Genomic DNA, 60,948 nt, shown 5'->3' with positions numbered 1-60,948 from the left:
TTTGAGTTTCAAGAGGTTTGACACAAAGAACCAGGGATGGCATAGAACTCATCTGCCAGTGGTAATGCCCAGAATCCAGGGTCTAATGGTAGTGGTGGTGTCTCAGGTCAAGTGGCAGTGAGAATGGCACCCTACTCAGATGGCTCCTTGGGCATGAGCTTAGCTGTTCTCCCTTAAAGGTGGGATTCTCCATCCTTCCTGTTGATTCCATGAGCTCCCTGATATTGTTCTATTAAATTCTTTCTCTGAGTAAGAAATAAGCAGGATGGTCTTTAGTTCATTTCTGTTATTTGCAACTAAGAACCCTGACTGATGTACCCCCGAAGGTCTTAATCTTTTTAAGTACACAAACTTGCATTACCATGTGAGAATATATCTTAACCCTTTTCTTCCTTCCTTCTAGATGTCCTCCTGGGGAGAATTTGTCATTGGAGCCTCTGATTCTATCCTATTTTCCCAATTGTATGGTAGGCTTCAGAGAAGCTAGTGTTATGAGCCTTACGTTTTCTTTGTGGGGTTTTCCTTATGGCAGAGGGTGTCTTTAGGTAATGGTATAGGTTCCTCATAACTTATCATTACTGACCCCTCAACCAAACAGGAATTTATAGCCATTGGCTGTGTGTCATTCAGAGTCCAGATTCTACCAAGACTGCAGCAAAAAGATGATTCAACCAAAGAGATACTTCCTCCTCCACCTCCTTGAATAATACCATCTTACGTTGTACAGCACCTTTAGCTTTTCAGACTTCTGTTTAGTCTGCTTTCTCATGGAATCTGGGAGGTAGGTAGGCATGGAACTGGAGCTGCTATTAACCTCTCTGAGCCTCAGTTGCTGCACATATATAGTGGGATTAAATGTGAGAGGCCTGGTCTTGTATTTAAGCTCTGTCCTTTATCCTGCAGAACTTGAACATGGTCAGTACAAGGCTATATATACTGTATCTGCCAAGCTAGAAATCTGCAGACAATTATACTGGGAAAGTTAAATGGAAGCCCTTTCTCAGAAGGTAGTACACCCAACTATCCTGGCTCTAGAGAGGAGAGGACATCCGTAGCTGATGCCAGAGAGCGTGGCGTAGCTCCTGCTTTCTTCTGCCTTCTTCCTCTCCTCCTTTAATCCAGTCTGTTCACAAATCAGTGTGTCCTTTGCTGTCTTCCTCACCACTGTAGTCCCAACACCTGGAATAATTCTTGGCACATTTTTTGCTATTGAACAAAATACTTAATTTTCCTTCTTTCTGTTCTTGATGGTGTTGCTGATGAACTTGGCACTGGGAAAGAGGCACATGGAGGCAACACAGAGAATGGAAAATACACACCTTTGGATCAGACAGGTCTTGGTTAACAGCCTATATGTGCTTCTTACTCACAGTGTGACCTTGGGCAGATGAGTTAGTGTATGGCTGGAGATTTTGTGGTCGCAAGGAACAGCATCCGAGCTCAAAGTGACTTAAGCATCAAAGGGAATTTGTTGGATCATGTGTCTGGGAATGATAAGATGGACCATGTCTGATTTGATGGGATCAATACCCTCATTAACCTACTTCTTTTGGTTTTGTTTTTTTGTTTTTGATTTTGGTGATTTGGTCTAAAAGGTCATCCTCAATGATCTAATAGCTTATCCACCTATGTGACTCCCATATCTCAGCCTTCTTTTAAGTGTCCTCTATACTCTGCTATCGAGTGTCAACTCTCTTCCATCTTGAGGCTATCAGGGGATCTCAGAGGACCTGGGTCTTGGTGAACTTGATCCTAGAACCATGGGACAGAGGGGGATGGCATTTCCTGAGACCCGTCTAACCTATTCCTGCCATCTTCCATTTTTCTTCCCCCTTTTTTTACTCAAAGCATGCTATTTCACCAGTCTCAACTCCAAATGACCTGACAGGAGAGCTGAGCTTGATTCTAATGTGGTGACTGGAAACAGAGGTGGGGTGGAGAGTGAGGGAAGAGGGAGGTGGCTGACTGGGGAGAAGAGGCCCATACTGCTGGCTGTAGCAGTATCTAAGGCTGGGATCTGAAGACAACCCTGTCTCCCATCCAGATTCCCACAGCAGGAACAAAGTGACCTGGGCTTTGTCTTCCCAAGCCCCTCACTCAAGTGGTTTTCATCGAGTTTTGTAATGTGAGAGCCTTTCTGGAGGCCAAGGCCTTCATGCTTAGCTGAAAGTTGTTGAGACGCTCTTTCCAATCTTTTTCACAAGTAGCTTGGCTTTCAGATTGACAGCCTTGGAAACTGGACTCCTCTGTTTGTCCCATGAACAGGTATTGCCTGTGAGCTGCAAGTGCAAGCAGAACATGGTGTTCAAGGCCAACTTCTGATTTTCTATGGCTTGGGATGGGTGTGGGAGGGTGAGGGAACATTTGGAGTGCCCAGAGAAATGATGTTAATAACCAAAAATTAATAACAATAATGCAGGGCTGGCCAGTGGCTCACTTGGGAGAGTGTGGTGCTGATAACACCAAGGCCACAGGTTCAGATCCCTATATAGGGATGGCCGGTTCGCTCACCTGGGAGAGTGTGGTGCTGACAACACCATGTCAAAAGGGTGAAGATCCCCTTACCAGTCATCTGTAAAAAAAAAAAAAAAAAAAAGAAAAACTGTAATGTAAAATCACCCACCTGCGTTGACTTCCCCTTAATGTTTCTAAAGTTCAGTAGCTGAAAAGTGGCATCTGAATGCTTTCAGTTCTAACTCATCCATCACTCTGAAGCTATTCAGACCACAAGGAATAGAGACAAGAGAGTCCACACTCCTGAGCCCAACTTTTATCCTCCTTCCCTGTTCTACATTGGAGGATCTGGTGAAACTGGTGTTAGAATTTCAAGTGGATTGTCTTATTTAACCCTTATAGCAAGAAGGAAGACAATACTAATAAAAGTAGCTATGGTTTATTAAGTACCTAGTATGTGCCAGATGCTTAATCTCTAATCTCTAAAATAATCTTGTGAAGGAATGTTACTACCCTCATTTTGTGGACGAGAACTGGACACTGAGTTCAGGAGAAGTGGTTACTTGTCCAGGTTGACATGCTCGGACTTGGGTCCAAGCCAAGTGTGCCCTGAGCAGACCCTCACTCTTGCACTCACTTCCAGATCCAGGGCAGACCAGGGTCTAGGAGGAAAGATGTCCACTGCTCACTCAGCTCTTGGCTCCTTCACGGTGCAGTTCTTGGCTGGAACTCATTGTCCTGGTCTACTAGATACCTGGGAGAGGGAATGAGTTAATTTTTCTCCCAAACCTAGGAAAGGAAAGAAAAGTGAGAGTAGTCAGAAAGAGGGTTGAGATGGGAGGAATTAGGGGCAGAGATGGGAGGTGGGAAATGAGCTGTGCTGGGTTAGAGAACTGTTTTCAGACATTTCTCGAGATGAGAGCACATTTACTTTGTTTTTCATGGGTTCTCAGAGATGATGATGGCCTGGTCTAGGGAAATCTCTTTAAAAGCAAAATCCATGGGTATTGTTTCTGATTTTTCTGGTCAATAGGTTGTAAAAGAAAAGCACCTCAGAACTGCTTGGTCACCCTTCTACCCAATACTGGTCATCCTGGTGTCCTCAAAAGAATTTGGGGGAAATCATCTTAGGGGCCCAGTATGACTGAGAGGAGTTGAGGAGCCCTAGGAGACACAGCCTTGTGCAGCCTTTAGCCGGGAAGATGTCCTGGGCTGGAGCTCAGAGACAGCATTGGAAATGATTCCAAGTCTAGAATCTTGGGCCAGCTTCGCTGGGAGGAAGCAATTCTCTCAATGCTTGCTGCTGGGTCACTTCCCCTGGGCCACCCTGGCAGATACTCTTCTACCTGGCTCTGACGGTCACTTTTCTCACCCCAGTCCTGAGCTCTGGATCATTTTCTCTCCTCTGTATCTAGTGCTACTTTCCCAGCACTAGCCTGGGATGTTCATGGTTTCCTTAAGTAGCGGGGAGAGAGAGTAGATTCTGAGACAGCAAAAACAAAAATGCCGCTCCCCAGAGGGTGGACCCCCATACCAGGAACTACGCAAGTAAATTAGGTCTTTGCAGAGAATGCCCATTTTACCGAGATTCAAAGAGGTTAAGTGACTTGCTCGGGGTCCCACAGCTAGTAACAGAGCCAGAATCCAAATTTAGGCTTGTCAGTGAATGCACCTCTAGAACCCATGGCAGATTTAAAGCCCTCTTTCTAGTGCCAGTACCACTTCTCAGTTTTTCCTCTTCTTGGGGTGCTCTGCAGGATTCCGAGGCCTGGGTGCTATTATCCCCAGATGCGGAAGCTAAGCAGAGAGCAGTTGAGTGAAATGTTCACAGCCCCAAACAGGTCAACAGATGAACCTGAAACAGAATGCGGGTGGTCCATTAACTTCCTACCTCTTTGCAAAAACTGCTAAGAGATCCAACTGACCACATGAAAAATATTGACCCAGGGAAAAGCATCAGTCAAACTGATAAAGATGTCAAACACTGAGATGCACATTTGTCTAGTGAGCCAAGTGATAAGAAATGTGGGAGGGTGGTGTCTACAATGCTGGCCGGGGTGACGTTCATGTTCATAGCATTACAGAAACCAGAGTGGAAAGAGATCTGGAAGGCCCAATTGTCTAGCCCTCGATCACACCTCTGACTAGCAGCTGTGCAGCTCCTGCTTGACTACCCACAGGGACAGGAAACTCAGTATTTTCAGAGGCTGTGAGTTCCACCTCTAGACATTTCTGATTTCCTGGACACTGGTCATAGAAGTAGACCTTCAGTATTCTCGGACTGAGATCCTGTGCGTGCAAAGGAAGACACTGTAATAGATGCAGTGAGAATGCCAAATGGTCCAGCCACTTTGGAAAGCAATTTGGCAGTTTCTTATAAAGTTAAACATACCCTTACCATATGGGCTAGCAATCCCACTCCTAGATATTTACCCAATGACAACATATGTCCCTACTAAAATCCGTATGCAAATGCTTCATTCATAATCATCAAAAACTGGAATCAACCCAAATGTCCATCAGCCGGTGAATGGATAAGCAAACTGTGGTATATCTATGCTATGGAATGCTACCAATACATAGAAAAAGAACATACTGCTGATAAGTGCAACGTGGATAAATCTCAAATGCCTTATGTAAGTAAAAGAAATCAGACTCAAAAGGTCAAAAGGCTGTGTATATTATTATTTCATTTATGTGAAATTCTAGAAGAGATGACAAATAAAACACAGACACACACACACACACACACATGAGGGGTCTTCAAAAAATTCATGGAAAGATTTTCATTATCTTTTAATTCTATTTTTCCACAAACTTTTTGAAGTACATATACAAAACAGATTGGTGGTGGCCAGGGGATAAAGGGAGGTGCTGACTATAAAGAGGAATGAAGTGATGTTCTGGGGTGATGGAAATGTTCTATATCTTGATTGTGGGGGTAATTTTATAACTGTGTGCATTTGTGAAAATTTACTAAATTGTACACCTGAAAAGGATAACTTTTAGTGAATGTAAATTACACCTCAATAAATCTAACCTTAGAAAAACAACAATAAAAAAAATGCAGACACCAAATCTGATGGATTGATGGCCTCCGCCTGTGTGTCTGCAGGAGTTTTGTCTTCATGGTAAGGATGGTATTGACAGCCTTCCCCCCCACCAATTGCTGGACATCTACAAGGGCTACCTCACGTGGGTCCCTGAATCCATCCAGACACTGCTAAGGCTTGGGCCACTACTTTCTTCTGGGCCAATGGTTCTGATGTTCCAGTAGCTGGGTCCCAGATGTTTCTGAATTTGTACTTGGTGTGTAGCATGTGTCTGGGCCTTTCTGTCCAAGGCCCCTGACGTATACCTTGCTGCTCTGACCTGCTTGATGGTAATTTTTTCTGGCCAGGACAGAAATGGTTTTCTTTTCTCCGTGGTTTACTCTTCTGTATTTCTCTTTGAAGAATTGCATGGGTCTTTAGATATCAAGGCCCTTTCCCTTTGACAGAATGCGCATGTCACCAGGGTGCCTGGGACTAGAGCAGATTAAAGCAGGGCCACCTTGCTGTTCTCAGAACCCCCACTCTCACCGTTGGGCTGTGTCTGGTATTCCAGCATATTTCTGCCCCTATTGTAGATTCTCTTTTGCTTTTCCCATTGAAATTTAGCTTCTTTTGGCAGGTTCTACTCACACGCCTCAAATTCATCATGCTTTTTTCATGTTTGAACCCCAAGTGTGGATGTGGTTTAAGTTCTTTTCCCAGGATATTCTAGCACTCCATGCAAACCAGGGCTGTAAATAGATTTTGGGGGTGGGGAAGTTGGGATAATACCTGCTTCACATGTTTAAAATAGCTCAATTCATTCTAGTTTTGATCTAAAACCTCTTTTACATAATGAAGATGTTTTTGCCTTCTAGCAGCTTCTATTGTTCTCATTTTTCTCATCTGGCACTGTGCTAAGTAAATCTAATGCCTCTTCTGTGTGACAGGACTTCAGCTATTTGAGGTCAATGATCTTGTTTTTCTGGAATCTTCTTTCTAGGCTGTCTTAGCAAGAATGTGTGTCTGGTGGGGAGAATGCATCTGGAGTACTTAACTGAGATGCGGAGCTTGAGTGTAAAAAGGAGGCAGGAAAAAGAGAGGAAGAACTGGCTTTCAGCGGGGAAACAGGCAGAGACTCCCACACCGCATTGTAGGAGGAGCCCACCTCCTGCTCGGGATCTGCTTTCTCTTCTTAGGCAGAAGCATCTAAAGAAATAACCCGGCATTGCTATGTCACTGTTGAGCAAAAACCCTCCTTCTTGTCAGAGAATCTGGAGTTAAATGATACTACCCATAAAAAGTTCTCCATGGAGTCATTGGCATTTCTTTGGAATAAATTATTTCTATTTTTTGGCCCCAAAGTGGATTTAACATCTCCTAGAAGTGTTGGTTTGGGCTGGATTCTGTGTGGAGGCCTGAGGGAGGAAAAGTCCTGGTTTTAATGGAGGAAACATCCCAGACACATGGGGGAAAGACCCAAAAGCAAAAACAGAGACACATAATGTACCCAGCCCTCCCCAAAGCACATGGGAGTTGGCACTGTGTGCTCTTCTGGTGCTCAATCAAGGTTGAAACATAACCCAAACACTGGTGAGTCCATGGGCCAACTCCCTACATTTCTGGAATGGTCTCACTGAGAACTAGAAATACATTTAATCCACCAGAATTTCTTTATTCTTTACTACCCACGCTGCCTCTTTTATCTTGTTCTGGACAAGACCTGTCCCATTCTGAGCACAGCTATGTTGTCTGAGCACAGAAGGAGACCCCCCCTGCCTTTCCCTCCAGAACTCTTTTTGGGGAGGATTCTGCATTTATTTGGAAGAAATATTTTGCTTCACTATGAGTGGAGGGCGACACCCAAGGGTATGTATGTTCAAGTAACAAAAGATGCCCTCAGAACTGCTGTGTGTGAGGTAAGGAGGGGAATTTGTGCTGCTTCTGAGAGAGGGGAGTGAGGACAGAAAAAAGGAGAAAGAGGAAAGGGGCAGCTGGAAGATAGACGAGACCTGGGGTCAGTCCTCACTCCTTAAAGGCTTAATATAAGTTATTAAAATCACCAAGTGGCTGGTGAAAATGGCCTTAGCAGTGAGTGTGCTAGACAAAGGGCTTTAAGTCCTGCCCACACTTGAATGGATGAGGCTGGAGACTGCAGTGGGGTTCCAGGAACTGAGGGAGAAGAAGGTTATGTTTGTTTCCTTGTTTATTTCTCTCATTGGACTTGAACTCCTTGCTTTGGGGGCTCTATCTTACTTGTCTTTGTAGTTCCAGTGCCTAGCATACTTCCCCAAGCACAGAAGGCCCTCAGTTAATGTTGTTCAGAGGAAAGAAGGATGGCAGCATGGACCTTTGCAGTAAAATCTTCTAAATTTGCAAGTAATTAAAAGGTAAAAGATAATTGGGGATGTCCCAGAAACCGACTGCAGACAAAGTCTCAATATTAATTCTTATAAAGTCTTCTCATTCATTTAAGGAAAAATGGAGTCAGATAAACATTTCTTTAAATGTTGTCTTCCTTATCTGGACAAGTCTAGCCCAGATAGGTCTGTCTAGCCCAGATGCACCTGTTCCACGAAGCCTCTTCTATACCCCCAGTTGGGCACCATGGTGCATAATCTAGAATCATAAAAAATTAGAATTGAAAAGGGACATTAGAAGTCACTTAGTGATAATCTGATCCCTGGACCTTTCTTATGTCACTTAACACTTTCTATCTTGGTTCCTTAGTTTTATAAAATGTTTTGTGCTTTGAAACAAAACCTCTCTGGGCCTGTTAACATAGATGCATGTTCCACAAGGAATAAACGTAAGCTAAAAATACGAAACATGATTGGCATAAATCAGTGCTGGAAAGTGCTTTGCAAATGTTTTACAGGAAATACATATTACTAGTGCAAATCACAATGGCTTTTTGGTAAATCAAATACCCTCCTGCTTAGTTGAGCACATTGACTTAGGATATGCAAAGTGGTCTTTGAGTTCAATCCTAGAGCAGCAGTGGGGGAAAGTCAAACTGGGGTTCTAGAGGTAGGGGGAAAGGACAATATGGTAGGGAGAAAAAGAGGTGATACAAACAAGAACTGGACAGACGGTGAGAGGTTAACATGAGGGGTGATGTGGGCAGGGAAATCATGCCTCAGCAGTGTCTGAGAGTCACAATGGCAGTTGTCCCTGTGCTTATGATGTAACCCCACCCCACTTCCATTTCCTGAAAACCTTGAGCTCAATTTTTGAGCAAAGTAACCAATTATTTCAGGAAGTTGTAGAAATCTTAGGGAAAAAACTGGACCTTCAGTAGGAGGTAGAATGGAGGTTTGAGGAATCCTATCTAGAATTTAAGGAGCAGGAAACCCCAGAAGATTACACAAGACTATTATCATGGAAACTTATGTACATACAAGCATCATCACCTCGAAATTCTCATATTTTAAGACAGGAGATGGAGATAGAGATAAAAGTCATACATAAACAGTCAGATCTAAGCTGCAAAATACAAAATATCAATTGAATGCCTTTCTTGCAGTTTTTGTCTTTCTCTAATATGAATTTTGATGATGTCATTGTTGCACAAGAGATCTTGCAGTTAGAGGCCAGAAGATAAAGATCATCATGAATGTGAAGTTGATTAACTTGGGAAAAAAGATGGTCTTAAGTGATACATTATCCTAATAGCTTCCAGGGTAAAGTCTGATGGAAAGTTTGTACATCATTTTACACTCAAATAAGAATGGCATGTGGCCTGTCCACAAACCAATCCTGAGCCAGAAGCATAGTGAAATTCAGGGCTGTGCCACTCCCAAGGCCTTGGGAGAGTATTAATGCTATGATAACATATGAGGCAATTTCTACCCCAATGGCTTTATTTCTGAAAAGTCCTTGCTGGAACATGAAATTTGTAGGGTTTTTCTGATGATCAGATATGCTTTTTGCAGGACCATAATGCCAATAAAGGTGGCTGTATAGCCTGTCCATTCTAGGTATTTCCTCTGGTACCTCACTTGTCTTTTTCATAGCTGTCTTCCCAGTCATTCATGCTATCTTTTTCTCATGTGACCCAGAGGTTAATGAGAGTGCTGTGTCTGAACCCTTCCTGTGCATAAATGGTGACATAAAAAACCAAAAGCTCCCAAAGCTTGCATGAAGCCAATGTGCAGGCAGGGGTACATGACAAGTTGCTTATTCACCAGTCTGTCCTTCTTGGCAAGGCTTCTGGCTCATAATGTCACTTTCAGCTTTCTCATAAGCTAAGGCAATGAGGGAATTATATCTGTGCCCAAGGTGATGAACCAGATGACAATGCTGTTATTAGGCAGGGTGAGCCCAACAATCATGTAGACCAAAAAAGGACAAAACTCAGTGATGTTCTTGGTCAGAGAGTAAGCAATAATCTTTTAGGTTGTCAAAGATCAGGTAGCCTTTTTCCACTTGATGACTGTAGATGCAAAGTTGTCACATTATCATTTAGTAAGACGGTGGCTTGCATTTTTAGACATCAGAACCTGCTATCTCCATGGCAATCCCAACATCTGCCTTCTCTAGAGCATTGTCTCTATCCTCTGTCACAGCAACAACTGCATCCTGTCTCTGACTGCCCACCACAATGATCAGTTTCTGTCAAGGAGACAATTTCTGAGTGGGTGGTTAGAGCTCATCCAGCTACTCCTGACTATGTCCTTCAGCTCCATGCTGGTCATCACAGCAGCTTTACCAGCCTGTTTGTTAACTTGCTTCACAGCACATCAAGGCATTTTGCAATGTTTTCTACCATCTCACTGTTGGTTGAAGTGTCACCTACACTCATGGTAATAGCTTTGGCTGTGAAGAAATGGTCACTCATAACCATAATAACCTCGATTCCAGTACTCTGACATTTGCTATCTGCATCAGGCTTGTGGATTGAGGGGGACTGATCATTGACAAGATCCCACAAAAGCAGAAGTTGGAGGTGAGAAGGGTAACAGTATTTGTGTCAAATGAGTGAGTTTCCCCAGGCCGCCGAGGTCATCTGCTGTCTGGAAGGCCTTGACTGTGCTCTTGTCTAGAGGCTGCTCCACGCTGTTGATGAAGATGGTGCCACATTTTTTCTAAGATCACCACGATGAGGAAACATTTGCCATTGGAATCATCATCTCATGTATGGGGAGCTAAAATTTGTTGGTAGGGTCAAAAGGGATTCCAGCCTGGATACTTTGCAGTTTTATTTTCTAATTTCCATGCAATCACCCAAAATGACCTTTGAGAATTTCCAAGGGCAGTTTCTGAGGCATCTTCAACCACAACTTTCTCAATGAGGACTTTCCTGTCCTGTTTGAATGCAACCTGGTCACACAGTGTTATTTTTGTGAATCAGAAGACCCAGATTCCAGAGCTCTGGGCAAAGACTTGGTCTGACTCTTCTTTATGTGTGGAAGCCACATAGATCCACCTGTGGAACCATACCCAGGTCCTGATGTGAGTCAGGGTGCCAGTTTTACCGGAGCAAATGATGAGGTGGAGCAGAGGGTCCCCACAGCTTCCAGGTTCTTCACCAGGCAGTTTTACTTGGCAATCTGTTTTTTCTGTCAGTAACAAAGTGACAATGACAATAAGCAGGAGGCCCTTAGCTGCACCTGGTACCAATGAAGAAGAAGGAGGGGTCCAGGCCATGATACTCCATAGACACTGTGACAGTGAAGGAAAGGGTGCCAGTGAAGGTGGCCGCTCCTGCCATGTACAAACAAAGAGCTTGCTCTCGGCAGTGACGATGCCATCTCATTTCCAACTCGTGAAGGCAGTGTGGCCATCTGTCCAGTGACGGTGCCATTGCCTGTGTTGGTGACAGTGCCAGTTGCTCTGCCTTCTAAACAGGTTGTGGAAGAGAAGCCAATATTCTTTGCTTCCAGGGGATTGTCATGAGTAAATGCACAGAGCAGGACTGGGGCTTGGACCTCCCAGTGAGAGATGAATTACCTACCCTACCTCCCCAGAAGCCAGCAACCTGATGTCTGTAGGAATTCTGTCTCCTCCCTTAATCTTCACCATGTCCTGACCCCCAGCTGTTCTGAAGGGATTGCATTCTTCTCTGCATCTCAGATGACAAGAGCTGCTGAGTAATAATTTTACTGAAGCTGACCATGATGTTGATGCTTTTGGTAATAAAGCAAAGATCCCCACAACCAGAGCAAGCACAGAACCCACATGCACATTACCTGGGGGTGCAGACTTATGACTGGAGTACTGAATCCCAAATGCAACTCAGCACAGGACAGCCACAGAAGGATGAAGAATCCCTGCACCTTCTGTTGAGGAACTTGACAATCTTTGACATTCTTTTGAGAGGCCTGAGGGTGTTGGGGCTGTCCCAAGCCAGGCGCTCTGTAGCTCTTGTGCTGGAGAGATCTGTATAATGTTTGCACCATATTTCTCTTTCAATTCCTTATTGTTGAATTTGTGGACATCCAGGTTGAGTTCTTTCTTATGTTCCTCTTCCTGGTGCTTCTTTTTGAGTTCAAAGCAGTTGTTCTACTGGCTCCTGTATTTTTCCTTGCTACACCCTGTGGATTTTTTCTCTGCATCTTTAGGCCCACTGAGCTGCACAGAATAAATTTTTGGTGTTGTCTTGCCATGATGATTGCTGGTGGACTGAGGTTGGGCACAGGGTCCTGGGTCACAGGAGGGCATAATTTCAAGGTGTGATCCATACTAAGGGTCTGGAGCCCAGTGGCTTAGCTGCAGGAGGAAGACCAAAGGGCAAATGTCAGCCTGGACACTGTGCTGGCACCCTGCAGCCCATTGGGTTCAGCTCCTCCTCCCTATTTTCTGTCTTATTTCTGTTCATATCTTATCTGCTCTACCAGGTTGAAAGTCTCCTGAGGGAAGATCTTGTGTTTTTTCATCATTGTATTCTCATCACATGGGAATTCAAAATAGATATATATTTTTTTTTTTTGTCGTTTTTTCGTGACCGGCACTCAGCCAGTGAGTGCACCGGTCATTCCTATATAGGATCCGAACCCGCGGCGGGAGCGTCGCCACGCTCCCAGAGCAGCACTCTACCGAGTGCGCCACGGGCTCGGCCCCAAAATAGATATTTGTTGAATGACTAAATTACCTTACAATTTAGGGTCTGTGGATTTGTGGCCATCACTTGGCAGGGAAATGTAGTAGCCACTGACTAGAAGAGATAAAGCTTAAGCAAATGGACTTCGTAAGGCAAGGGGCTTGAACCAGGTTAGCAGTTCTCAACTGGGGCCTCTGGAAATCCTTGCAGGGCATAAGGTTCACAACTCAATCTAAGCCTCAGTTTCTGCATCTGTAAAGTCAATATGAAAATAGGAGAATGACAATATTTACCTCTCAGGTTGTTAGGATTAAATAAGATAATGAATATAAAGCACTGAGAACTATTTCTGGTACATAGTAAGCACTCAAATTTAGTTTTTAATATTAATATTATAATAAGTAATTACAATACAAAAGCAATAATCCCACCAGCATCCTCATCACAGACCCTATAGACAGGGTTTTCATTAGAGCTAATGATGGCATTTTTGGTAGGTAAGGTTAATATAGTGATCTTTCAGCCCTGTCTTCTTAAAAGAAATAAACCTATGCATCACCCTTTGCAGAGCTCTTTGAGAGCAGAGAACATGTCATGTTTATCTCATTATTCTGCATACACAGCACCTGACACAGAGAGGTGCTAAATACACATTTTGAATGAATGAATGAATGGATGAATGAATGAATCCTATTCATAGAAGGCACTGACATGGGATATTGGTTCAAAAATCATCTAGAAAAAATGCTGACTTAGTACTGATGAAACTGAACTCCAAAGCTACCTTAGAGACCTCTCCATACCCAGAAATTCCCATTATGTTAATGGCTCATCCTATAAACAATAGCCCTCCCTTCCTCAAACCCACTCCAGTTTTGGATCTAGAAGGGGACTCCACAGTGAGAGGAGTCTTAACTGCCAGCCCTGTCATAATTAAAGGTCATTTAATCTGGGCTTTGGAAGGATAGTCTGATGTAACTCTCATGAGCTCCATTAGCAATGCCATGATCAATTTTAAGAGTTTAGCTGATGTGGCTTATCAAGGGACCTTAGCTGCTATGACGCCATGGCCTGGCTTAATGCCCTTGGTTAAAGCCAAGTGTTGGGTGGGTAGCTTGGCTTTCTCTAGAGGCTGCCTGGCCCACTTTGGTGGTATGTGTCAGGGCAGCAAGAATGCATTGCCTAAGTGAGGAATGTGGACTGTCTCCGAGGGCTGGAGGAAGAGGGGAATGACGGGAGGGAGCTCTGATTCTGATGGAGGAACAGGAGAACAGGTTGTTCAGAAGGACATGTAAACAGTCCTTGGCTTCAGCATTCCTGCTGTTATCCACAGTTACTCACAGTCAATGTATCTTGAGCACTGTTATGAGGCAGGGAAAGGGTGGAGCCAAACCAGGAGCAGATGGCAGGGCTAGTGTGCATAGGTGCAAACTTGGCCTTGTAATAAAGTGGGTGTGGCTGGGTATGCCATGACCTCAAGGGAGGCCTCTACTCTTAATCTTTGGAGAGTAGAAAGGAGGTATCCCAGGGATACCTTCAAAGCCCATCTTCTCAAAGAGACACATTCTGATTTGATAGTTGGAAGGACACTGGAAGCCCTGTCTTCTCCCCATCCTAACCTTTTCTCATCCAGGCAAAAAAACTACCACCAATTCCTACTCTCATTCCTACTCCTCTGCTGGTTGTTAATTAATTTTAGCACATGGAACATTTTTAATATGAACAGATTCATCTCACTGTGTTGGAATTTGAGCTTGGAAGGCAGGACCTCAGGGCTTTGAAACGTTCTGTGGAAAAGGCATGCTGTGTGGGGGCTCCTCTAATACCAAGCACCCTCCCGCTGCGGGGACAAAGGACCTCACTAGAGTGACTCAACCCATAGGCGATAATGTGGCTGTGGGATAAGCCTGTGGCACTGTGTGCTTGAGAGTATGAAGAGTATGTTATCTCCCTCTGTGCCCAGCCATGCTACCCTTCTGGCATTCCTAGAATATAGCAGGCTTTTTCTTGCCTGCATCCTTTACTTCTCTGGTCCTCGAATGACTAATTATTTTCATCCTTCAGATTCATGCGCAACGTCAGCTTCTCAGAGAGGCCTTCCCTGACCATTCTATGTCTGAAGTCGGTGTCCCATCGCCATCCCCCCCCCTTATGCTCTGTGATGGCCCCTGGTCCTTTCCCTTATGACCCTCTTCACAACCCTAATTGTGTTTACTGTTTACTTGCTTATTGTCTTTAGAACATGGGCTCTGGGTGGGAGGCCTGCCTGGCTCACTGAAGTATGCTTAGGGCGCACACCTAACAAACTTAGAATATTTGAGTGCCTACCATGGGCACTTCAGTAAGGTATTTGTTTCTGGAAATGCAAATTAGACATAGTCTCTTAAAGCTTAAAGTCTTCTTGGGAAGATAAAAAAGTTGTCACCAACACTTGTGATAAGTGCTTTGAGAGAGGAAGAACAGGGTGCTGCTAGAAGAACCCTCAACAGATCTATAGAAGTCAGAGCAGGCTTTCTCCTGGAAAATCTAAGAACTGAGACCTGAAGAAAGCAGAAAACAACTGAAGAAAAAATAAAATAGTTCCAGGCAGAGGGGGTAGCATATGCAAAGGCCTGGATGTGGGATAGATGAGGGGCATTTCTGAGGACTTGAGCACTGTTCCAGAAGCTATAAGAGGGCAAGTGGCAAAGGGTGGGGAAGGAGAGACAGTAGGAGCCAGAGAGCAGCATCTTGAAGCCAGACTCACTGTGGATTTCATGCTGTAGGAAATTCAGTGCTGCTGAAGAGTTTTGAATACAGAGAGGCACGATTAGATGCTCACTTTTGAAGGATCACTCTGCTTTGTGGGAGCAAGGACTTGGAGGGACAAGGCTAAAGGCAGGGTGACCATGTATGGGCTTACTATGGTGGTCCAGGAGAGTGACAATGGCCCTGGACTGGGGAGGTGGCTGTGGGGATGGGGAGCAGGGGCAGGGTCTCAAAATGCATGAGAAAGGAGTGGAGGTCAGGGAGTGCTTAGCAACGGCTGGGTGAAGATAGGGACAAGGCCCATTTGCCTTGAGTGCCTGTGTGGATGGTGATGCCGATCACAGAGACAGGTATGCTGGGGGAGGAGAGGCACCAGCACACCGTTACCTTCAGGCCCTCCCTCCTGTTCTCTAATCCTAGAGAAATTCCAACTGCCCTACAGACCCAGAACAAGGGAACCTCTTCCTTGAAATTCCCTCTGTAGCTTCCTTTGAACTCTTATTCATTGCCCGTGTGTACATTGCTCTGCATTGTTTCATCCAAGTTAGTCTTATCTGTCCAACCAGGCTTTGTGTGCTCCTCAGCAGTAGAACCATTTGTCCCGATGACCATTACGGGGCTGAGTACATGGCAGGTGCTCGGTCCTTGGGGACTGTATTAGTCAGGGTTTGCCAGAGACGCAGAACCTATACATAGGATGTACATAGATATATAGAAAGAGATTTACTATGAGGAATTGGCTTATGTGATTTTGGAGGCTGGTGAGTCCTAAATCTTCAGTGTGAGCCAGTTGGCTGGAGACCCAGGAGAGCCAATAGTGCAGTTGAAGTCTGAAGGCCTTCTGCTGGAGAATTCTCTCTTGTTCAGGGGGCCAGTTTTTTGTTCTATGTAGGTCTTTGATTGATTGGATGAAGACCACCCACATTATACAGAGCAATCTGCTTTCTTCAAAGTCTACAGGTTTAAATGATAATCTTGTCCAAAAATACCCTCCAAGTTGACACATAAAATTAAGTATCACAGGGACTGACTGGTGTTACACAAATCATAGTCATGCTTTTAGGTTAAGTGGGAAAGTCAGGTTGCAAGGCTGTGACCTCTTGCATTTCACGGGCACCTATATTGATGCTGAAAGAAAATACCTGGGCCCAGAGAGGTGAAGAGATTTTCCCAAGGTCACCCAGTGAGTGTCAGAGCCAAGAGTGGAACTCAGTTTTCTAGACCCCAGGTTTGTGTTTTTCCCCACTACATCTCACAGTGGACAACTTGAGTGTGTGTGTGTGTGTCACAGTCAAGAGGCCATAATACTTGTTGGAGCTGAGCAGTTGTGTATTCTTTGTCAGTGGCCTTCTGAAAACAGTTTGGCTGGAATACAAGAAAGGTATGATGCAGCTTGGGCAGTTCCAGGTCACTGACCGAGGCAGCTTTGGGCCTGGGAACCTGGACAGCCTGGGTTTGTGTAGTCAACAAGAGGCCTGAGGATGAGATGGAAGCCCGCCAGGTGGAAGAGACAGGAAAGATTTGGGATTCAAACTAGAAGGGTGGAGATGTCTCAAGGTAAGAGGTCCACCCCAGTCACCAGGCCTCACACAGGTCCACAATCCAGAGTTCTGGCTTGTGATGAGTTTGGGATTTCTAGTTAGGCATATGGGACCTTAACACAGGCCATGGAATTTAGACTGAGACACTTGGAACACATTCTGGATCTGGGCACAGCATGTTCAATTCTGCTCCAGGGTTCGGTGGTGTATGATTGAGTCCAGGATCTAAGTGCCATGGGTTTAATCTCTCTATCTTGGTGTTTCTCTCTCTCTCTCTCTCTCTCTCACTCTCTCTCTCTCTCTCTCTCTCTCTCAGGCTGAAACAACCGGCTGGCATGTGCTCCTTCTCCATGGGCTTCAGAGCCTGCACAGTGGGGTGAACCGCAGCTGGGTCTGGCTTCTCAAAGGATCCTCACTTCTCTCCAGAAACTCACTGGTGACAACTAGAATTCTAAGCAGGTGGCCTCTTCTTTCACAAATCACTTGCAGCAAAATTCAACACGATCTGTATGGTCAATGCCTTGTGGGACGCTGTAATAGGATTTGGTCTACATAATTTCAGTATTTGTCAGGGAGGTAGAATCAGATACCAGTTTAGCCACATGATGCCAACTACCCAGATGGAAGAGAACAGTTCATTTTTCCCTTTGGCCACTAACATTCCAGAGAGCAGATATTCCTCAACTTTTGGAATCTGTGACATGGTAGTGACTGAATTCATTGTGTTTTCTTTCCTCTAGAGCTGCTGTGTGACATGATTTCATTTTCTTAGCTCAGGAGATTTTGAATTTATCTTAGTATGAAAGAACTTGGAGCCCACAGGTTTCACAAGTGAGGGCTGGGGAGTCAGTGTGGTTGCAGCTGTGTTTTCTTGACCCAAGACCCACAGGCCATGCCTTGAGGGCCACGTTTCAGAGACCACCGAATGGATAAATCCATCTGGCAACAAGACCCTGCTATAAGCATGAAAACCTGGAGGTGGGGTTAATTTTCAAGAGTGTGGTAAATGTATGGAGCACTAATCCTCACATGCTCCCTTTTTCTATATGTTCTAGTTCTCATGGAATACAAAACTGGAATCACAAAGGGGAAAGCGCAAAAGCCTGGGCAGGCAGGGGCAGGCCCGGCCAACAGACCTGTGCTGCAGACAAGCAAAAAAGACAACACCAAACCCTTGACGGGTGGGTGGAGGATGGTTTGGTCTTCTTTTCCACTGTGTTTTTCCATCCACAGAATTACTCAATAATTTGATTAAAGGAGTTCCGTAGATGTTATGAATTTGGAATTTTAGAAAAAAATGTAATAGGACTCCTTGCAAAATTTCAACTGGAGATATATGTAGATTATTTTGGGAGGCACCCCAGTTTCCTGCTGGAGAACTAGCTGGGAGGTCAGAGGAAGGAGTGGTAGCAGTTCACCCCTGTTGGTCACCAATATTGGTGCATGTTGTGGGGTGGGCTGGCTGGATATTTGCAGGCTGGACCACTGACAACCAGAGCTCTCCTCTGCCCAACCTCCTCTCTAAACCATGTGTGGATTCCGGAATAGGAGGTGATAGTGGACACCAACAAAGAATCCAGGACAGAATTTTCCAGATTTAGAGATCCTTTTGTGGTGGGAAGAGACAGGAACTTTACAAAGTCCAGCCTGGAATTGCATAAACAAATACATCTGTGAGACAGGAATCCCAAGTACAAATATCTGAACAGTAGGGAGAAAGCTGGAAAAAATTAGCACTTAGAGAGACCTGGGTCAGGAGAGAGAACTGCAAATTTGTTCTGTACTTGCCCTGTGACTCACCACTGGCTGACCCGTGACTCACCACTGGCTGACCTGGGGCTGAGGGCTGAGGGCTGGTGGGAGGGAGGTGGGGCCGGCAGGTGGGGCAGGGAAGCAGTTGTTCAGAAGAAGCTAGCACTATTTGGGTCTGCAAACAAATACAGCTGCAGGTCATGGGGAAGGGCAGTCAGTGACCTTCTGGTAGATGCTGATGAGACCATAGCTATGAAGAACTTAGAGACTTAAGAGTTTGGGCCTTGGTGCGACAGACTCTAGAGAAGTTTCAACGAGAAGAGGGTCTGAAAGCCCAGTGTGAGGTCAGTTTAGCATCACTAACTACTCTTTCTGCTATGCTAAGGAATAACTGTTCAGGATTTGCTGATGGTGTGCTCAGCATAAAAAGGGAAAACTGCAGGAAAAATCAAGGTGGAGAAAGAGGCACTAAAGTTGTCAGAGTAGAGGATAAAGAGGTGATAATTAGAAGGACTCACATTGCCCATCTTGTCTACTCTTTCAGTGTTCACAAGTCGGCTGACATGGGGTGTGAAGAAGAGTGATTTTGGCTTCCATGATTTTCTTGGGTTTTATGACATAGAGTGAAATAAGGGAGGAGGCTTTATGTTAGGTTCAAGATAGCCCTCTTTGCTTATGGCACTAGCTTAGCCAATGTCTCTTTTGGGGATGGAGAAAAGGTGAAAAGCTAGAGCCTGGATAAATGTTGAATTGGAGCAAACATCAGGAGGTGTAATTTCGGAAGATGCTTGGGTGGGTCACTGGAGAAATCCTGAGTGATCTTTCGAAGTTCCATTTCTTTTCCTAGTAGCCACAGGAAATCCACAGGTGGAAAGACAGTTTGGGAAAGGGTAGGGTGAAAGAAAATGTTAACACTATTGAAAGGAGCAGAGTGGGCTGATCTTGAATGTCTTTTGGGGTCTTGACAAGAAATGCTTTCTCATAGGTACCGTGGGGAGTATTGTCTTCAGAGAGACATGGAGGCTAGTAGATGTTGTTCCGTCCAGAAGACCCTGCTGACAAGCCCAGCTGCATTAGCTAGATTGTGAGTCCTAACTCAAACATCTGCACCGTGGCTGAGCTGGCTGCTGACGAACATGGGGGATGTGGTTAAAAGCAAAAATTCTAAGAAGCAACCCCCTGAGGTCTTGATTCAGAAATTCATGGATAGGGGCTGAAACCAATATTTAAAAAAAGCTTTCCTGGTGAATTTGATGTGCAGTTGGAGTTGAAAACTTCTGTGGCTGGGGTCATTGTTCAGAGTCAGAGTCTTTACCTTCTAGAAGTTTTTGATGTAAAACAGATAGCATCAACTTAACATCTGCAGTGCTCTCAGACCACTATAAATAATGGCAGTAAATGTTGAACAAATATGTAAGATTTATATACACATGGAGTAGAACTCAAAGAAAAATATATTTGTGTTATTAGAATGTCACAATCATTCTAGACAATGACAAAATATGTAGGTATTTAATTGAAACAAGCTTTTTCTTTTAGTCTACTCAAGGTGACCCCTTTCCCCACTACCATCTTCTTGGTTTGCTTTATTTTCAAAGCTGTTTCTTTCAAAGCAGTTTCTGTGGTACAGAGGCATAAGCCCTGTGCAGCAGGTAAGGGCTTCTTGGGGGAAGAAATTCAGAATCCTGTGTGAATGAGATTTTGCAGGTTGTGTATGTGTGTATATGTGTGTGTGTGTGCATGCATTCATACTTATGGGACATATAACGAGTTTCTAGAAGTTTAACTAAAATGCTCTTATACCCAGCATGTAATTTAAAAAATACAAGTCAAATAAATGTGCTGCCATCCATTTGTAGACAGAAGGCAGGATGTAGCGAGGGAATGAAATTGACAACATGGGCAATGACAGTGAGGAAGCCAACAAAAGAATGGAAAATGGGGTCCCTCGGTCATGTCCTCCTCCTGGGAGTGGGTGGAGTGGCCTATTCCAAAAGGTAAGGAGTAGGGAGCCCCAGGAGCCTCTCTGGCTTCTGTGGATTCCTACAGAGAAAGCCGATTTTGTCAGCTTCTCAGACAGGTTAGCAAGTCAACAGAGCAGCTGCCCCAAAGCTGTAGACGGTCTTTGCTGCACACCAGTCGTTTGCTCGATAAACAGAACCAACCCCTGGAGGGTGTTGAAAGAGAGGGGAGTGGTCAATGCCTTGGGCTGACAGCACACTCAGAAGAGCTAAGAAAACAAGGGCAGAAACTCTAAAAATCTTTTAAGTTTTGTTTACTCTGGCAAAAAGGAGTTGAGAGTATAGGAATTAACCGAACCGAGTCTGATGAATAGATATTGCTGACCTGGCAAAATCTGGCTGGCAACCCCCTTATCCTTAACAGAAGGCTACGTAGTCTTCATTTTCCTTCCTCATCCCCCCACCCCCAACACACACACACACACACACACACACACACACACACACACACACACACACACACACAGACACACGCACGCGCGCGCGCACACACACACACTACTCATTCTTTTTCTGCCTGTGAGACCCCATTTTACTTTCTCATCTGATTCATTTGTCTTCCAGCACAGGGAACTATATACATTGATTTTCATTGTTCCCCAATTATTTCATGCAGGAGAATCTGATCTTTTTGAAGAACCAGTGTTGTCTATTATGTTGCTACTTCCTTTGTTTTTCTTCTCTCCCTTCCTCCCTTAAACCAAGCTGCTTTTCCGAGGTCTTTCCTTCCTTCCACCCAAGGTCTGCCTAGCTGAGGCTGGGCCTATGCTGAGCCTTCATTCACTGTTTCATTCATTCACTAAACTATCTTTATCAAGCTTTTCCTAGGTGCCAATCACCAGGCTATGCTCTGGAGATAGAAATAAAAGCCATGATCTTAGTTTTCAGGTTGTTCACAGTCCAGCAGGGATGTCTGGTTCAAGGCAATCAAATTATATATACGCAATCTGTTCAATGTCATTGAATCTCCAGTGCTGAGATCTATAACTTTAGAAATAAGTATGTAGGTGTTTGGAAGCAGATTTTAAAACCACCAAACAAGTCAAATGATGGAGCCAATCAAACATAGTTAGTGTGTCCCTGTTCAGCTCTCCAAAGCATTTTGACAAGGCACCCTGATGTCAGAAGGACTCGTTCCCAAAGAGACTGGGACAGGTTTCCTGCACTCCCGGGGTGGCTCAGGTGAGTGAAGGCAGGTGAAGCAAACCTGCCCACTCAGAATAAGCCATTTGTGGGTCTTTGGTGAAAATTCCCTGTAACTCTCCTTGGGGTTGACATACCTTCCTAATGAAGAGAACTTTTCCTGGACTGCCCAGTCTTTCTCTGAGTCCTCTGATTTTTGAGAATAATTTTTTCCCTCATGGTTTAGAAAAGAGGTAGAGTGAGGGAAAAAAATCAAAGGAAACAGGAGAAATAAAAGGAAATGTCAGTTTAACAATCCCTCAATAACAAGAATGTACAAAATCATCAGGAGAAATAGACTTGATTAAAAATAGGGGCTGGGCATTTGGAAAAGGTAGCTCTTCATTTGAAGAAAAGTTCTTGCTTAATGTGGAGAAGCTCAGATGAACCTTGGTGTGAGTGAAAGTAGATTGCTTTGGAGTAAATTGTTTAATTTGATCTGGGGATGGAATATACCTTGTACACCTCCTTTTCCAAGGAACTGACGTATTTACAACTTATGATTTATTTACTTAAGATGAGGACAAAACAGATCTTGGCATTTCCAGAATTTCAAGGATGACAAAATTCCCTCATTCACCCCCACAATCACACACACACACATTCTCTCTCTCTCTCTCACACACACACACATACACACACACACACACACACACACACACACACACACACACACACACACACACACACACACACACACACACCCCTATCATCATTGAAAACATGTTCCATACAGGCATGGAATCTTGCACCAAGCCCCAGCAATTTAGATTCCCTTATAGTCATTTGATATTATTGTATGAAGAGGACTGGCTATGGGATGAAATTATTTGGTTGAATATTGTCTGAAAAAATGGCAAAGGTTTCAAACACAATGCTCATGCTTGGTGTACAGTGAGTCCTGTTCTTCTCAAATAAGGACATATATTTTGTGGAACTTATTTTTTAGATCCCTCTCATGGTAGAGAGAGAGGAGCCTTTGGGCTCATTACCAAGAACAGTGGATTTGAGGTTTTGAGACCTTAGAAACACATTGGACACAGCTGTGACTATTAAATGGGATTTGGGGGCCTTATCTCTCAAAATAGGGAAAAAGTTAGTAGTAGTTCTAGGAGATTAGGCCTATAGACATTTTGCAGGTTATGGGCAATATAGTCTGAGGAATTCTGAATGTCTTTCCAGTCAATGAATTGTTTTTATGTAGAGGATTTTGTTGGATTGTTTCCTGCTTACTAGGAAATCTTCCTGCTTTCCTCAAAAGGAAGAAGTAGGCTTATATGGTAGCCAGAAGATTTAAGTTAGAAACAAGAAGAAATATCCTGACTCTATGCATAAGAAAGGGATAAATGCACTAGATGCATTTATCTACTCTGGTAGAAATCTATTCTTGATTTTGGGTACCTTCATGTCTATTTTATGCAGTTTAATTCTACTAGATCATGATGTCTTCTGAAATCTTGTTGCATTATGTCCAATAAATTGGCCTTTGCCTTGAACTTTAAAATCTATCTCATAAACATTCGCATGCCTACATCATGCCAGCCCACCGAAGTAGGGTTAGATAAGACTGCAGATCTCCTTAGGTGAGTCAAATTGATGACTGGCCAATAAGGGTCAGGAAGCTCAAAGTATGGAGCTGCTCTGCCCTGTGTCCTAACAGCATACAGCAGTGGGCTTGATCCAGAGGAAGAGCAGGAATGTTCTTGAGGATGAAAGGGTGTCTAGAGAGTGTTTGTTCTGAAATGCTTAATTAAGTTGATCATCCGCTTCATCATGATCATGGTCATGGTCACTATGACTGTGTTTCATTTGAGCCTCAATCCCAGCCTCCCAAGATGGTGGCATGCTTTCTATGGGAAGGGAAATTCAGGAGGCCTCACCATCTCTGGAGAATTCAATTGAGCAAGTCAGTTTTGCCACTTTTCCTAAGGGTGACAGGGGTTGTGAAGTCACCTGGGCAGCCTAATCAGTAGTAAGACTCTTTAAAATACATGTTCTCCCATCATGAAGCCATTAAAGTGAGCCAGGGAAAACACTCAAAGGAAGAGAACATTATCAATTTTTTCCCTTGCCTCTATTGGGGGGGTCTCCTCAGATTTTGTTGTCATGATAGGGCATAGTGTCAAGTGTGTGTGTGTGTGTGTGTGTGTTATGAGAGAAAGAGAAAGAGTATTATATTAGTGCCATGTTTGATCCCTCAAAGATAACTATCCTTCTAATTGTAAATCCTAAAGGAATGGGATTGGGGTTTTTCCCCCAAATATTCCAGTTTTCCTTAACGGTGGGTCTGCCATTTCAGAATCTGCCTGAGCATTTTTAGATTGTAAGATGAAATACATTTTATACTACCGGCTTCCTGGTCATGCCAGGCAAATACTTTCCTTGGTTTTTCTCAACTTCTTTTCTTTCCAGAGCAGAAGGGCCCGTATCAGGCCATTTCTGTTGCTTAGAACAAAATACTTGGAACTGGGTAATTTATAAAGAAAGCAAAGTTTATTGCTTGTGGTTTTGGAGGCTGGGAAGTCCAAAGTCCAGGGAACACATTTGGTGAAGGCCTTGGTGGTGGTGACAGTGACGCGGGAGTCTCACATTGCAGGAAGAAAGAAAGGCAGAGCAGAGAGAAAGAGACTCTTATGTGCTCTCCTTTTAAAGCCCTATAAAATCAAATAGGATTTCCCACCCTCAACATTTACAGTGGGGGCCAAATTTCCAATACCTGGAACTATGGGGGACACAATTTAAGCTTCGATGAGTTGGGGGAGACATTCAATCTACAGCAAGGGCCCTTGGTGAGGAAGTCTCCATTTCCCCGGCCCAGATGAGGAGGTGACACTGCAAAGTGGGGGTGAGAGTGGGGCAGGGGAGGGGCTAGCAGGGACCCAGTGCTTCCAAAGCCTCTGCTACTCAGGTGTAGAGAGGGGTTGCTGCTGGGCAGGAGACTTCAACCCCCTCCACTTTCCCCCTCCTCCCCAGCTCCATGCCATTGAGCCCACTTGGGAATCCTGTCCCAGCCTCAGTTCTGAGAGGCACAAGTGGATCTAAAGAAAAGCGGGTGAAGCTTTGTAGGGAAAGCATTTCTTTTAGTGGCCCCAGTGGGCTCCCTCTTCTCTCCGCAAGGCTTAGTGAACCTGAAAATGCCATTCTGTATTCAAGGGACCTTAGGGATCATGACTACAGGACCTAATGATTAGTGACCAGTGGCAATGTGTAAACCAAGGCCTAAGGACTGAAAGTGGCTTACCCAAGGCCACTTTGGTTGCTGGTGACTGAAGCAAGACATCCTGCATCCCAGCCCAGGGCTGCTTCTCCTGCACTATGAGGCTGTGCTCTTCTGGAGGGTCCTCTCTGGACATATTGGGGTGGGGTCATTCTGGCTCCTGGTCTTAATTCTGACCCAGAGAACTTTCATCCCACCTTTCTCAGCAAGATCCTTAAACTCACTCTCTTCCAAAGCTTCAGACATCTGCTCACCCACACTGAAACTCAAAAAAGAAAAAAGAAATCTGTGTGACCCATGGAAAATTTCACTACAGACAAAACCATGTCCAACCCCTCCCTGCTTGGTTTCATCAGTAATCTTGAAATCAGTTTTCTTTGGCCTATCCTCTGTAGGGTTTTCACAACTTTGGAGGTACCCTGACCCTCCGCAGTCCTGCTGGGTCACCATAACTCAGTCAGATTTTGAAATTTGCTACTGTTCCTTACAATCATTTTTCTAAGAGTTTGCTGTATCAGCTTGCTATATCTTGCATTCAATTCGTTTTTGGTTCTTTTTTAAAAAAATTTTTTCATATTAGAGTTTGAATTTGCTAACATATCTATTGGTTTAATCTGTCACCAACTTGATATAAATTGGTGTTGGGGCTTAAACAAGGCCTGACCTCAGGTAAGATTGTAAAACTATTGAAATGTGTCTCTGGCATCCAACCACCCTCTCCAGTCTCCTCCTACCTCGTGCCCCTTCTTCTCTGGGTTTGCCCTGTATTCACTGTTTTTCTTGGACAGTATATGACAAACATAATAATTTTATCTGATTAACCAATTCCACTTGTATAACAACAGCATTTCTAAGAGATAATTTTAGGATTCTTTCCATCCCATCTCTCTTCAGTTTGTGCCAGAAGTTAGTGGTCTCTAAATTTGGCTGATCATAGAATACCTGGATATTTTTGTTCCCAATATAGGAACACAGGCCTCACCTCAGAACAAAAGAACAGAATCCTTGGGGCCTGGGAATTGGTAATTTTTAATAAACTCTCCAGGGAAGTTTGATAGTTAGCCACTGAGCTCCAGTTGGAAGGTTCTTTCCAACCCTGAGATTCTGTGATCCTACGATTTTATCGTCATTAAAGCTCTGAGAGGAATTATCGTTGTAATAATGACAGGTAACACACTAAACACTCATTAGATACTAAGTTCAGAGTTAAGCACTTCATATAAATGGTCTCAGGGAGGAGGCCATTCTTAATCCCTCTTCAACAACAGAGAAATTTAAGGCTCATATTGATCAAGGTCGCCTGGTAAAGAACCAACTAGAATGTCTTAATATTTCTGTAACTACCAGAGAGGAAAACATTCTCCAAATTCTCCACTCTGGGTTCTCAGGTACTTTGGTTGGGGGTGGGGGGCGGTGTTAGTTGAGGTGGTGTCAGGTCATTGGACCTGCAACCCAGCTGTGAAATCATTAAGGACAGGGCGTGTGTCTTATTCATTGCCCCCTTCCTTCCCCCCAACATTCCCCAAGTATCATGCCTGGCAAAGAGAAGGCCCTCAGTGAATGTTAGTTGAATTAGAATTATGTGTGTAACCCAGGTCTTCTAACTTTTAGTGTGGGGCATTTCTGTTATCTGGGACTCAATGAACTCCAAGATGCAAAGGCATAAATTGAGAACAGGGTTCAACTTGTTATATGGTGAGCAGATATTTGGGATTTTAAAGACCAAAATCATGCCAATTACAAAGACAGTGATCTCTAATAATAAAATTTCGGGTAGCTGGACAACTAGACCAGTTTTGGAAAGGTGTAGGTTGTTGACCCATATATATATATATATATATATATGGCAACTTGATTGTCAACAAAGGCACCAATGCAGTTAAATGGGCAAAGGAAGGTCTTTTCAGTGGGTGGTACTGTAGCAACTGAATATCTGTATGTGGGGTAAAAAGAGAAACTCTTGGTCCCTGCCTTACCCCATACATACAAATTAGTTTGAAATAGGTTATAGGCTTGAATGTGGAAGCTAAAACAATAAAATTTCTAGTAGAAAACATAGGTGAATCCCCTAAACCTCAGTGTAGGCAAATATTTCTTAGATAGGCCACAAAGTTACTAACTACAAAAAGAAAATTTGTTAACTCGGATTTCATTAAAATTAAAAACAAATTTTGTTCACTGTGAGATACAATTAAGAAAGTGAAAAGGCCATTCATAGTATGAGGGAAAATATTCGCCAAAAGACTGGTGTCAAGAATATACAAAGAACTCTTACAACTTAATTATAACAAGACGAACAATCCAGTTAAAATAAGAAACACAAGATTGCACAGGAAATTCACAGAGATATCCAAATGGCCAATAAGGTGCTTAATATTATTAGTTACAGGGAAATGCAAATTAAACTAATAGGGATATTATTGTACACACATTAGAGTGGCTGACATTGAAATGACTGACAGTACAAAGTGTTGGTGAGGGTGGGGAGCATCTGGAACTCTCATACGCTTCTGGTGGGAGCGTAAAATGCTGTAGCCAGTTGGGAAAACTGTTGGCATTTTCTAATAAATATCAACATATGCTTACCCTATGGCCCAACAATTTTACTTCTAGACATATACCCCAAAGAAATAAAAATATATGTCTAAGAAAGATTTGCCCAAGAAAGCAGGCTTATTAGTAAAAGTCCCCAAATAGAAACAACCCAAAAGTCTATCAACAGGAGATCAGATGAATAAGTTATAGTATATTAATAACATGAAATACTATTCAACAATAAACAAATCACTGATTAGACAAGATAGATGATTCTCAGTAACAGTATGCTGAATGAAAGACACTAGTCATAAAGATCATATTAGATGATTCTGTTTATACAGAGTTTGAGAGAAGGCAGATTTAATCTATCGTGATAAACATCAGAAATGTGATTATCTCAGAGACAGAGCAAGGAAACTATTAACTGGGCAGGATCATGTATGAACTATTCCAGTTATCTACTGCTATATGACAAACTACCCTAAAACTTAGTGGCTAAAACACCAACCAGCTCATTCTATCCCTCAGTTTTGTGAGTCAGGAATTTAGGCAGGGCTTGCTTGAATAATTCTTCTTTTTCCATGTGTCATTGATGGATAGGTTGGTCTTGAGGGTCCAAGAAGGCTTTCCTCACATGTGACATCTTGGCAGGGCTGGTTGGAAGTCTAGACTCAGCTGGGACTCTTACTGGAGTGCCCACATTGGCCTTTTCAACATGGTGACCTCAAGTAGTCAGATTTCTTACTTGGTGCTCAGGGCACCAAGAGTGAGTGTTTCAGAGAATAAGGCAGGAAACACATGACCCTTACTGGTCTAGCTTGTAAGTCACACAGTGTTACTGCTGCTGGATTCTGTTGGTGAAGGCAGGGACAGTTCTGCTCAGATTCAGAAAGAGGGGACATAGACTCCACCTCTCAATGGAAGGAGTATCAAAGACTTTGCAGCCATGTTTTAAAACTATCCTAGGAACTTTCTGGGGCTGATGGAAATACTCAATATTTTGATTTGGGTGGTGATTACATGAGTATATACAAAATTATTGAGCTGCATACTTAAGATTTGGGCAATTTTTTTGTAAATCATATTGCAATTTAAAAAGTCTACAGAGTGCGTATCATACATTACTGTCATTATTTTCACAACAATCCTATGAGTCGGTAATTATGAATTCATTTTATAGGTATTTCACTTTACTTAGTAACTTGGCCGATATCAGACAGAACCAGGGTTCAAACTCAGGTTTGTCTGATCCCAGAATGACTTCTCTTTCCACTAGCATCATGTGACAGGGACAAAACGATTCCTTCATTCACTCATTCACTCATTCCTCAATTAATATCTACTGAGAATCCACTGTACATTGGGTACTGGGCTAAGAACTGGGGACAAAGAGAAGAATAGCACATGTCCTTGCCTTCAAGGGACCATGGCCTATAGAAGGAGACAGATCCATATATACATGTCTATTCTACAGTGCGATAGTATTATATTATGTTGAACATATTTTCTGAACTCTTAAATCAAGACCACATGAAATGACTGGTACCCAGGAGCACAGGGGACAGAATATTTGAAATCAGAACGTGTTCCACAGAACATATGGTCCCAAAAGACCAGCACATTTACAAAGCTCTAATTGGGCCCAAGAAGGAGGCTAGAACCATTGCTGGAAGAGCGTGAGATCCTTGCTCAGGGCCTTCTAAGTGCCCAGCACCGTGCTGAGAGCTTTACCTTCATTCTCTCTCCTAGTCCTGACAACCTCCTCCCCACCCCCATGAGTGTATTTGCCTCATTTTGCATTTGAGGAAATGGAAACTAGGTGAGATTAAGTTTTCCTGGGTTATGTTGCCAGTGGTAGCAGAGTTTGGATTTGATCTTTATTTTGGGGGAGGGCTTGAAAGGCCTTTGATCTCCTCACTTCTCTTGACTCTTGGTGACCCCTTGGGGGCTGTGTGTGTACTGTGCTCTTGCTTCTTTTTATGCTCCCAAGACTCAGCTTAATTCCGTGGTGTACTGGGGCGGTTTGTACTGGTTTCACAAGAGCAGATTGTTAAATTTTTTCCCAACTCTGAGCTCAACGATTGTCATGTTGGTAACTTAAAATTGGCTAGTGGGAAGGTACACACCATGGAAATGAACAAATGCTGCAAATCAGGTTTTTTTTGGGGGGGGGGATGGGAGAGACCAACTTTTCCAACTGCTTTATTTCCCCAGAACTAGACCCTGAAGGGCTACACTTAGTTATATCTGTAACAGTTTGACTCTGCATTTCAGAAATCTGCTTTATCCAGGTAAACTCTTGCATGTAAATTTAATTTGCTTAGATTTTATTCTCTTAACTTTTTGTGTTTTTTGTTTTGCTCTGGGGTTTGAATTTGATTTGATCTGATCCTTTACTTTCTTATTCCTTCTGCTGTTTGTCATTTTAATCATCATTGGGATTAATTTGGCCCAGCTTTGAGCTGCCACAAACTTTCCCTTTGACTTTGTTACCGGACCCCCCAGGTGAACTGCTACCTTCACCCCCGACTCAGACTTGTGATCATACTCGGCCATCTGCTCCAGACCTCAGTCTCTGTTATTGTCATCCAGCATCCATCTTTCAAGCCTTTTTTCTTTTCTGGCATTCCCTGGCTGCTGGAATTCAGCTAGCTTTGACTAACAGGTGTTGATGTGTTGATCTCTTGAAAACAATCTATTTTTCTTTGGCAGCTCCCCAGTGCACCTCACCATTGTCCCTGCCCAGCCCGAGATAGGAGGGCCTCAGCTGGAGACTATGGAGTGTCTGGGGCTCCATCAATCAGCAGGAGGTCTGGAGGGCCTGCGGCTTTGTGCTGGCCTGGGTTTACAGAGAAAGGCTGCTGGCCCAGCTGTGGGGCCAGGGTGTACTCTGGGTTATTTCTTCCAGGAGTAGATGGGGGGTTGATTTTCTAGTTTTTCATGGATGGTCACATGGATGGATTTAACTGCATCTATCTTCTGCTTTGACTCTCCTTGTACGTCAATAAAGGTACCTGGGAGACAGCTATTAAGTGTGAGCAAGCCAGCTCATCCATGAACAAACCCATGATACTGGCAGCCCCATCTTGCCCTTCCACCTCATTTATTGAGTGTATACTGAACGCCAAGTGCTCTGCCACGTGCTTCAACAGCATTGTCTCATTTAATTCCGACAACAACTCAGATGAGGAAGATAAGCCTCAGAGAGATTAAATTGCAACTCATGGTCACACTGCAATTAAACATGAGTCAGAATCTGAACTCAGGATTGCCTGTTTCCAGTCAGCATAACCTCCTAGCCTCTCTGCTATGCTGTCCTGGCTCTCTTCAGTTAAAAACACCTATCTATGTGCCAGACTCGGGGCTGGAAACAGGGATGTATGAGACACAATTTCTGCCTTTGAGGAGTTCTCAATTTAGTGGGAAAGACAGACAGTCTTGAACACAATTTTAATCAAGGCGTTAGTAAGAGTTCAGAGAATTGAAGTGGAATCAAGGAGGGCATGGTCTCCTGTGTTGGGGATGGAGTGAACCTGGAATGCTTCCTGGAGGGGGGGGCATCTGAGCCGGTCTGGGGAGTGCAGGACCTACCCCCTCTCACTGAGTGCAGAGAATTTATCTTTGCAGAACAGGGAAAGCAGATAAACCATCCTTTACCTCAAGGTACTTACGATCTAATGGGAGATAGAATCAATGCTCGTGAAATGTCTTAAAGATTGTTACCTCTAAAGCCTAGAAACCTGTACACCTCTATGTAAAAGAATGACTAGAATACCCGCACTGGGACGAGGGTGGGAGTGGGCAGCCCCAGCAGGATGTCAGAGAAGGGTCTGCAGAGAATTGGGAGATTGGGTTTAAGATGCAGAGCTGTCCTGGCCACCCACTGGCTTTGTGACCTTGGGCAAGTTGTTTCTTTTCTCTGGAACTCAGTTTTTCAATTTGTAAAATGGGAAGTTGAGCCAGAATGATCTTATAGTGGCTTCTAACATCTGGGGCACCAAAAGACTGTGTATTCTCTCTGAGTTGAAATCTAGGGGGAGATTCTGGCCAGGGATTCTGGTTCTCCTCTTGGGTGGTAGGGTGGACTGTGCTCTTTCCTCTGTCAAACTGGCTGCTTCTGTGTTGTTTACCCAGAGACCAAGGCTTCTAAACGTCCCAACTCCGCATTCAGGAGACACAATGCCAAACCTGACCTTCGACCTCACACGCTGTCCTGGAATGTAGTTTTGTTCCCCTCCCCAACCTCATACCTGAGGTTCAGTGAAGTACACAGCTGGAATCCGAACACTGGCGAGGAGACAGTCAGCCGCCAGGTGTGTGCTCTTGTTTGCATCATCCTGTCTTCTCAGTTTTTGGACTGTGTTGAGGCTGTGGGCTTCATCTGAGTCCTGCTCCCTCTGTGAAAATACCTCTGGTGTCTGAGGCCTGCAGTTCTCTCTTGTCCCCAGATGTCTATGCTACTTACTCTTTACCCGAACATATATACCGGAACATTAATATTTAGTTTAGGTCCGGTCACCAACTAGCTTTGACATCTTGGGTGAGCCACATCGTCTCTCTGGTCCTCAACTTTTTTATTTTTGGAAGTTTTTAAAAATTTTTAATTTATCAATATACAATGTAGTTGATCTCCGTGTTGCTTTGCCAATTCCTCCTTCCCCCCAGTTCTTCCTCCACCATCAACATCCTATCTGTTCACCTGTCTTAACAAGTTTAAGGAATTGTTGTGATTGCTGTGTCTTCTTCCCGCCGCACCCCCCATTTATTTGTTTTTATATATATATATATATATATATAATTTATTTATTTATTTTTATTAGCTTCCACAGAAAAGTGAGAACATGTGGTATTTCTCTTTCTGTGCCTGTCTTATTTTACTTAAAATAATTTTCTCTTAAGTCCATCCATGTTGCTGCAAATGGTAGTATTTCATTGTTTTTATAGAAGAGTAGTATTCCATTGTGTAGATGTACCACATTTTCCTTATCCACTCATCCGATGATGCTGACTCTCGACTTTAAAAGGAAGGTGTTGGACCAAAGCAGCAATAGGCAGACTATGGCTCTCAGGCCAAATCTGGCCCATTGCCTGCTTTTGTAAGTAAAGTTTTATTAGAACTCAGCCTGCCATTTTCCTATCATCTCTGGTGACTTTCATGCAACATGGCAGAGTTGAGTATTTGCAACAGATGTTGTGTAGCCTTCAAAAGCTAAAGTATTTTCTATCTGTCCCTTTACAGAAAAAGTTTGCTAATCCCTGGACTAGATTATTGCTAAGCTTCCTTCCAGTTTTGACTTTCCTATGGTTTTAAAAGGAGATGAATCACATTCTTTTACCCAACACATACATTCAGAGTCTACTAGGAGCCTGTGTGTAGAAAGTTTGGGGATGGGCATCCTTCATGACACCTAAATTCTGCTTGGCCATAGTTATCACAGTATGCCCTGACATCGCATGTTCCCTCTGCCTGGAGTGCCTTTCTCACTCATGACTAATTTCAACCCATTCTTTAGGATTCTCCAGGAATCTCCTCCAAAACCCTCAGGCCAGTCTAAGTGCTTACTATTCTCTGTACTTCTACAGAACCACATCTCCCATTTATCTTGATGCTGCTGATACTTACCTCACTGTATTGAAAACAGCTGTTTAGTCTTTCCTTCCTCCCTTCCTTTATTATTAATTATATGCCAAGCACTTTGCTAGGCCCAGGGACTCAGAGTCAATAAATCATGGCCCCAGAGACTCTCGGAGTGTAGAACAGAGAATGTTTGATTTCCCTTCTACCAGATATGGCAAACACCATCACTAAGATTTCCTCTAAATTACTCAAGCATGGTTGGATTTTCCCCTTTCTTCTTGCCCATGCTGCCACTGAGCTTGAACTAGCCAGCAGGTGGACAGTAAGGGGGGGGACTGTCTTATTCTCAGACCAAGTGTCACCCTGACCTGGATCTCACACCTAAGCAAGCCCTACACTGGCTGTTCACCTCCCGTGTCCCTTCTCGGGGGTGACACCAAGGGATGTGCCTCCTTGGAGTCTGTGGTTTGTACCCACTTCTAGACCATATTTTTGGTACCTGATCCCCTGAAATTCCCTGTCCAAATGGCCTTGAGCCTTCCCTGGGTCTGTCCTCCCAGGGGTGGACTGTATTGCCAGTGTGCACATCCCTAGGCCTCAAGGGTAGCCAAGGAGGGGCAATTTGTGGGGCCCAGGGGTTGTGGACAAAGCTTGGACAAGCAGCCCAGGGTGACTACATGTGTATGTGTAGGTCTCCTTGTTATACAGGAAGGAACTGGGGGAGGGGAGAGAAGAGAGACATGACATTGACCACCAGCAGCTGGGCACCTGGCACCAATATATACTCTTAAATTCAAACCGGCCTTTGAGATCATTAGGAAGGTTTCTTACTTTCTTTTTTAAAAAGAATTTTAGAGGAGTTGCAAAAATAGTACACAGAAGTCTTTATATCTTTTACTCAGCTTCCCAAAATTTTAACATCTTACACAATCATGGTATCATTAACAAAATAAATTAACACTGGTACAATACTATTAACTAAATGACAGACTGAAAACTAGGAACTAAAGACAGAAAGGCCCTTAGCTCAGAGAGGGTGACTGGCCCTTCCAAAACTAGAACTGGGGTCCTGGAGATTGGGATTTTCAGACACACAGTGGAAGGCTCCTTCCCACCATCCTGAGAAGCCAGAGGCCTTGGGGGGCCTAGAGGTCACACAGGGGCCTGACATTAGCTTAGTGACATCCCATGTCCCTCAGCTCTCTGATTACACCATTTACTATCTGATGAGAGATAAAATAGTGCCTCTAGGTCTTAGATACATTCCAGGAAAAGCCCCTGAGGTCCAGGAATCAGGGAACTATGAGTATTAGGTTATATTAGATTTTAGAATATTAGATGATATAAGACAACACAGGTGTTTGGAGATGCCACACATACATGCACATGTAAATATGTGCACATGTACATGCATGTATATGTACATACACACATACATACAGGCAAGGTCTCGTCTTTTTCTCCTGAATTCCCTTGACCCTTCGCCTTGGTTACTACCTATTGATGAGTGAAGAGCATTAGATTGGAGTCAGGCAGTCCTGGTCCTCTGCTGAGCTCAGTGACCTTGGGCAGAGAACTTCACCCTTTGACCTCCTGCCTGACACGTGAGAGGAGACTGATCTCTAAGGTCTTTAAGCTCTTTCTCCTCTCCCTTTTGCATTCTTCTCTGCTTGTGATTTTTATTCTACTCGCCCTTCCTCATTCTCACCTTCTGCTCTTTTCCCCGTCCTTTTTGTGGTCATTTTTCTGCTCTTCTCGAACTTTCCCCTTCTTTCCTCCGTTCCGTGTCTCCACTGCTTTCCATCGCTCCTCTTGTCTGTTCGTTCCTCTCTTCCCCCACCTGCCTCTCTCCTACTTCCCTTCCTCTTTTTCTGCTCTCTCTCTCTCTTTCTCTTCCTTATCTTCCCCACATTTCCCTTTCCTACATTTCAGTATAATCTTTTTTGTACACTGGACCTTTATGGCCCACCAAACGCTGTGGCAATTATTTCTAATGAGAAGGAAAAAAAAGAGAATTAAATCATAGCATTCATTGGCAGTGGGCAATTTGTTTCAATCATAGAAAAATGTCCCGGCTTCCTTGAATATTGAAACATTGATGAAGAACAGATTTGCTCTGGCAGTGCAAATTCCCCTCTGTTTAAGTTTGGCAGAGGGACTGCCTTGCTTGATATTATTATAGGCATTTTGATGCATTCCCTCCTTAGCAAAGTTGGAATGCGTTTCCACCAACCCCTGTATTGATGTAAAACTATTTTATTTGTAACGAGGGTGTATTAAAATATATATACATTTCCACTGATTTTTGGCTCTTAGGAGGCTGGGATCTGATGACGTCCAGGCAGGAAGGCCTGGGTTTTTCCACCCTCTCTCCGTGGGGAGAGTGCTGGAATTTAGACGCTCCCCTTGTCCCCACCTCCTTGTGAGACTTCACTGATTTTAATAAACGTTTTCCTTTCTTTGGTTTTCTCAGTGGCATAGAACCAGATTGATGTCAGTTGGACGGAGTCTTCCAAAGGTCACCTTCTCTATCTTGAACACATTGACAAGTGGCCTTAATTGGACAGGGTCTGAGTGAGCTGTTAGGAATGATATAAAGAAAAGAGAAGTCGTACATACAAAAGAATCACATAGACACAGAGATACCGCTATTTTATTGTACTTCTGTTCATGCTCAGGGGACACACAGGTGAATGGGTGAACAGAAGGGACATGGGCCAGCCTGCGAGGCGGATACGGGGAGCTGAGATGGAGGCAGAGGCAGTTTGGTAGAGAGGGAGGAGCACTGGGATATTTGGGAAGGCCAGAAGCAATGACTAATGACAGAGAGCTGCTCTTTTTGGAAAGAACTTTAGCACCATCTATCAGGATTGATTCATCCTTTTGCTGTCCAGTAACTTTCCTCCCTAAACCTCCCACCAAGCACATGCGGACGCAAGCTCTTTGGGTCAGAGCCTTGACAATTACAGAGACCTTAGAAATCACCTCATCTAGAGGTCCTAACCTGGAGCTGTTGAGAATGCCTTGAAATGAAAAACAAAATAGCAGATGTAGCCATTTGTGTGGGGTTTGAAGAGGAGACATAACTTTCCTCAAAGACATTTCCAAAGGATGCCACGATCCAAAACATCTTCAAACAATGGGTCTAGTTCAGTCTCTGCATTGAATATCTGGGGGAACTGAAGACCAGCAAGGTGATGTGGCTTAACTAAGTCTTTACAGGGAGTTATAGTAATTCTTTCCATTTACAAACAATGCAACAGGCCTGGGAATTTCTGGTGACACAGAGAGAGCAAAGCCAGCCTACAGCTGGTGTCCTGGCTCTCAGTCCAGAGGCTTCCTTTGTATTTCACCATCTTGCTTGCTATGCCATCATCACCTCCTATGTCTTCTCATTCATATCAGGTGACAGCAATGTCTATCTGTACCAGGCTTCCACTACCTACTGCTAAGAATTGACAGTTTGGGGAAGGTATGTGAATGGAGCCGGTTTTCCTAAGACTGGTGTTTACTGTGATCTTGTTTACAATCAACATTCTAGTCTGCAAAGTAGTAGCCCAAACATCTAAAGTCTAGGGGTCTGATGAATGGAAACTTTAAGACTTGTGTTAAATAATATATGTTTTGGTCCCCATCTAGCTCCACTTACTACACCTATAACTCATGCTTAATTTGCTCCAAAGTGGATTCGGACTCAAAATCAGTAGAGGAAGGGGCGTGAGAGTCAAAAGGACTTGGCAACAATTTGGTTAAATATTTTTGGTTTTGTTACTTCTCACTACAGACTCTAAGCTCAAGCTACTCCCATAGTTGCCATGCTATTTCACACTTTTGGTGCAAGCTGTACCTTTTTCTTGGAATATGGAAATGTCTCCTTATACTCTAAGATTTTCCAACAAAATTGCCCACTCCATGAAGCCTTTTCTGATTCTCCTAGGCAGAGTTGGGGACTCCCTCTTTCCTGTCCATGTGCCTGGGACAGAGTTTATCACAACACTCAGTGGATATTAGTGTAGATATCAATATCCCAGATGGATTGTGGAATCCTGGAGAATGGGGTCTGTATAGCATACTTGAGGGCAGCGGTTCTCACTGGGGAGTTTTGCCCCCCTGAAGGTGGTGGTGATAGCACTAATGGCATCCAGTGGGCAGAGTTCAGAGATGTTGCTAAACATCCTGCAATGCACAGGACAGCCCCCCAAATGAAAGAATTACCAGGCCAAAGATGTTAATAGTGCCTGCTGCTAAGAAACCTGCCATAGAGGATCAATGATCCCTGGCTAAATTCTTCAAATAGCTGGCACAGATGGGTCAAGGGTTAGTACAGCCTGAGAGGAGCACTGACTGTCTCCGTCTACTGTTGGACAAGACAGGGGTGTGCCCTTCGAGTACAGTGGCATAAAACAAGAATGAACATTTTAAAGTTTCAAACACTTGGTTTGTGTTCTAAGAACTTTTTGTGAATCTGTCAGCCCCCAGAGAATGTGAAATTAAAGATTCCTTCAAACCCTAGTATTCTAGAATTCAGCACTCATCAAACAGGTCATGAGCAGGCAGGGGTAAGGGCTACCGGCTCTTTGTGTGGGAGACCTCATTTAGCAAGATCACAGCTTTCTGTAATTCCTCCCATGCTCTCAAAGGCACTAAAGTTCTTTGAATAAAGAACTTTTTCTCCATTCAATAACTTGTTGCAAGATAAGAGACAGACCACAAGTGAAATTTTAGGCATATTCTACCTAATCAGCCATATTCTTGAGAGTATCATGGAAAAAACACGTGGACAAACTATCCTTAAATAGTCAGCTAATACTAAGAACTTTTCTTTAGTTCATCCTAAGTTATCATTGGCAAAGCCTGCTGGTTGTAAAGGCTAGGGCAGAGACAGTGCCAATATGCAGGTCCATTGGGGAGGAAGCTGGAGGTGGGATGCTGGGGAGAGGATGGGTGTGTGCATTCACGGGAAGGAAGAGCGGTAGAGGGAAGGAGGCATAAGAGGTGGCTGTTTGGTGGACAGGGGACACTAGAGAAAGGCATGGGGCAGAAGAATGGAGTGGGGGCCCTTAAGGAGCTTGTAAAGTGGTTTAGAAAAGGCAATGGGTGCAAATAAAAAGCAAATCGACTGTGCAAACAGTACATGAGGGCTTGGTAAATGGCAAATAAGTGATCGGAGTGATTGGGGGTGGAGGGGAAAGAGAATCTCAGGGCAATGGCAAGGTAGACGTCAGCCCTTCTGGAATGATGGGTATGATTTCACTGAGAAGGGTGGGCTCAGATAAAGGCTTCAGGCTTAGAAAGGTAGGGAGATGAAAAAGGAGGAGGTCATGGGGTAATGTTATAAAATATTCAGAGTTTGGACAGAGGCTTTGGTTTTGGAGTCAGGGAGGATGGGCTTAGCTAGGAGTCTTATGGGAAATGTGGTGAATATGTTGCTGGAAAACCTCTTCCCCTTATTGTCTCATGGCTGTGCCATTATCTTCTCAAAGAGAAGCCTGCTTCAGACCAGGGCATATGGCTGCAGCTCCTCAAGGACCTGGCAGGTACATCTGTCACCGAGGAAAGTCCTTGGATGTGAACATTTAAGAGCCCCCGAGGACGCTGCTGATGTCCAGTCTGTAGTCATTCCCCACCTAGGGGTGTGATCTGTCCACAATCATTCCAGCCTTGTTTACAAGTCTTTCTCTTACCTTCAAGATAAAACCAATTAGATGATTTTGCTCCTCAAGAATGGTCTTATTAAAAAATAGCTTGCATTTATTGAGCACTTACTCTACACCAGATCGATAGCACAAGGGACTTCAGTTGCATTACCTTATTTAATCTTAATGTAAACTCTTGAGATAGGTACTGTGTTAGGGTTCTCCAGAGAAACAGAGACAATAAGGATTTGGCTCACATGATTATGGAACTGGCAAGATCTCCAGAGTCCATGTCCCAGTTGGAATCTGAAGGCCAGCGGGCTCATATAGAATCAGAAAGAGCCAATGTCCCAGTTCAAAGGGGGAGGGGGTCAGGCTATTGTTATATTCAGGCCTTTAGCTGATTGGACAAGGCCCATCCACATTATGGAAGGCAATCTACTTTACTCAATCTACCAGTTAAAATGTTAACCTCATCCAAAATCACCCTCACAGAAACACTCAGAATAACATTTGACCAAATATCTGGGCACTCTGTGGTCCAGTCCAGTTGACACATAAGATTAAATATCACAGGTACTATGAGGATCAACATCCTTATTTTATAGATGAGGAAGGGAGGCATCGACAGGTAAAGTCATGTGCCCAAGGTCACACAGGTGGCAAAGCTAGGGTTTCAGCTTATGTAGCCACTGCCCGACCTTCCTAAGCTCTGGTCTTCACTATCTCCATCATGGAAGGAGGAATAGGCCACTGCTCATGATGTAATTTAGTGGATGAAGTGGACATCTCAGCCTTCTGAATATCTCTACCACCATGTTGTTAGATTCTTAGATTCTCCCCAGGAAGTAAAATCTTTTGGCAACACCATTAAGCATTTTGCCTATGATTTTTTGTTTCCTGGGGCAGACGGGGTATGTGTCTTCCATCAGCTAGCCAATAAGCAAACTTAAGTCTGTCTGATTTATCTAGGACTCTGCATCCTCACTGGGCTTGGGATGGAGTGCTCGATAAGTAAATTCTGCTGGAGCAAGCTTGGTTCCCTGAAGAAACTTTTTTCTCATATGTAGATCTGCTTTTCCATATTCTAGAGTAGCAGAATAAATTGTCTCTTTCTTACATAAAAGCTTTTCAAACACTTGAAAACAGGAACCATGTCCCCATGAGACTTTCCTTTGGGCTAAATAGTTCCAGTTCCTCCTGGAATTCTTTCCGTGATTTGGTGTATAGACCCTTTTATGGACTTGTCTTCTTGTGACTATAGTCTATGCCTTCCTTTTAAAATCCCAAATGTTCTAGTTCTGGTCTGATTAATGCACTAGTAAGGCAGAAATATCACCTCCAATATCTTGAACATTAGGGATTTATTGATATAGCCTGATTGCATTAAATTTCTTAAGAGCAATGATTATGCTTCATATAAAATATAAAGTCCAAGAAGCAATTAAGAGTAATAATTTATTATTGTTTTGCATTGTGCCTGTAGTCAAATATGTATCAACACGCTATGCCTCTGCACTTGATTTTTTCACTTAAATTTCAGAATTTTATATTAATTCCTATCAATATACATCTTTGTTAACTGTCACTTATACAAGTATACACTTACACAAAAAGTTCATGGAAAAATAGAATTAAGAGATAATGTGAATCATTCTATGAATTTTTTGAAGTACCCTTGGATTTCAATTCGACTCTACAAATTTCTCTGCTGATTTGTGGCTAAGTGGGGAAAAAAGAGAGGGGCATTGGAAAGACAGTCCTCTTAATTCACACCTCTGTCCAAAGTTGTTTTGCTGGGGGAGGAACGGGAACTGCAGGGAACTGAGCTATACTGAGGAATAGGGGATCATAGGCTTTTTAAAGGTGGGAGTAAGATCCAGGCCAATGCGCCAGAAGTGAGTTTCTAAAATGGAAAAAGAACACTTTGCTGCATTTTCCTCTTCCATTTTCATCTGTGCCAAGGATCTGAGAAGAAGGATGCATCCAGTCACTAGACACTAAGATCTTAATGGAAAGACCTAGCGCAAAGAATCCAATTGCTATTCAAAGCTTTTGTATGTATCCTTTATGTTTCCTTTGGGGCTCAAGCTAATTTCTTTCAGACCTTTGGGCTCAGAAGCAACGGAAGATGTTGTTCTTGCCCTCACAGGGCAGCCTACAACTGGCTTGGGAAGAAGACTTGCATGTGTGTGTCTAGCACAGCAGACTTGGCTAGGAACGAAGACGAATTTGTGCTAAGTGGCATGGAGTTGATCACAGCCTCAAGGGGGTTTATGTAGAAGGGTGTAGGAGAAGGATGGATCCACCAGGGGGTATCCCAGAGGAAGTGGGAATGGAGCTGGGTTCTGAAGGATTGGGAAGGGGGAGAAAGAAGGAAAGAATTTTCGGGGTAGGGGAGGGGCGTGAACAAAGTGGGTCGTGGTGACAATGACTTCACAGAGACCAAGGGATGGAAAACAGACTGGTTCTTCTCTAGGCAATGGAAAAACTCACTGTTGAGAAATACTTGGTGGCAAGGACATTTCAGAGACCCAGTTCCTGGATCTGACTTGGCTTTGCCATTTTTCTTACCACCAGCTGAATCTAGGCTCTCTTTCCCTTATTTCCAGATTCTTTTATTTCATTAAATTTTAAAATTTATTTTAATTGTGTATATTTATGTGGTACAATGTGATGTTTTAATCTACGTATCACACCTTGTAGGAAGATTCAATCAAGCTAATTAACATATCCATCCCTTATTTTTTTGTGTGATGAGAACAGTGAAAATCGATTCATTTAGCATTTTTGAAATAAATTATTTTTAACTGTGGACACCATGCAGTGCAATTGATCACTAAAACTTATCCCTCCAGTCTAACTAAGACTTTGTGTCCTTCGATCAAAAACCTCCCTTTGCCATCCCCTCCCCTCTGCCCTCATCTGGTAATCACCTTTCCATTCTGTTTCTATGAGATTGACTCCAGATTCGGTATGTAAGTGAGATCGTTCAGTATTTAGCATGTTTATTTCACTTAGCATAATGTCCTCCAGTTCTATCCATGTTCCTCATGACTTCTTTGTTGGTTTTTTTGCCTCTATTTTCCTAACCTCTTGCCCAAGATACATATGAATATTTTTTTTCAAACCTTGGGGGTGAGCAAGAAACAAAGAGGCACATTAAAGTGGTCCCAATTTCAAATATTCTGTCCCATTGTCACTGTGTGTTGACTCCTACCTGGTAGATATCATATTTTAGTTTTCCACTTGGACTATATAGTAATAATATTATTAATAATAAATAAATAACAAACTATATTCATGTTAATAATAAATAATTATTAAAAATAAACAATAACCACTGACTAGATATGCTAGGTTTATATATGCTGGTATTTAATCATGATAATCCTTCAGTGAGGTAGGTGCTATTATCATCCTCATTTTATGGATGAAAAAATTGAGGCACATACAAGTTAAGCAAGTTGCCCGAAGACACATGGGTAGTAAGTGGCAGTGCTGTGACAAATACAGGAGTCTGACTCCAGGCTCTGTCCTATTTACTAAATACTTCATTACTTCATCATAGAAAATACGTGGTCATGGTCTTCAAGTAAAAGGACTGGAAAGAAAGGGAAAGTTGTTTTTTTTTTTAAAAGATGACCGGTAAGGGGATCTTAACCCTTGACTTGGTGTTGTCAGCACCACGCTCTCCCAAGTGAGCAAACCGGCCATCTTTATATGGGATCTGAACCCGTGGCCTTGGTGTTATCAGCACCACACTCTCCCGTGTGAGCCACGGGCTGGCCCAAGGGAAAGTTTTTCTGATACCTAGGAGGTGCCACAACTTGTGCTAAGGCATTGTGCACATGTCATTTCAGCAAATCCTTACCCCACTCTGGAGGACAGATATTATCACCGCCACCTTACAAATGGAGGGAACAGATACGAAGTGAAGGAGCTGCTTGTGGCCCACAGCTGGTACAATGCACAGTCAGATTATACTAAAGTCTGTCTCTTCCCCAAAGCCCATGTGTTTTCACTACAATCGTGAACTGATTCCCAAGCAGCTGATATAAGGAGAGTGAGAAAGGGCCACATGTGAGCAGGGAGAGCTTAGAAAACTTTCCTAGCCATTAAAAAGCACAGCAGTTCAGTCCATGTGCCGCAGCTGGGCACAGCTGGAAGACAGCAGTTTGGCAGTATCTGCAGCCAAGGTGCTGTTGGTTTGTGTGTTTGAGAACAAAGAGTCTGGACTGTTTTTATGTGTTTGTGTGCAAAGAGTCTTAGAGAGTAGCAGGCATGGCCAGCACCAGCTACTGACTGCATCAGAAAGCATCTGTACGTTATGGCAAAAGGCTATTTTCCCCCACAGATCTCCATAGCCTGGGCTAACACCCAGGTTGTACATGTCATCTGCCGGGTCATCTTTGGATGACCAAGGGAGGTAGGAACCCAATTTCTATGATTTTGGAAAATCTGATTGCTCTGTTCACTGATCTGCCTCCCTTGGGGATGGGAGAGAAAACAGGCAGGAAAGCAGAGAGGGAGAGATGCTTCCAGTGGGGCCCACAGCTCCCAAGTTTTAGAGTAGCATTTCTAAAACTTTACGGTGTGCTAGAAACACCTAGAGATGATGGTTAAAACTAAGTTGTTAAACTGGATTGTTAATACTAAGATCCTGGAGTTTCTGATTCAGCAGGTCTGGGGTAGAGCACAGGAGCTTGCATTTCTGACATGTTCCCAGGTGATGCTGATGCTGCTGGCTTGGGGACCACATTTTGAGAACCACTGTTCTAGAGCCACCTCCAGTAGTCATCTGGGACAGAAGTGTCAGCCCAGCTGTACTTTCTAGTCTCTGCTGACCACAGTACGACCTCTGTGGGGCTCCCCCCTATTTTTTTTACCATCACACTTACATTGAACATACCAGGTACACGAGGTAGGGGCCTGGCAGGAAACAGCCTTCATCCCAGATGGTTCAAACAAAAAGGCTCTAATGAGGAGGCTGCTTACGGTAGTGTGGGCAAGACGCTAATGGAGCAACAGGGGAGGCGGAGGCACCTGAGACTAGCAACAGCAGGGGGCCGTTATCACCCCAAGGGCTGCAGAGGCAAGTGGAGGAGGCAGTGTCACCCATCACGGTGAGAGCTGGGCCTGTGGAGGATGGGCTGTGTGGTGGAGCTGGTGCTGTGGAGATTCTTGGCTACCACCAGGAGTGCAGCGTGACATGCAGAGACCTGTCTCTTCTTTGACTCTCCAGTCGTCTCCTGCTGTCACCCAGCCGGGTGTCAGAGGAGATGGGAGAAGCAGTTTCCAGGGCTCAGCCTCCCAGGGCCTGGAACAGAGCAGAGAATGGGTCTGGGAGTGGTGGGGGAGGGCAAGCGGAGAAGAGCCAGACACAGGGCCAGACCCTGCTCTCTCTTCCTTGCTATGCTCCATCTCTGAAGTACACCTTCGCTTCCTCCAGAAGCTTAGCGGGGGCCACTTGGCCTAAGAGAGGAGAGACTGCAGAATGTCTATAGTCATCCTCAACCCCGCTTGATAGGTTAGGATTCCAACCCTGCCTCAAAGGGGTGTGTGGAGACATAGAGACTTCTGGAGAGGCTTCAGGAAAGCCCTGTCCCTCCGTCTAAACTTTCATGCTCTATCTCAGATAGAAAGGCAACACGGCCACCCGCTTTCTCTGGCTTCCAGATGGTCAGGGCGGGTTGGAAAAGGACTTGCCGCTTCTGCAGCAGCCTTCACAGGACAATGATAAGAGAACTCCCAGGGGTTGGGGCGCAGCGTGGGATGGTTGCCGGGGGAGGGGACAGAGTGTTTTAAATGATTTCCAAACCCTGAGGAACACACAGTGCTTGGCTCTGGCTTAGAAAGACCTCCCTTTCCATCTATGGAACAATGAAAATGAAATCTCTTAATCCTTAGAAAAGAAAACAGAGAGGGAAGAGGGGAAGCAGGAGGAAGGGGAGAAGTGTTTACACTTGAGACTGTCCCACAGCTGCCAGGCAAAGGGCTGTGTTGCTGCTGGCCCTGCTGGCGCGAGTTTGGTGTCTCTATTTACCTTTTCATGGCTGTCAGGTTATTTTTCTGAGCTATGCAGCAAGATCTTTGTGTCAGATAACCCCCTCCATGGTAAGATAATATTGGGGCATGTTTAGGGGAACTATGGGCTGGCCAGCTGCTTTCTAACCTGACGTGCAAGCCAGTGGGCAGCAGACAAACTTGGAGGAGGCTCTCCCACCCTTAGGATGAGGAGGCCCAGCTTCCCTGTGGGCTGGGAGGGGACTCTTGGGTGTCAGGCCCCCAGAAGGGTCTCGTAGGCCAACAGTGGACCGGTGGAGTGGTCCAGGCACTCCCCAGGTGGGTTAAAATAATCCTCTTCTCAGCAAAGCTTCCAGTTCTTTTTCTTCTTGGAACTAAAAACAAACAAACAGAAACACTGAAGCTAGAGCCTGTCAAGGGATTCTTGAGTCTTGAAAAAGGGAGTCCCAATGAGTTAGGGTCAAAAAACTCTGGCTGGAGATAGAAAAATAGACTCCCTGCAGTCTGATGGATTCCCCTCCATGGTTGTTCATTTTCCTAAAACTCTGTAAAGAAACCTTGGCCTCACCCATCTCACTGCATTGTCCCTAACCCTATCTTTGAACTCACCCACTGCCATTTTGAGCCCTTCACCCCAACACACAGTCTTCTTTCTGCCTCCTTTTGCTTTGACAACACAGAAACAATGGGGAAAGTACAAGCTTAGGCTCTGCATTTATGATGCTGAAGATCTGGAAGGGAAAAGAATCCTCTCTGGTTGGGTCTCGTGGACAAGATGATACTGGGGTGGGAGGAACCTGGCAACATTTGGGGGAAGCAGGGACTTCTCTTCTAGATAGGGGTGAGTGCTTGGGTTTTGTCACGGTTTCCTGTGACAGCCAGTTCTACTGCCCCCCAGCATCCCAGAGCTGGAAGGAGACCTGAACAAGCCATCTGATCTGGAGCATCTGGGACTGAGCTCACCTTCTGCCATCGTCCAACTTGGGGGAGACTTTGTCTACCTGGCTTACTAATTCCCAGCACTGAAATAAGAAGGTCTGGCTAGATGAACTCCGAGATCCTGTCCAGCCTTGATAGTCTGTCATTCTATGGCCTGATTGTTGTCTCTGTAGTGTTTCATATATTCAGAGATTTCTCTAGGATTCACAGGTATGCTTTAAAGAGGGAAACAGACATCTGGGAATCTACCATGTTTGGGAAATGCATCTCCCTGACATCACTATGGTAATCATGAAGGTTGGGCCATAGGCAGCACACATGGTGATTTCCAGAGAAGATCTACTATTAGATGAAAGGGGGCCACTTCCTCATCTTTGAGCATTGTGCGCTATGGCTAAAGTTTCCATTCAGCCACCTCATCTTTTTCAAGCATCTTCTTCCAGCATCTTCTTTCATAGTCTCCTGCATGCATCTGGCCCCAGAGTTTGGGGATATCTGGAGCCTTCTAAGTTGGCTACTTGAAGCTGTTTTATTTTTAGCTTCAGATCTAAGTGGGGTGCTCAGATCAGTGGCAGAGCTAATGGGATATGGGGGACATGGGAGTGGGTTGAGGTTGGTAGAAGAGACTCCAAGCTAGTGGAGGTACCATGAAGGCCCTGTCTTGAGAGTCTGACAGATCTAGGGCTTAACCTGACATCTGCCATGTACCAGCTCTGTGACCCAGGGTGACCCATTTTATTATTTAAAATAAACCTGTTTATTTATTTGTTGTTTCAGTTTTTCAGGGATTTAGCCTCAGTTTCCTCATTTGAGAAATGTTGATCACACTTTGATAAAATTACACCGACTTTTGAAGGTGGCTGGGAGGATGAAAGTCATTTCTCTTTTTCTATTTCTGGTCAGACATTAAATTCATGAATTTCCTTTCTCCTTCTTTAAAACTTCTGAGAGGAAAGTAAAAGAAGAATCCTTTCTGGAGAAAATAAAGCCAAAGGATGATTTGGAAGTGACCTTGACATACAGGAAGGGTCGTCACAATGTAACCCACAGTGTGCACATTATGCCCCCAAGGAAAGAGAGCTGCTGAAGGCCATTACAGGGAGAAAAGAATTTCACGTAACCAATAACACTCAGAACCCAGGGTGGGGAGGGTTGCGACAAAGGTCACGTCACCTGTGGAACTGTCTTTCTGCCCGTACATTGCCAGTTTTGGATGGGCATCTGGGAGCCCCTCCTTGCACTTGCCTCCTTTCCTCTTCCCTTTCCCACTCTGGCCTTCTCCCCGCCTCTCTCCCTCCCCTTCTTGGTCACTGTGAGCCAGAAGAGCCTGGTTGTCCTCTGTAGAAGCTGGCTCCGCTGGTTCAGGTTTCTCAGCATGGAGCACGGATCACACGCAGACCTTTCTCTTGCTAACACTGGTGGCCTCTCAACGCTATCTCAAAGAATTAGTATGCCAAAGGAATCTCTTCTCAGACAGGTCAGGATGGGGAGTCCAAGGAGTGAGGGGACCCTCGATCCCATTCTATCACATTTAGGGAGGCCTCAATAGCCTTTTGTGAGTCTCCATAGACTTATCAAGCAGCTTGAGGGATTTAGGCTAGACATGAAGAACATTCAAATAATGAGAGTTAAAGATCTCCATCAGGTTAGCAACACAAATTCACGCCCCTCCAATTTAGTGCATTTTCCAAAAATAGAAAAGGAGATCCTTTTTTAGAGAATGGCCTTCCAGTAGCAGGAGAATGGGAGAGGGAAGCCCTCAAGGCATTTTTTTCCTTGAAGTTTCCATAAATCAATTCAGATATGGCTGGGTCTAATCAGAGCCCAATGAGGGAGCTACTTGAGCACTCGGGTGGGGACTTAGCTCCCTCTGACCCTCATTTTCATGCTTCCCGAGCTCCCATGTTCCCAACCCCCTCCACACACGGGCCCAGACCCAGATTCTCAGCATGGGTTCTCCCCTGCCCGTGTTCTGCAAAATCCCGCCTTTGTTCTGTTGCCCACTCCCAGCTTTCCCTGCAAACAAAGGGGAAGTCCAGCTACAGATTGTCCTCTTGCAAAGCAATTAAGCTCACGGCATGGGGGCTGGTGCTCCTCAGGGCTGGCCAGCATGGGAGGGTTGGAGTCCACAAAAGGTCTGCCAGGGGAGACCTGCTGGTTCTCACGTCCTTCCATCCCCTGGTGGAGGTGGCGCTCCCACACGTAGCTGTCCAAGTGGTGACGTTTTGGGCACAAGGGACTCATGATGTGTGCTGGGTCATGTTGGCACAATGTACACAGCCACGGCTCCCTGGCTCCACTGGTCGCTGAGATGCCGCAGACTCACCACACGTGGCAATAGAGGGTGCTTAAGGAAGGCCTTTGTTCTCTCAAAACCTATGAATCAGCTCATAAAAGAGAAGGCTGGGTTGCCAAGGGCATGTGTTGGGGGAGGAGGAAAAGAGAGAAATTGGTTACTCTTTATGTAGTGGACGGGGGCCAAAAGTTCTCTTTTTTCACTGAAGGAAGAGATGGAGACTGGAAAAAAAAAATAATTTAAGTTAGAACTGAGAACTAGAATGTTTCAGCATTAGGACCAAAAGTAGAGAAATGGGTTAGATTTCTTTTCTGGGGATATTCTTCAGAATGGACTAAGATAGATATTTGAGACTTCTAGCTAAAGGCAGGAAAATGAGCTCCCTGGATGTGCACAATATTTACCAGAAGTAACAGATCTGAAATGGTCCAGGTTGGAGAACTGCGGCATCTTCTAGAATCTCTGCCATGAATTGAGAGTATTTCAGTGATGTCTTCTCTAGAGGGTACAACTAGAGCCCACAGAGAGGTTATCAGAAGGAAGGTTTAGGCTGACTAGAAGGAAGGACATTTTAACAATAAATGCTGTCTGACAGTGGGATGGCCTGCTTTATTAAGGCAATACATTTCTAATTGGAAGGAGTATTTAAATCAAAGATTCAAATCTGTAATCCTTTGGAGAGTTTTTTCCTGCATTGGTAGCATGAAATTGAAGCCCTTTCAGACTTCCTTACAGCACAGAGACATACTCTAAAAGTTAACTTACTTAGAGCTATAATGCCTTTGGGTGGAAAGTTTGCTCCATTAGGCTAGGGTTTATTCATTGATTTATTTGCTTGTCCTTTGAATACCTACTAGGTATCAGGCCTGGAGATAGAAAAATGGAAAAGACCTAATGGCTTTATATGTGGGAGTTCTTCGTGTATTGGAAAGGCAGACAAGGAAACAGATAAATGGTAACTCTGCATGGTGAGGGCTGAGATAGAAACACCAAGAGTTTTGGCAGCACAGGAGGGAATAAAAACCTGCTCTCCCTGGGGGAATATGGGAAGGCTTCTTAGAAGAGGCAACTGCTCAGCTGGCAGCTCTCTCCCTATGTAATTCCATTCCAATCCAGTGAATATAAGACTTACTGAATGTCTCCTGAGTGTAAGGCAAAGAGAATGGATGCAAACATGTATTCTCTAAAGAGCTATTCAGATGCAAGTTCATATTAGTGCTGTCAGAGGTGTGTGCCTTGGGATGGGGGATACACAGATGAACAAAACCTGGTCTTTAAGGAGCTTCTGGTCTTATAGCAGCCCCTCTTTCTAGGCCATGTGTCCCCCACTGGTGTAGAATCTGGATCAGAGAGAGCAGGTAAGTAGGGTGGCCTTTTGGAAGGGTGTTAAAGGGCAGAAGTAGGGAAGAATTTATTTCTGTGGCTTCCCTGCTCTTCCTTGGAGGGGGAGGGGTGCTCCAATATGTGGCCGTCCAAATGATGCCATTGTGGACTAGGAGAAAACACACTCTGCTAATTCCTCATATCTTCAGTTTGCAGCCCTAGGTGAGATCTGTTGAATGCCAGCAGGAGGCAGGACATGTTTTATGGTTTGCTTCTTGTCTGGGTGTGGCAAAAGGTAGGGAAGGGAAAGGTGCTGAATATATGAAAACATTAGTCATCTCTTTGGCTTGTCCTGCATTATTGGTACCATGGAGGTGACTGAGGAACTATAGGCAGTTCAAATCATGTTGGCGTATCAATGAGGGCCCAGTCATGAGACAAAATAACTGGCAGTTTCTAACAGAGGCAATTTAACCTGTAGAATTGTTAACTAGTGATTGCATGTGAAAAAGCATTATGGAGTGGCGACTGCAGGAAGTAGCCCCCACCCCTAGGGCTGGAGTGAGCCAAAGAAAGAGGTTGGAATTATTAAAACTTAAAACCTTAAGAGAAGGGGCTGAAACTTGAACTCTGAGAAGGGGGTGCTGGCCAGCTTGTGCTGGTCTCCCACAGGGAGATAATGAGGCTGGGACTGTAGGTGATGTTAAAAATGGCTGCTACTGGAATGAAGTGCCGCTTTGGGGTGGCCTGGTGACACTGCCAGAAACAGGAGGCAGGAGGCTGGAACGGAAAGCAGACAGGAAGGAGCCTTCTCTTCTTCCAGCCTTGCAATCTCCTTCTAGTGCCCCCTACTGGCTGAACAGGGAACCAGTGGCAAAGCAGAAAGGTGGCTTGCAGAGTCCCAGCCCAGGGACACGTAAAACCAAGAGCAGAAGGATGGGTTTGTAGCTTAGGTCACAGGCTTAACAGTTAGCTCAGGTGGGCTGCTGAGGAGGTGTCAGAACAAGAAATTTGCCGAAAGAAGTCAGATTGGCTTCTGAGTTAGTTAAGGTAATACTAGCTACTAAAAGGAACACAAACTCAAAAAAGTATATTAATTCAAATACATACATATATATATGTATTTTATTTTTATTTTATTTTTTCTAGCTCTCATAAAACCTGATATGGGTGTTTCTGATCACTGGGTGACTTTCCTCCAGGCAATGATTCAGGGACCCAAGTTCTTTCCATTTTATGGCTCTGCAACTTCAATGCATGGCTTCCAAGTTTGCATACTCATTTGTATGAAGTCAGTAAAAAAAGACAGACCATGGAGTATGTGAAGATAAATAAATTTACATTTAATAAGTTAAATTTAAATAAGTTCTGTGTGCCAGGCCTAGAGGTGGCACCTGTGCTACATTCCGCTGGCTAGAACTCAGGCACATGGACACGCCTAGCTGCAAAGGGAGGCTGGAGATGTAGTCTAGCGTGTGCCCAGGAAGATGCAGGAAAAGAGAGACAATCCGCCAGTTATGCCACATGTTCAGCAGATCTTAAATGGGTTAGCCTCTGCAGTCCTTTCCTGTGAACACTGGCTGGCTTAGCTCACTCCGCAGGTGTCTGTAAGGAAGAGGAGCGAGAGAATATGGGAAAGATTGATGGGAAAATGCCCCCCAGAAATCACAATTTGTTTGCTTCAATAAAACACAGCCTTGTGTTCTCATAGTGCTTTTGGTTTCAAGAGGTTTAACCTTTATTCCAATCCCATTCCTGGAAAGAAAAGAGGATGGACAGAATATTCTTTCCACTTTTTTTCTTCTTTTTTGTTTTTAGTTAGTGAAGTAATTCATGCTCACTGTCAAGAAGAAAAATAAAACAACAAAATTCGAAGAATACTATCTGTGTATGTTGCAAATATGTTTCTCCCATTTTTTGCTTATCTTTTGATTTTATTTATGGTGTCTTCTGTGTATAATTTTAATATTGTAAACTGTATTAATTTTTTGGTTATGTCTTTCCCCTTCCCTATTCCAAAGTCATGAACACATTCTCACATATTTTCTTCTCATACTTCCATTTGTATATTGCTAAGATTTTTAATCCATCTGGACTCTATTTTTGTGAATGACATGGTATAGAAGTCTGATTTTGTTTATTTTCTTAACCAGATGACTAGCTAATTATCTTTTACTGAGTAATATGCTATTTTTCCATTTATTTGAAATGCTATTTTTATCATATGTTAATTTCTTCATACACGTGATGTATTAGTTTCCTACTGCTGTTGTAACAAATTACACAAACTTAGCAGCCTGAAATAACAAAAACTTATTCTTACAGTTCTGGAGGTCAGAGTCTGAGATGGTCTCACTGGGCTAAAATCAAGGTGTTGGCAGAGCTGCGTTCCTCCTGGAGACTCTAAGGGGAGATCCATTTGTTTTTTGCTTTTTCTAGCTGTCCACACTCCGTGGCTCAAGGCTCCCTTCCATCTTAAGCCAGCAACGGTTGGTCAAGTCTTTTTCCTACTCAATCATGCTGAAGCTGACTCGTGATTCCCTCTTCCACTTCTAAGAACCCTTGTGATTACATTGGCCCACCTGGATAATCCAGGATAATTTCCTCATCTCAGTCAAGATCAGCTGATTAATTCCTTCTGCAGCCTTAATTCCCTCTTGCCATGTGTTATGGGCTGAATTGTGTCCCTGTCTCCCCCAATTTATATGTTGAAGCCCTAACCCCTAGTACCTCAGAATGTGACTGTATTGGGGGTTAAGGCCCTTAAATGAGGTCATATGAGTGGTGTCCTTGTAAGAAGAGGAAATTTGACCACATAAAGAGACACCAGGGGTACAAACATGCAAGGAAAAGACCATGGTAAGAAGCAGGAACAGAGCAGCCTAATGAGAGAGACCCCAGAGAAAATTAACCCTGCGTGCACCTTGATCTTGGACTCTTAGCCTCTAGAGTTATGAGAAAGAAAATTTCTGTTGTTTTGGCCACCTAGTCTGTGGTATTTTGTTATAGCAGCCCTAACAAACTAACGTACCATATAACATAATGTATTCGTAGGTTCCAGGGGGACCATCTTTGGGAGGCTATTATTCTGCCTACCACATGTTAGTTGATTTGTTGGGTTTCTGTTCTGTTGCATTTATCTATTTATTTATTCCTAAACCAATACCATATTTTAAAAAATTACTAGGGTGCTGTAATTGTTTTAACTGATGGGGTAAGCTTCTTTTTTTGTTCACTGTTTTCATTTACCCAATATTTTCTTGATTATTCTACATACTTACACTTCCATATGAATTTTAGACTTATCTTGTCAAGTTTCCTGAAAATTGAGATTGCATTACATTTACAGATCGGTCTGGGACAACTGATATCTCTACATGAACACAGTATTTTTCCATTTAGTCAGTTCTCTGTGTGCCCTTCTTTATAATGGTCTTTCTCATTTCCTGGTAGGTTTTTTTCCCAGGTGCTTCCTGGCTTTCACTGGTATTGTGAAGAGGATAATTCGTTCTCCTCGTAGGTAAACATAGGCCTAAAGGGGAAAAGGGACTTGTCTGAGACTGCACAGAATTAAGGAGCTGGTTCTAAGTGGAACACAGGCCTAGGATTCCTAACCTCTGTGTTTAACCTTTGGCCATGCAGAGTTTCTAGACCTGCTTCCATTAGATCCACCAAGTGATGTTCTGTTTTAGATCAATGCTCACGTGTCCACTAGAGTGACACTGGGCCAGGCCTGGGGACAGGCTGCCTTGGGGGTTGGGATAGTTGAGAGAGGTCACATACGGGTTGCTCCTATGATGCTCTATAAAAACATCATAGAGTGGGGGGAATTTTGGGGGGCGAGAAAGAGAGCATTTGTAGAATCAATCACTTATTCCTTAGTCCTTGCTCATTAAGCAATTACCATGAGGGGAAAAGTGAAAGTGTGCACTCCTAAAAAGTAATAACAAGTAGAGCTCTTGTTCGCAATTCACAATGAATAAAACCCAACTCCTGCTCACTGAGGAGCAGTAAATAGTCCCCAGGACTCTTCATTAGGATGACTAAAAAGATTTAAAGAATAAAAGACATTAGGTTAGTCTGATCATGGAAGAGAATGCATCTATTGTCCAGAGATATTGAGGGTTAGGGAATGCAGAGAGAGGAATGAAAGACTGTGTCTCTCTCAGGTTGCTCAGATCAACCCCTTACATGGCCCCAGTGGCAGGAGCAGCAGTAGGCAGCAGGGTGAGTTGACATAGACTGTCTACCTGGACAACCTGGGGCTCTTCTCAGTGGCTGCCCAGTTTGGACTCCTCTAGCCTCTCATGCAGCTTTGGGCAGGGGTCAAGATCCATTGGCTATACTCACGGACACTGTACTTACAAAAGCTTTCTGGGATTTTCCAATTCTCTTTCAGCAGCTGCACTTTCTAGGTGGTAAATGTCTAAGAAATTGGGGAATATTGCTTATTCCCAAATAAGGGGATATTTTTGAGCTCCTATCTCTGCTACATATCCAAAGGCCTCAATTTCAGGAACCAGGAAATGGAGGCCTGAGAAGAAAGTGCCCTCACTTGAACAATATTGTTCATTAATTCTAGACATCTTAGAACTAGAGCCACAGGATCATTCACATCTTAGGGTGTGGCCCTTCCCCTGGCCCTCTAGGCTGATGGGTTGGATTATGAGCCATAGAAACAATAGAGACCTATATGTCAATAGTGGTAGAAGGTGTGTGTGTGTGGGGGGGGGAAGGGGATGTGCAGGAAGAGGGGATGAGGTTCTTCATTTTTCTCAGAAGCAGATAGAAAACTGCTGCTACTTCATGGGCTCAGAGGAAATGTTCTAACAAGAAATTGAGTATTAAATACATTTGTCCATTCATTCATCCATTTATTTGTCAATCCACTCATCCATGCATCCATCAATATGTTCATGCATGCACTGCATGAGTAATGTCTAAATGGTATAGAACGTGACATGCCTTGCTAAGAAATTTGGAGTTAATCCTAGAGTCAGTGAGGAACGATTGGAGATTCTTGGGTGAGGGAGTGACAAGATGCAGGAAGCGATTCAGGGAGAGTGAGGGAGCATAAAGACAGATCTAAGGGGCAAAGGCTAGATGTGGCTTTTTCATAGGAGTTTGAATGTGTCTCTTTTCCATTTGGTGTTCTGAGCCAGCTTCTGGCCCTAGCTGAAAAGGCACCGGACAGATATGAGAAGGATGTAAGGACTGGCTGAAAGCCTGAGAGAACAAGCTACCTGATGTGATGTGTTCAGTGGACTTATCTGGAGAATAATCAGTTCAACAAATATTTGCTGGGTATACTCTCCTTAATTTTCCCTATCATTTTTCTTCCACCTTCTAACCCTGTGCTTTCTGGCAAGACTATAAGAAAGGAAGAAAAGGGCTGGGGCTGGGCATTGGGACTGTATTTTTTGCACATTTCTAGCTGCTCCCAAAATTCAGCAATCTGGTCTGTGATTTGAGCTTGAGGTTTGAGGAGGGTCTGTTGTATATGTAGATACCAGGGGATAGAGCAGATAGGGATCTGTTGGGGAGTCAGCACCCAGAGTCAACATTAGGGACAGTGGGAAAAGAGAACCTCCCCATCCATCTTTAATTAAACAGTTGCCCATACAAGTCTCTGTGTTGAAGCTCTGCAGAGTACATAGCCGTGGCCCCTCCTTCCAGAGGATTACTTACTGCAGGGCGTAGGGGAAGGAGCAAAAGATTTAGAGTCACACAGATCTTCTTACCAGCTGTGTGACCTGGGCCTCGCTCTCCTTGAGCTCTCTGAGCCTCAGTTTCTTCAACTGGAAAATGAGGATAATTATATCACCTGACCCATGGGATTATTCTGAGGACTTAATACAATAATGCATGTAAGAATTACTTTGTAGAAGGCCAATCACTGTTTAAAGATGGAATATGAATAACAGAATTTTTCCAATGTAATGTCCATTATCTTTGAATGCGAACACATTAACCCCCTTCCGAAATCTTTTGTGGTGTTCCATCTGGAGGGGCTGATGTTTGGGAGAGAAAGGATGATGACCTGGGCCCCTCAGTATTTACAAGTGTTCTCAGACTGTAAACTCACGAGTGTATGAATGAAGCACCCTGCCTTTCTGGGAATGCACACATGTCCTGTTTTCAGATTTCATGACACCATATTGGTTCTTACCGTGTAACTTATTGTGCTATCCTATATAGTTAAACTAATCATTTTTTAAAAAATCACATTTAAAAAAGTAAAACATTAATTCCAAATGGTCTGAACTAGAGATGGTAGGTGAGAAAACATGGCTCCAGGGTGAATCTAACAAGATTAAGGGCAGGCTCCATAGCTTTCTGGAAATTTGGTGGCTGCCTCCCGCTTTACCCTGTCTAGAAGGAAAGCCTTGCTGCTGGTCAGTTTCTGGTACAGCCTTCTTCTTTGCCCTAGAGAGAACCTGCCATGTGCTGCCCTTCATTCCAGAGCTGCAGGATGGGGCCATCACCAAGGCAAAGGCTGGGACCTGTCCCATTGTCCAGAGAGCAGGGACACTGGAGGAACAGAGTGGAGGGTAAACTGCAAGAAGCATTTTTCCTGGCAGCAGGTCCTCCTTCTGGGGAAACGAAGAATGTGAAAACTTTGTTTGGTTTTAGTTTTTCCTGTTTGGCAACTGATAATCTCTCCCTCTGTTGAAGGCATGGGTTCAGTTAATGCTGGGGCTTTTTGCCTGTTAAATTGTTAAAATGCAGAACGACAGCCCCTTTGCTGGTTGAGGATATTTATTTAGAGTCCTAAATCAATTTCAGCTTCTCTTTCTCTTTCTCCCCTTTTCTCCTCCTAGTGCACCCCTCCCCTTTGGAACTTGGGAAAATCCAATTTCCTTCCTGCCTTAATCTCTCTCCAGTTTTGCACAGCCTCTGCTCTGTCTGCACCTGCTCCTTCCAGCTGTGAGATTCCTTTTGGTAAAATACTTTGTGTCCTGCCAAGTTGTCGATGGACAAGATCCCCATGGCCGCTTCCTGCTCTCTTAATGAACACAGTTGTTCTATTCCACCAGGTCCCCAGGAGCTCCCCATCCAATCCGTTAGCCGGTGATGGTTTCCACAGTTAGAGTGAGACCCCTGCCCTGGGCCCCCAAGCGCTTGCTCTTGAATGAAGAAAGAATTTGAAATTGAACACTCCCTGTGCTGGTACTAAGTGCCTTGAGCTTTACAGCCCCAACTCCTGTATCACAGGAATGTCAGGCAAAGTAAGAGAGACTCCAGATCTACCATCGCCCCAGCCTTGGGGCTAAACCATCATTATTAATGACAGCAATCACCACCCAGAACTCAAGTCATAAATAATAAGTGTCTTTCAGCAGTCACAAGAATGACTGCAAACATTCATCATCTACACACCTCTCAAAATAGCCATGAGAATGAACAGCAGAACTGTTATGACCATTTTCTATCTCTCTTTCAATGCTAACAACTTAGTTTTGTTTAAAAAAAGTCCAAAGCAGCATAAACTTCAGGTGTTAGTAATAGGCATTACACAAAAAAGGGTTCTATTGCCAAGTAAGTTTGGAAAAGTTGTTGTTATTAAAAAAAAAAAAGTTAAATAGATTTCTTTATAGAAAGACTTTTCTGAGTTGTTAATATACTAATGTGCATTGAGAATCTCCAGGAGAGGTAAGTTCAAAGTATTAGACCTTTAAATTTTTTCACCTTTTGGCATAACGTGTTATATCTTGCAGGACACTATTCAATGGTGTGTTGGAAATACTAACAGCTGGCTCTCAGGGTGCGGGGGAGAGGGTGGGAAGCCCTGTTAGAACTGTTCACTGATTTCCATGGCATATGTACTCCCATCGTGGCTGATTTCAAGCTACCAACATGAAGTCGGTGAACGTGGAGTTGGGAAGCCGTGTGCACAGGCGGATCTCTGAGCTGATGTGAGGTGGTGAAAGCTGGTGCTGCTGGCTCGACGTGGCTCAGCACTCCACCGTGAACACCACTGGCGGAATGCTGCTCTTTCCTGCACTCCCCCTCTTCTCACTGAGAATGGACATACAAGTGAACAAAAGCCGTCGAATGTGACTGGTGTTGGACACCATAGTAGAGCAAGACTAGAACGTGATAGGAAATTCCCAGTCCTTAGGATTTCTCTCACTTCTCTAACCAATGATCCGAGTGGACTTTCTCTGCCTGAGACCAGCTTGTGACTAATGTTGGATTCTTCACGAAGTTTCCTGGCCCTCTGAATTGATAATAAGAGCCACTCTAGGGCAGATCTGTCCTGACTTGGCTACAACTTGACTGGCCTCTTGTCTACCTGAGGATAGATGTGGCAGTGCCTGTACACTCTGTGGACAGCTCTGTGACCTCCTGTGTAGCTGGGGTCAGAACAACCTTCTTGACCAACTTCTTTGCTGACACTTGGGCAACTCTCTTTGACCCTGACTAGGACACACGGGGCACCTTTATTCGCATAAGTCATCTGATAATGCTGAAGCAAAAACTGAGATTTATATCTCAGCAGCATTTGGCATAGCAGGCCACTTCTTTTTTTTAAAAGTAATTTTCTGTTCCTGGTTTCCAGTTTTGTCTCTCCTGCTTCTCCTCCTACCTCTTTGGCCACTGCTGCTTTGCTGGCTTCTTCATTTGCTATCTAAATGCTTGGGTTCTTCAGCCTAATCTCTCTTTCCCTCACCTCCCCTCCTCTGGCCTCTCTCTAGACCATCTAATTTATTCTCATGGATTTAAATAACACCATTATTTTGATGACTCCCAAATTTGTAATTTGAAACCAGTCCTCTTCTCTGGTTTCCAACAGCCTATTTGGCATCTCTATCTGGGTGTCTTACAAGTTTCCCAACTTCATCTTGTGGGAAGAGGAACTGGATGTTCTCTGTACCCTCTATCCTATTTCTGCCTCAGCTTTCCTTATCTCAACAAATAACATTTCCTTCCATCCAGTTGCCTAAACTTGAAATCTAGGAATCATTCTTGATTCAACGTTTGTTTTTATCTCCCATAGCCAATACGTCAGTCTTGAATGAATGAATTTCACGCTACTTTTTCCTTTTATCCCTGGAGGGTCATTATCTTATATTACACTCAAGTTCTGCAACAGTCTATTGGGTTCGTAATAGTAGTAACTTTGCTCTACCAAGAAGAAAGATCTAGGAGAGAGGTTTCAGCTTAATTACTCTTAATTCAATCTTCTTCTGACCATTCTCCAGACCAATAGGCCCTCAAGTACCCTCAAGTATTCTCTTCATCCAATAGATCCCAAACAAGCATCTATCTCCATGTTCAATGGGTCCAAGTTGGCCCAGGCTCCCTTCACATTTTCCTTATGTTCAGTAATTGTCCTGTGGTCTTTGCCATTCAATGACAACCCCACTACCAAACATCAATGGGTGATGCAATGAAACAAGGCACCTTGAGAAAAATCACAAAAATGAGGTAAATTCTTCAGTGAGAATTGGTTTATTCTTTCTTTTATGATATTGGGTTTCTAGGGTACTTTTGGTTGTGTGGTGATTTCCTGTGTATCCCAGTCTCACTCTGAGAAGTAGGGAGTTTCAAGGAATTTTCCCCATTTTAACCCAGAGAAAATGAAGACCAGGTTGTGACTGCATGAACTCAAGACCATACAGGCAGTGACACAGCCATGTGGTTCCTTTGACTTCATTTCTGCTAGGAATAGATACAGACCAAAGCTCAAGTGTCCCCAAGAGCACTGCTATGTTGGGCATAAAGAAGGACATACCCAGGTTCCTTGGGGCCTTATGCTCATACAACTGGGGACCCTCTTTAAGAAAAAGAATATAAAATTTCATACTAAAGTAAAAACTTAAGTTAGAATGAGAAAATAAATCACAACAAAAGTGACAAATTCAAAAATGCTTACAAAATATTAAGAGCATCACAGAATCTAGAAAATTACATTTTAAAAATAAATTAGTTAATGAACTACCTTTGTAACACTTTTCTCTACATTTTTGGATGAATACTCTTTCATTGATTTTTATGTCAGTAATTTGAAAATATTTTCTATAGTGAGAAAAAAGATAATTAAGTCTTTCCTTCATGTTGATTGAAATTTGCTTTTTAAAAACTTACTGATCACTTAAGTGTATTTCCTGTCAGTTTTATGACATTATTAGCAATGTTGTGAATTTTTAGAATCATCAAATCCTAAATTTGGGAACCCCTCAATCACTTTTCTCTCACGTGTGAGCAGTAAGATTTAAAGCATTTTGAATTTTTTTTTTAATATTTAAAAATTTTTAATTGTGTTAAAATACCCATAACATAAAATGTACCATTTTAACCATTTTTGCATGCAGTTCAGTGGCGTCAAGTACATTCATGCTGTCGTACAAGCAATCTCCAGAGCTCTTTTTATCTTGCAAAACTGAAAACTGTATGCCCACTTATCAACTCTCAGGAATAGATAGAGACCAAAGCTCAAGTGTCCCCAAGAGCACTGCTGTGTTGAAGGATGAGCGTAAGGAAGGACATCCCCAGGTTCCTTGTCTATACCCATTAAACAGCCCCCATTTTCCCCTGATCCCCAACCCTTGGTAACCACCATTCTACTTTAGACCTCTGTGAGTTTGACTACCCTTAGTCAGTCATGTAAGTGCAATCAGGCAGTATTTGTCTTTTTGTGACTGGCTTAATTTCAATTACCAAAATGTCCTCAAGGTTTATCCATGTTGTAGCATGTGTTGGAATTCCTTTCCTTTTTAATACCAAGTACTATTCCATTGTATGTATATAGTACCACAGTTTGCTTATCCATTCGTCTGTCAATGAACACTTAAGTTGCTTCCACCTTTTGGCCATGGTAAATAATACTGCTAAGAACTTGAGGGTACAAATATCTCTTTCAGACCTTGCTTTTAATTCTTTGGGTATATACTCAAGAGATCATATGGTAATTCTATTTCTACATTTTTGAGGAACTACCGTACTGTTTTTCATAGAGGCTGCAGCATTTTACATTCCTCACTGTGCTCCAGTTTCTCCACGTTCTTGTTAACACGTGTTCCTTCCTTCTCTCTCTTTCTGTCTCTCTTTTTCTTTTTTTTTGGTTCATCCTAATGGGTGTGAGGTGGTATCTTGTTATCATTGTGATTTGCATTTTCCTAGTGATTAGTGATGTTGAGAGTCTTTTCATGCGCTTATTGTCCATTTGTATATTTTCTTTAGAGAAATTTTTACTGAAGTCCTTTGCCCATTTTTTAATCAAGTTGTTTTTTTGTTGTTGATCAAGTTTTCTTCAGCAGTGACTATCAAATGCCCCTTGAATTGTTGCTCTCATTAACCTGTTTACCTTTCATGACCTTGTAGTGGCATGTTGTGAGTTCTGTTATTTTTTCAGTGCCAGTACAATCAGCAAGAAATTAAATTCCTTTTTCCAATGTGTTCATATAGCTTTCTTTTCCTTTAAAATTGAACTACTTAACAATCCAAGAGTGTATGTATTACTTCTATTTAAAATGTTTCTCTTTTAATGAATTGCTTTTGGAATGACCAAAATTTTTTTTTGTTGTTACAACTCACTTGTTAATGTCAGAGTAATTTATTTTGATTTCAAGTAGAAATCTATGAAAATGAATTTCATTGTAAGCCAGGCATGGAAAG

General features: G+C 43.6%; 1 pseudogene; it reads right to left on the bottom strand.

Annotated features, from left to right (window-relative positions):
• Positions 1–9,154: 9,154 nt before the first annotated feature.
• LOC134369770 (potassium-transporting ATPase alpha chain 2-like) lies at positions 9,155–30,083 on the bottom strand (annotated as a pseudogene).
• Between the last annotated feature and the right edge of the window lie 30,865 nt (positions 30,084–60,948).

The sequence above is a fragment of the Cynocephalus volans genome, chromosome 1, assembly GCF_027409185.1.
Source record: "Cynocephalus volans isolate mCynVol1 chromosome 1, mCynVol1.pri, whole genome shotgun sequence".
Taxonomy (NCBI): domain Eukaryota; kingdom Metazoa; phylum Chordata; class Mammalia; order Dermoptera; family Cynocephalidae; genus Cynocephalus; species Cynocephalus volans.
Note: the sequence above shows the minus strand (reverse complement) of the source record. Positions and strands in the feature narration are given on the sequence as shown.